We start from the raw sequence: 72089 nt of genomic DNA, 5'->3' as shown, positions 1-72089 counted from the left end.
AGTACATGACAGCAAGGGCTGAAAAGAATCTTTCACAAACACAACACCCTATGAGACCAATATACGCTTTGTTTGCATATGATACAACCTGTAACCTTTGCTTTTAGCACTATAACCAGCAAAAATATATTTGACAACCTTATCATCCAATTTTTTGCATTGTTTTGTGGCACCAAATCATATGCCAAACAGCCAAAAACATGCATGTGCTCAATAGAAGGCTTCCTATCATGGCATGCTTCATATGGAGTAATAGACTGCAAAGCTTTTGTAGGACATCTTTTTAGTACATAATGGCACATATGATGACCTCAAGCCAAAACCAATGCGGCAAAGCTTGAATTTTGACCATACATCATGCCATCTCTGTAAAGGACATGTTTTTCCTTTCAACACCATTTTGCTGAGACGTATAAGGCAGTGAACATTGGCGTTTTATCCCACGACTAGCTAAAAATGCATTAAATTCATGAGCAATATACTCGCCCCCTCGATCAGAACGGAAGGTACCCATAGTACATTTTGAGACATTTTTAGCCATAGCCAAGAATGTTTTGAAGCACATAAAAACTTTGAGCTTTGCTATAAGCGGAGTAATGCAACAATATTTTTGCAACAACATATCAGATTTCTGCAAATGCAGCAAAATGGCAAAATTTAGATGACCAAAACATTGTCATGCAGCTCCGCTTCCATGACAATAAAATGAGATGAAAATCAGGTTTATTTGAATTCTATGTGATTATTCAATTGTAATAAGGGCTTGCTAACAAGCCAACTTTAAATTAAAAGTATGTCAAATGTGGCTTTAAAGAGCCAAAATTTGTCTTGTTAATGCTAACAGAGAGTAATTTTCAAGTGGTCATAGCTGGGAATTTATTGATTAGAATTGCATTACTTGAAGTGCTCTATAGGCTTGCCTTTACGGCTCGTCAATCGAAGTTACGGATAGGAAGTTATGCCAGTTTGAATTTTGAGTTGATAGCAGATTCATACCGGATTGGGCAACTGCAGCTGAAGGTACAGAAATGAAGTGAATACATGGTCTTGAAGTGCTCACTTTATGGAGAGAATCAGTCTTTTCATATTAGTGATTGGAGATATTGCCAGACTAAATTTCATATCAGTGATTGGAGATATTGCGTGTACAAAGCTCGACTTCACTTGCTTGCTTACGGGCTCCCATGCTCACGAGCGTGCTTTGTTGCCAAGTTTGCTTGATTTGCTGCTTCTGCTGCCCGGCCAAGAATTCTTCCGAAACTGCCCAATTATCTGCAAATGCTCCCAGTTTGCCTTTGATTGGATTTTTCTTACTACATCCCAAGAGGCCTTCTTCACAAGCCTCCAAGCTCTAATGTGCTAAATGCAGTTTGGCGCTGCCCCAAACTGTTCAATTTTGCAAATTGTCCAATTTTGCAAGCTCTAGCTTCTCCAAAGCGAGAGTTTCTCTCTCTCTCTCTCTCTCTCTCTCTCTCTCTCTCTCTCTCTCTCTCTCTCTCTCTCTCTCTCTCTCTCTCTCTCTCTCTCTCTCTCTCTCTCTCTCTCTCTCTCTCTCTCTCTCTCTCTTTTCTCGCTTGCCTGCTCAATTACTCGGTGCAATCTTCGATTCCTTGCTCCAGAGCTTCCAAAGCTCACAAGGTTCCTTTCTCCCCTTTTCTCGTTTCTCCCCTAGTTGCATCGACTTCAATTTCTCTGCAGAATCCCCCCAAGTTGCCGATTCTCTGCTTTTGACTTGCCAAAGCTTCAAGAATCCATACCTGATGGAGTCATTACACACGTTGGGTAGCCGAGGATCGGGTGCCGTGCTCCTAGGCTCTGATACCACTTGATGGAACCACCTTGCGGGTGCAAGAGAGGGAAGGAGATGAGAGAAATACATAGTGTATGGGTGGAGCTAAAGAGAGTAATTCTCTCTATCTCCTTATTGTCATTATAACCAAAGATAGAGTAAAGATGGGTGAGCGCCGGCCACATGGCCTGAAACCTAAAAATTAAAGGCTCAAGCCAAAATGAATGTCGTAAAACTTGACTTCTAACCATACATTGTATCATCTCCGTAAGTGACCTGTTTTCTCTTTCAGTTTCACCATTTTGATGATGTATATACCGCATTTTACCTTGGTGTTTTATCCCACGATTAGCTAAAAATGCATTAAACTCATGAGACATATACTCCCCTCCTAGATCTAAACGGAGGGTGCCCATAGTACATTTAAAGACATTTTCAGCCATAGAAAAAATTTCTTGAAGCACATAAATAAGTTGGACTTAGCTAAGATTTAAGTGGATACACCCATGCATGCTTGGAGTAATCATCAATGAAACTCACAAAGTACAAGTAATTCCCTAAGGACGAAGTTTGCATAGGCCCATAACCATCAATATGCACAAGTTGCAATCTATAGGTATCCCTAACTGAATCTTACCCAAAATACAGCCTTCATAAACATGCTTCACAAGTGCTTCAAGAGGTGGCAAAGAAGCAACCCTATCAAATTTTTGCAAACACAGCAAATTGGTAAAGTTTAGATGCCCAAAATGTGCATGCTAATTTTTTCATCTGAAACAGCCTTTGAATCCACAACTGCATTTGCAAAATTTTGCCCATACTTCTTATCTAAAGTCAGCTTATACAGTGCATGGCACAAAATTCCACGTGCAACAATTTCATCACCAACTAAGATCATGAATCGTACATTTTTCATCCACAAATTTGACAAAAAATCCATGTCTAGCAAGTGCAGATACATATAAAAGATTCTTTTTTATCCCAGGTACAGAAAGTGCATCAACAAGTGTGAAAGAACTGCCATTTGTAGCAGTGAGCACAATCTTTCCAACTCCCTTGATTGGATAAGAGGCATTGTTGGCACAAGTGATTGTATACCCATAAGGACAGACTCGAGAGAGTTAAACATTAGGTAAAATTTGGACTCACAAAGGGGCCCTTTAAGGAGTTTGACTTTACCTCTCTCCACCAAAACGAGCGTATGTATAAATTTTTGCAAACAAACTCCAAAGTTGGTGGAGGTTTGACATTTAGAATGTCATCTTCAAGCTCTATCTATTGATATATAGCACGCCAAGAGATTCCTCATATTTTAGAAGATTCTTTTTTTGATTCACTTAGATTCTGATAGAGTTATCACACCATAGGTGAATCAAAAAAGGTATATCATAACATCAAAATTTTTATGACAAAACAACTAGCAGAGCACCGGACCCTGTGTAGGGATCGACCGGTCCATCCATCCACTTCCGCTCTACTACCGACAGAGAGAATTTCACTTCATCGGGAGCGAGCTAGAACACCTCCATCCTACCTAAGCCAGACATAAGTGAGGCCGCTTCACCTCCCTCCATGAACTCGAGCTGTGAAAGGATCCCAAATACCAACAGGTGGTAGGGTATTAACACCAACCATACCAGTTTAGGCGCTCCGTCTCTTTGATGTCCAGCACCGGATCTCTAGACAAAGCCAAGGCAAGATCCCCAACGTGTTAGTCGTGTAGTTCATTCAACCACCGATGCACTAACCGTGTAGATGAGCCTAGCAAAAAGAAGAAGACCTAGGCAACACCCCCGATCCAACAAAGCCCCATGTCAGTGAGCCTTTAATCTAAGTCTAAGTGATGTAGGTGATCCTAGTCTTGTAGCAACACTGCCATGAGAAACATAACACAATAGAACTTCCCAGATGCACAAACAATCCTTTTCCAAAGAGTTAGATTGTACAGGGTCTCTACCCTTACACGTCTACCATAAACCATCTTGATAACTTCATGATCCAATCCAAAAACCATAAACCATAAACAAAAATCCAATCACATCACACGGGTGAGCTCTCCACCCTACTTGGGTGAGGCACAACCAATCCTGCATAACCACTTTAGAACATAACATGGCTGCAAAAATTTCGGCAACATTTTGGCAGCATAACCCAATCAACAAAAAAAACCATAAGCCACACCGGCTTCCACCATAAAGTATCAACCATAATCTATGAGGAAATCTCAGCCCTTAACCATAATATCATAATCACACTGAATCAACTTCCACACTTGGAGTTTGACATATCCCCTCCAACAATCAATCGGAGTCTATACACATATGACCCTTAAGATTTGATTCTTTCATGCATAAAAAGAGTCCGACCAACGACTAATCATGATATAAAAATCCAATTTTGACAACATGCAACCACGTAAAGTTGATGCATCACGTCTGCACTTCACCACTCTAGCACATAGAGCTAGTTTTGACCTAGAAAGATGGAAAGCAATCATAACCATGCATATGAGACATCTACATCAATCCATGAGTTCCCATAAGTCATATGATAACATTCCAACACCATAAACATGATGCAAAACAACTCCGACCTTTAGGTCAACCATAAACTATAACTTCACACATGTGCAAAAAACAACTTTTTGACATTTTTGGGAGCACGTAAAACATGCAAATAAAAGTGTTTGACCTCAACCCAGCTCATCAAGATCTATAATGTATACTATCACTCCATCATGTCAGTTTGACCATATGATACTCACACAACAAACGGTAATCCCAAAAGAAAGTCACTTTATTCATATCTGCTTATGCGGTTCGGAATGTTTAACCATATACTCTCATGTAAGTTTAGGGCCATTTAATAATTGAAATCAAATCACCAAAACAAACCATATAACATATAAAAAAGGCTTGGTCAACTCACGACGTCATATGGTATCCCCCTTTGATAGCATCCCTACGCGTGTAGGTAAAACTAATAATAGAGTGATTAATAACTCACATTCCCGAAGTGATAATTGAAACCTAAATTCATTTATCATCAATTTTTATTAAGCTTTTCAATTGGTTAAGTGGGTTTTCCCATCCGATAAATCTATATAGTGGTTCTCCAAGGAGCTTGTAGTCAAAAAATTTGGTTGTGTTGTGGGCAACAATATGTTTTTTGACCATATCTCTTAGCTCGTGCGTGTTTTTCAGATGACACATAAGAGAGAAAATGTTCTAAATGATGTGTTTTGTCTATGGTATGAAGGGTTCGGGTTAATTTATAACGCTTTGTGATTTATGACCAAAACAGTATTGCTACCGCTTCCATGACGTGAAACGAAAAGCGCTTCTTTATGCACGTGCGTGACCATAACGCATCATGTGCATAAATCAATGTGTAAAACATGATGAAACAATCATGATACAACCTTGTATGCACTTGGTTAATCCATACATGAACTTATATGCGAAAAAACAATCACCGAGAGAGTGACTACGTAGAAAAACTACATAAAGAGAGAGGGATGATGACTATGGAGTTTATAGTTTCTCACCGTGCTCTCGAATTGATTAGGGGGTTGTCGAAAGGCTTTTAGCTTTTCCGCAAGGGAGCAGTGATGAGAGCTATGTAGAGGTATCCGTCACGAAAACTTTCGGAGAGCGCGTACACCGTGAAGCGAGAGAGAAGATAATAAGCAAATAGAGAGAGAGTGTCCTTCTTCTTCTTCTTCACGAGAGAGAAGAGTTTATGGAGATTGTGATGAAGATCTTGCACCACTCCATATAATAGATAAGTAATCCTAATGTCAAGGCAAGGGAGCTTCCGCGTCTGAGAGTGTATCTATCTTCCCCGAAGTGAAAGAAGAGAGGTCTTTATATAGGCTCTCAAGGCCAAAAGCACTAGCTAAGAATAGACTGAGCAAGGAGAGACAAGTTCGTGCACGATCGTAGCTTTTCAATTTTATTTTATTTCTTTATTTTTTTAAATGTTTTTCCCGAGGACACGGATTTCGACTTGCGGTTTAGAGACTCTAAGAAGAAGCTTAGCTCCCAACAAAGGAGTTCTAAACTAAGCTACTCCTCTATTTTTTAAAAAGACTCTTTCTTTCCTAAAAACAAACCTTTGCTTTTTGGTAGTCAACTCTCTCCCTTACCATTCAATTTTTACATTAAATTTGACCATCCGAACAGTATTCCAACTAATGAAAACCGTAGCTAGACTACGCCACATCGTAACATCCGGCATAATTATGACTTTCCAATACTATCAATCAAAATTCGATGAAATAGATATTGAAAGTTATTTTTTTTATTTTTAAAAGAGACCCAAACATTGGGGATCTTACAAATGGCTTGCCTAAATCCTATTGGCCAGAAGACAAAGGGGTCCAATGAGAGTTTAGTTGCATTAATTGATTACCTAGAGCTCTCACAAAAGGGGAAAGGGAGACACATGTCATAAGGCTATCACTTATGCTACTTAATTCTTACAAGCTAAGCTTGGCATGGGTCAATGGGGTGCCTACATCAGTAAAATGGAAGAGGGGCGACCAAGAGAGAGAGGGGGCTGAATTTGTCAAAGCATTATCACTTACACACTCACAAAATCTCATGTGTGAAGCAAGATGACTCTCTCTTCCTCTCAAGCTTTAATGGAAATCTCATCACCTACTCCAAGCTTGTGAGAAGGGAGGCATACACCAACACTCGGGTGGTTCACTATGTGTAAAACTACCATATCACGTGCGTTCAAGACATGTTTATAAAACCCCTTATCTATGAATTTTATTAAGAATATAATATACCCTTTTCTTTTAAAATCTGTAAGTTTTTTTCAAATTTGAAAAAATAATTCCCTTCTGTATATATATTTCTATAAGTTTCAAGAACTTTAAATACCCTTCTGTTGAACTCATGTGATAGGTTACATTTTTATTAGGTGACCTCACAGGCACCAGCAACACCTGGCTTTGTGATGCAAATCCAACCAAGAGCTAAGCTTCAATGCATGCTCATTCCCTCTATCATGCTAATTACTAAGCTATGCTATGATAATTTGGATGATTATGTGAGGAGAATTACTTCTTTCTTGTAAGACTACTCCTTCTTCCTCTCTATCTATTCTCATACCCTGCTAGCTCTCACCATCTTCGAGGGTGTGTGAGGTCTTGGGTCTGAGACCGTGAGGGAATTGATATTGTATTTTATAAGTGTTTGCTTAGTTCTTGAAGCTTCCATCTTTATTGCACTAGCTAGTTATTGAAGGAACACAAAGAATTGTATTGTAAAATGTCTCTCTTGATGGGGGAAACCTATAATAAAAAGCTTAATTTCTCTTTATTTTGAAGTATTGTTCATGCCTATCTAACTCGGTGTTACGCTTTTTGTTTCTCTCTCTACCCAAGCACTCTTGTTATGCTCATGAGGAATCTATTCTAATGAAATACTCACTATGTTCATGATATTTTCCGCTACACACAAGTTACTAGGCCATTAAATGTTACATTGGTATCACAGCACAAGGTGTCTCTTTTCTTGCTCAAGAAGGGAGGTCCTTAAGCTAGCTATAAATGGTTGTTATTATTAATTTCAATTTAGTAAGTAGAATAGGGATTTTTCAGCCTTGCAGTGTGCCTGTCTTTGTCCAGATAACGGGCATCACCGTCGAGAGCTATGTTCTTAATAGTGGAGTCCTAGGAGGCTTGCCTATGGTTGAACCACTATTGAGCTATTAGAATCTTGACAGCAGTCGGTGTTGTTTTGGTGTTGAAAGAGCCTCTCTTCTATTACTTGCAACTAATGATATTCGAGCCACGGGTACAGTAGCTTGAGTGCTTTTCTAAAGGGGTAAAGAGGAGCAACAACTAGGGTTGAAGTGCGTTTGGCATGAAATTTTTGGGTACACTCAATAGGGTAATCAGCGTGTTGATGATTTTTTCATGCAGGTCACCTGCTTATGGGATAAATGGGCCCGAGCTTTGGGAAACGAAATCCCTCCAACCATGTTAAAGAAGAACCATTTTTTGAAAAACATAAAAGAAAGTTTGAAGTTCCAAGTTGAGTTGAAAAGTCCTGCCATCTTTGAGGAGGCAGTCGCTATTGCTAGAGAGAAGGAATGGAAGGCTCAAAGACTTAATGAGTATGGGAAAGTGGTCCTTGTGCAAAGTAATGGTGGCCAAAAGGAGGAAAATCAGGAGGAAGTTGGAGGCCAAAATGTTCAAAGGGCTACTAATACTGAACAGTTACAACAAAATATGTGAGACATGATGACCATGATGTAGGAATTGCAACTTAGTGTTCTTGGAGGTGGCGGTGGTCGTGGTTGCAGCCGTGGTAGAGGAATGGACCAAGCATGTGAATCTTAATCTGTTGCAAATTCTGGTCATGGAAAAGGTGTCTTTGATCCGCAGAGGAGGTTCATTCCTACATGCTATAATTGTGGTGAGCTTGGTCATATCAGCACTTATTGTTCAAATCCAACAAGGATTGTAGGTGATATGTTCCCACTCCCCCAGCAGAATCCTAATAGGGCTAATGATTAGATGCATTGGATATACAGGGAGATCAAGCTGCTGAATAGGAAAATGAGGCCTCAACCTTTGGTGATCATGTGGGTATTGTGCGGGTTAAAAAGAAAGAAGCAGATATGTTGCCCGAAGGAAAAAGAGGAGGGAAGGCTATGCCGCTCTTGGTACTAGCAAAAAGAAAGGGAAAAAGAAAGAGGGTGAAGAATGCAAAAGCCAAGAGAAATACAAGACCTCGTAGATGGTTTAAAGTGGCAAATTTACCTTGGGAGAAGGCCAAACAACTTACATTTTTTAAGGGAGACCTGATTGGGAGGAAAGTAGATTGTACTTTTGGTTAGTTGATGAATATGGTGCCCAAACTCAAGAGACAATGGAAGTCATTAGTGAATTTAGAGAAAGAGCCCAAGCATCGATAAGTCAAAGTGTTGGTTGTGGGAGAGTTACCTGACATTTGTCCTGTGGTGAACGCTTGGCACAAAGGTGTGGACATGGGAGAAGCCTACATTGATGGAGGTGCTCAAGTTTGCATGATCACACAATCATGTGTCGGGAGAGTGGGTCTCATTACATATGGAAGCTCTGGGTTTCAGATTCGACTAGCAAACCAAATCTTCATGTTATGTCAGCTGATCTAGGAGCTTTTCTTCTCATTTTGGGTTGTTGGTGTTGTGCAAGATTGGGGAAAGGGCACAACATGTGTGAATGGTAGGAAGGAAGAAAAGAGGGTGTTTGATATGACTACCAAGAACTTATGGCACTAGAATATGTGAGTGAGAATGATGACTCCAAAGTTACCAGTGAAGATAGTTCTGAAGACTCAGAAAGTAGCACTACTTTGAGTTCCAATGATGAGGGTGAAGTGTCATTCTTGTTGCTGGACGAAGAGAAGAAATAAATTAGTAAAGTGTTGCAAGTGTTAAGGAATATAAATGCTTCAAGCCATTTAGAGCAACTTGAAGAGTTGATGCAACCTAAATAAGAATTCCCAGTGAAGAAAGAGTTGATTTAAAATATGTTGAGTACTGATTTGATGCAAAGAGAAAGAAAGGAGTACCTAAAAATGTTAGACAAATTTCCAGATCTTTTCATAACTTCATTTCAAGAAATAAGGGGTTCTAATGTAGACCATGTGAAGATTGAGCTAGTTGAAGGGGCAAAGCTAATATGATAGAAGTTAAGGAGGATGGGTAAGGAACAAATGAATGCTTTAAAGGAAAAGGTGGACAAAATTTTGGATGCAAGGCTCATTGAGCCAGTGGATAATACTCAATGTGTGAGCCTTGTAGTGGTCACTTCCAAAGAAAGATGGATGTTGGAGAGTTTGCGTTGATTACAAGCCATTAACACTAGTTTGGTACCAAAACAGGACACTTTAAGTGTCCTTTTTTAACAAATTTAAATTAAATGCTACTTGCATTAGATGGTTTATTTAAGAAAACCCTCTTGATATTCTTAAATATGTTAGCTAGAGGGTCTTTTAAAAATATAACCTTGCATTTTAGAATCTATCATGATCAAGAACTATACTCATCAAGTTGACCGCAATTAACGCTTTGAAGAAATCGCCTTTATAAGCTCAAGAAAAAATGAAGCGACCTTGTAGAAAATTTTACGTGACTCTTCCACAATTTTTCTATAGATAATTGAAAGTTTCATGTGCAAAAAATTGACTTTGGAGTATATAAAATAATGGAAAGTTCCATTTGTTTGATGTGGTCATTTCAAGCATATCGTTGTATACAAAGAAAAATATGTTTTAGATGTATTTGTGAGTTTTAATTGCTTGCCCTTTTCATTGAGCACTCAAGGTGGCAAGTAGAAGGGCTTTGGTATAAAACAATTATTGGATCATTTTCAATATTCAAAACTACATAAGAGAAAACTTTCATATTTTCATTCTTGAGACATAAGCATTCAAAACCTCAAATAATATCAAACTTTCCATGTAAATCAACTAAATGTGTCAAATTACGTGGTACATACACAATTGGGGTGCCTAAAACCTTGGTTTCAATGTTATTATGGAGAACTCAAGATTTTCTAGAGTTTTTGCGTGACAAAAAATTCAAGATAGAGTTCAAGAAACGAGATTTAATTGAGTTATGGAGCCCAAAAAATACGTGGTTTCTTGGTTTAAACATATAAAGTCATTTGTAGTTGTCAAATTGCACTAGAATAGCACCAATTTCATGAGAGGACCTTTGAAACACCAAAATTATGCTCTTATTTAGCACGTGCTCAAGTATGAAATTATGTCTATAGATTGCATGTGACTTGAAAACTTATTTTTGAAGTGCATTCCATTGTTTTGTAACCCTAAGTGCTAGCACTTGGATTTTATAAACATAAAAAAGGCCATCTTTACAAAAAGATATAATAATTTTATGATTTTTTTGGCAAAACAACTTGAAATTCTACTAAAATTATGTCTTAGAACTTACCAAAATTCTCTGCATTCAGATTGCATTTTGATATGGAGAAAATTCCAATGTTTTCTTTTCCTCATACCAAATCTATAGTAGAAGCAAGGTGTAAAAAACTCCTTTTTAGCTTGACAAATAAATTGCCAAAACTTGGTAGAAAAGCAGGACCCTTTACTGTCTCAGGATACTTAAGTGTCCAATTACAGAATTAGTGTTAAATGTAGTGACCAAGGAAGACCCTTACTCTTTGCCTTTCATTGATCAAATTTTAGATAGAGTGGCTGGTTTTGAAAGATATGGTGTCGGTGATGGTTATTCATGATATTTTCAGCTTATCCTTGCTCATGAAGACCGGAAAAGGACTACTTTTATTACACCATGGGGTTGTTTCTGATTTTGATGCCTTCCTTTTGGGTTGACAAATGGGCCAGGAGCTTTTGAAAGAAAAATGGATGGGGTCCTTACCCCAATCCTTGGGAATTTTATCAAAGGATTCATAGATGATTTTTGTGTATATTGCTCAAGGAAAGAGCATGTTCAAAAGCTTGAGATAACTTTTGCAAGGTATGATGAATACGGTGGTCAGTTGAACCCTAAGAAGTATTGATAGCCGTTTTTCGGCTCTCTGTAATTGCCATAGTGAGTTATCTCACCCTATCAAATCACTCAAACATTGTGGTTACCCTCACCCTTTCACTGTATATAGGTGCGTGTGAGTTAGGGGACATTTCCCATATCTCCTTACTGAAATAAAAAACCCTCAATTAGCTAGTCATTGGGCTAGTTGAGCCAAAAAAATAAAAAATATAAAAAATATAAGTATATTATGGCCCATGTATGTAAATATTTCTTTGTATATAGGGCCTAAATAAAAGATGTTTTCATAATTATTTTGGTATTTATTTAAATATTTCTATCTAGGTGTGTGTTATTTATGCTCTGTACATTGCCTCACCATTACCACAATTTTTCTTACCATTTTTCATACTCTTTATTCCATATAGAAATATTTTCATGTAAGCTTCTCTTATATTTGGTGTAACTCCACCCCAACAAAAATCCAAAAAAACTAGTTTTATTTATGTGTATATTTTTTCACTATTGTGATTTTTCCCTTCCTACATCTATTTTGTTTTTTTTCTAAAAAATTAGAACAACAAAAATATTTATCTTTTTATGGTAGCCTCATAATGAGAGAGATTTCTTTTGACCCCTTTATATTTTTTCCACTTATATTATTTATATTTGACATGTACATATTTTTTAGACCCCTCAATATTTGATTTTCTTAGTTGTACTATTCACTTATATCATGATCTCAACAATATCTTCAATTATAGACCTACCAAATAAGGTCAAGGGTAGGTGGCATGCATACATGCACTATGGAGGGCTCACTCTTGGAGGTATTCAAAAGAATCATCCAAAGAAGGACCCCACAAGGACCTTGTGCAGTGGAAAAAAACTGTCGGTTTTGCTGAATTTTTAAAGTTCACTTGCTCTCCGAATTTGAAAAGGTGATACAAACAAAAGTTGTAGCTCGTGGGCTGAAATTTTGTCTCAAAGTTTTTCATTTTTTTTTGAGCTACGAGCTGTGATCTATGATTTTATTAGTGGACCCCAGTTTTCCCATGCTATGCAGCCACACTCTCTCTTCCACTTTATCATTTTCCTCTTTCACACACACTTCTCCACTCATCATCCCCACCTCTCTCACCACTCCTCTCTGCACCCTACTCACCTTGTCCTCAACCTTGAAGAATAAGAGAAACCATGGTGAACTCATACCTCCCACACACAATTCCATTCCAAAATTGACCACCTAGTCTCATTTTTCCTCCTCCAAATTACGCATATCTATAAAAAAAAACCACAAAATTCAGCCTCTTCTCTTAAAAGACAGCATCATGGTGGTTGATTACTCAGCTTCAATTACCTTGTCTCTCAAGGAAGGTCAAGAGTGGAGAAAAAATGTACCGTCAAAGCTAGTGGACCGTCAACAAGCGTCAAAATTGGCCCTACTCAAGACACTTGGAGCATCAACCTTGTAAGAAATTCACCTTTTCTTACCTCTTAAGAGTTTTTCTTCCTTATTTGTATCCTACATGGATACTCCCATTGTAAATATCCAATTCCATTTGTAAATTAATACTAACTCTACTAACACTAACCCACTATGAAAAGTCCTATCACCTCCATTTCTCTCCTCTCTCTTTCCCCACCAACTTCTTGATAATTCCAAGCAAAAGAAATTAGATAAATTGCTGAAAATCTAACCCAACCATGGTTAGAGGAGTAACCCTAGCCTACAAAATTGCTATAAAAGGAGGGTGTAGCTAGCACAAAAAGGGGGGAGAAGAAAGAGCACTATGCTATAGCTTGAGAAGCCAAGCTCAACCTCTTGAGAAGGAGCTCTTGAGTGGAATCTCATTGGCATTAGGCATATGTATGTGTTGTATTAGGGGTGATTAGCAAGGGAAATCTATGCCATTGTAAGAGAGAGTGATCATTAAATTGAGAGTAGGAAATCTATCATTTCTCCTACTAGAGTAAGCCCAACATTTGCTGAATCAAGGAGGGTGAATTTGGACTAAGCATGGATACCTTGTCTCCATTCCAACATGAAGTCATGGACAATAATGATGTGTAAGTGTCTTGGTGTTTTATTTAAGTTCTTGATAGCTTGTCTCCGGGTATTGTTATCAATTTAGCCATAAATCCCACATGCTGTAAGAGGGCGACAGGGTGGAGAGGACTCCCTTGGCCTTAAGACAGTGATTGGGGTGGCTTTTTTCTTGTGATGTGTTGTGGTGTAATTTACTCAGGCTATGTTGAACAAATACTAATCTCACTTTGTTTGGTCATGACAGATTTGTAAGAAGGTATTAGTGCAACAAGCACCCCCTTCCCCCTTCTCTCTCTTTCTTACATATATATATTTATGTTTGCTTGATCTTTAACGATACACTTCAAAGCAGCCCGAGCATTATCTCCCTCTCTCTCTCTCTCTCGTGTTTTAGTGTGTGAGAGTGTTCCATTGGTGTTAGGGTTAGTGTAAATTCCTTGCTTGTTTGTGGGTTGCTCTAACGATTCTCCTCTTTTGCGTCTTAGTTCGCTCTTAAACTAAGTGGTGCCCCTTGTGTAGTTGGGATTTGGCTGTGGGTTTGTTGTTTTGGTTTGTGTTGTGTTGTGCCCCAGCCCCATTGAGCAGCACGGGAGCCTTGAAGGGTGTCTAGAGGTTACTCTTCTTGTTGCCCGCCCCGGACCGCCTCAGTATCATTTGGCACAGCCATGGGTGAAGCTTCTTGGACATGTGATTTCAAAAAATGGGACCGAAGCAGATCCAGAGAAAGTGGAGGATTTGTTGTTGCTGTCACCTCCAAAAGATACTAGACAGTTGGCCACAATCATACAGAAGGTTAAATATCTATCGTGTTTCATACTTTTGGCATTGTAGCTATTGTATCCATTGCATCAAATAGTTAAGAATGATCCCTTAGAGTGGTCTTGTGACTGTGATGATGTTTTTGACTAAGTCAAAGAAGTTTTGAGTACACTACCCATTATGCAAGTTAGCTCCTAACTGGGAAAAGAAGTTTTATCTTAACCCATCAGTGGGAGATGATGCCATTGGGGCCATGTTATTGCAAAACGGGAAGGAATCTCATTATATGAAGCCTGTTCATTATTCTTGCAGAGTGAAGAATCCTCATGAATTGTTGATGACCAGTATGGTTTATGTTTGTAGACGATTTAGACACTACTTGTTGCAAAATTCATTCACCTTTCTCACCAATTATTCATTGCTTTCCGAGCTAATCAATAATTCGAATATATCAAAAATAGTGATGAGATGGGTTATTGCACTTCAAGAGTTTCAGTTCTCCTTTTTGGTGGTGGAAGAGAGTACTAGGGCTACCCTAACAGATTGAATCACTTATAAAGACGCTCCTGTTTTTGTTAAAGAAGAGGTGGTGCAAAAGAAGAAAGTTTAGACTCTTGCCATCTCTAATGCTTCACTGCTATACTTTGATGGTTCTTGTCGAAGAGGTCATGATGCTGCTTCAGAGTGCATTGCCATTTATTATGCACAAGGAGAGCTTGTAAGGAACAAAGGGCTGAAACTTGATGAAAAAAGTAAAAACGAAGTAGAGTACATGACCCTTGAAGGTGGTTTGCACATCTATTTGCAGTTGGGGATTAGACACTTGCATATCAAAGGAGATGCCTTGTTGGTCGTGAAGCAAGTATTGGGAGTATGGAAGAATAAGAATCCTAAACTGAAGAATTTATGTTTCAAGGTGAAATCATTGCTCAAAAAGTTTCAAGCATGGAGTTTGTAGCATATTGAGAGGTCTCAAAAGAAAGAAGCTCAAGATGCTCCCCAAGAAATGATTACTTGTGTGTTTGTGCTGAAGGAAAATGCCCCTTCATATCATGAGAGGGAAGTGTTATCAAAGGAGATAGTTTTTTTGCTGACAGGTGTCCTACTTGAAGGGTTACCATCTTCCAAAAAGTATGCGTCTATAAGAAAATACAAGAAATACTAAATGGATGATGATGTGCTATACATGAAAGGAAGTGATTTAGTTTTTCATCGTGTGCCCTAGAAAGAGGAAATCTACAAGATCTTAAAAGAAAATCATGAGGATCTTGTGGAGGTCACTTTTCCATGAAGATCATGTTGCATAAAATTTTTCAAGAAGGCTATGTATGTCCAAGCATTCAGCGAGATGTTAACCATTGGTGCAAGTCATGTTTGTCTTGCCAGAAGATAGGAAAGAGAATTTTGAACCCGAATTGCGACAAACAATTCTAGCTTTTGATGTGTTTGAAAAATGGGGTCTTGATGCTATTGAACCCTTACCTATGACTAGCAAAAGAAATGTTTACATTTTAATAGCAGTGGGTTACTTATCACGATGGGGAGAAGCTAAAGCTGTCAAACAAATTACCAATAAGGAAATGGGGAATTTTGCTAATGGGTATATTTGCTGTAAATTTGGTGTGCCCCTAGAGCTACTTTCTGATCGAGGGCCATGATTTAGAGGAGAGTTGTTTGATTTCTTATGAAAAAGCTCAATATATAGCTTATATACAATTCTCTTTATTATCCACAATGCAATGGTCTCAATGAGAGATTCAATGGAGAGTTATCTTGACAAAGATGACCCAAACACATGGGAAGACTTGGGATTCAAAGTCGCCTTGTGCCTTATGGGCCTACAGAACTGCTATCAAAAGAAGCACATGATTTTCTCCTTACCACTTGGTTTATGGAAAAGAAGCTTTATTGCCAATTGGAGTGGATATTCCTGCACTCAAATTATTGTCATTGGGAGATGTAGAACAAATAGATGCTTGGCAAAAGATTGTTGGATTTACAATTTTTACAATTGGACAGAGTTTTAACTTTGAGCTACTATGAGGAAGTGTCAAAGAAGGCTCAACTAAAAGCCAATGAATGTGTGGAGGATAAGAAAATTGAAAAGGGTGACCTTGTGATGGGATACAACAGTAAGTTGGACAATACCTTTCAAAAAAAGTTTTAAATCAAATGGGAAGGTCCTTTTAGTGTTGTCAAGAAATTTGATAATGGCACACAACAATTAGCAGATTTGAGTGGGACACAACACAAATGTCCTATTAATGTTACAAATTGAAGAAATATTTTGCATATTTGATGACAATTATAACAGATGAGATGCTCTCAGTAGAGGGAGACAATGTGGAAACATTTCAGAATGTGAATGAGGTTTCTGGGAATGAACTGCAGTAGTTGTTTTCCCTAGAAACCTTTGCTTGTCATGAATGATTAAGCAAGCTAGGGGAGTTGGCAAGCTATGTCAGGCATTTTTTGGATAAGAATAAAGTCACTAGGTCATGCCTAAAAGCTTACCGACTAGCCTCATGTATATATGTGTACAGAGTCTTACCATGGCTTGAATGAGATTTCTTGAGCAAAACAAAACCCGAGCAAATATCTAAATTGTATCTACACATGTTGTGCTATGCTTAATCTTAATTTATCATTTCATTCCATGTATAAGTGAAAGGTGCTCAGGTGTTGTCTGCCTCTGCAATGTCGCGCAACAGTGGGCCTCATAAGCATTGTTGTTGCACATTGCATTGTGGCTCAACCTCAGCATCGCACAAGGCGTGGGATTCATATATAGGAAGCACTAATACACTGTTTCTCTCTACTTATCCTGCACAATCAGTGATATGATCTCTAGCTCCAGAAGGTGCCTAACATACATTTGGACATCATCGCAATTATGGTAGTACTAAATCATGGTCTGAGTAAGTCTCTAGCAAGGATGGATGTCATGGCCCGACTAACGATGGCTGGTGTCAAAGTCTCCACTGAGTAACTCTAGTAGGCGTCCTTACATCACAAGTCAAGATGCACGCTAGACTTGAAGCTTGTGACACTCATTTTTCCTCTGAAGATGAAACGACTTTCTTCTCTGGTGATATCGACTCCTCAACTTCCTCCTTCACTTATTCTTCCTTGGCCTCCTTGTTGCCAACTTTTACCCCTCAAGAGACTCATGACCCGCCCCCTTGGGTGCCCACATCTTCTTTTGAGCAACCTCAAAAGCTTTTTTTAAATGCTTGAGCATTTTCCACACTCCCAAAGAAAATACAAAACATTTAACCTTTTAACTCTCCTTTTGCTGAATCAGAGGCATGCTTGACCCAAGCCTCGTCACTGCCCTAATGTTCCTACAAGCACAATAAGAGGATTTGTCTACAACCGCTAACATTGCCGGGGAAAAACAAAGGAAAAAGGAGAGAGAAAAAATTGTGGGGGCGGAAATAACCACGGCTATGAACGCGGTAGTGGTTTCTCAGCAATAAGCGTGGTAATAGACGCGGCAATATACGCACTACTATTACGGCTGAGGCGTTCCGGGGCGGGCAACAAGAAGAGTGGCCTCTAAGAACCCTTCTAGGCTCCCGTGCTGCTCAATTGGGTTGGGGTTGGGGTTGGAAAAAACAACAAACACACACACAAACCCGCAACCTAACCCTACACAAATTTGGGGCACCACCTAGTTTTGGATGCGAACTAGGACGCGTAGAGAGAGAGAGAGAGAGAGAGAGAGAGAGAGAGAGAGAGAGAGAGAGAGAGAGAGAGAGAGAGAGAGAGAGAGAGAGAGAGAGAGAGAGAGAGATAGTGCTCAGGCTGCTTTGAAATGTATCAGCAATGATCAAGAAAACACAATTATATATGTAAGAAAGAGAGGGAAGGGGGAGGGGGTGCTTGTTGCACTAACATCTTCTTACAAATTTGTCATGACCAATCAAAGTGAGATTAGTATTTGTTCAACATAGCTTGAGTAAATTACACCACAACACATCACAAGAAAAGCCACCCTAATCACTGTCTTAAGGCCAGGGGAGTCCTCTCCACCCTGTCGCCCTCTTACAGTATGTGGGATTTATGGATAAATTGATGACAACACCCAGAGACAAGCTATCAAGAACTTAAATAAAAACACCAAGACACTTACACATCATTGTTGTCCATCACTTCACGTTGGAAGAGAGACAAGGTATCCAAGCTTAGTCCAAATCCACCCTCCTTGATTCAGCAAATGTTGGCTTACACTAGTAGGAGAAATGATAGATTTCACACTCTCAATTGTATGATCGCTCTGTCTCTTACAATGGCATAGAGTTCCCTTGCTAATCACCCCTAATACAACACATGCACATGCATAAGACGATGAGCTTCCACTCAAGAGCTCCTTCTAGAGAGGTTGAGCTTGGCTTCTCAAGCTATAGCATAGTGCTCTTGCTTATGGCTCCCCCCTTTTTTGTGCTAGCTAGACCCTCCTTTTATAGAAATTTTGAGGGCTAGGGTTACTCCTCTAACCATGGTTGGGTTAGATTTTCAGCACTTATCTAATTTCTTTTGCTTGGAATTATCAAGTAGTTGGTTGGGATAGATGAAGAAGAGAGAGAGGAGAGAAGTGGAGGTGATAGGACTTTTCATACTAGGTTAGTGTTAGTAAGTTAGTATTTTTATTGATTTACAAATGGAATGGAATATTTACAATGGGAGTATCCAAGTAGGATACAAATAAGGAAGAAAAACAATTATCCATAGCTCAAAACAATTGATACAAAATTACTTGTTTAAAATTATCGCTTGAAGTGGTCCAACCGCCACGCCAAATTGCTCGCGAGAGATGTGGTTTTTTTTTAACAACCATCGCCAAGTATCAAATTCTGTATGTCGTTCCTGATACTTGACCATCTCTCTAGTTGGTCGAGAGAGAGTGACATCTTCCTAAGTTAGCAATAACAATACCAAATCGTCAACTACAATCTTTATAATCACCGATCGACGTTATAATTCAAATAGTCTTACATATTTATCCTTCCAAGTTCCCTTGCCTCTTGAGCCATAGTGCGTTGGAGTTTTTCTGAATGTACAAATGTTGATGAGGAGCTACATCACTCCTTTTACAATGAATATTTTATGAGGAGCTACATCACTCCTTTTACAATGAATGTTTTATGAAGAGTTACATTACTCCTATCCTATCAAATACAAAAATGAATACAAAGGTTCAATAAAGAGGTGTAAAGGCTATCGATTAGCTCGTAATCAGAAGTGTCTTTGTGAATCTGTTGTGTAGCTTGTCATCAATCCTACATAGATCATAGACTCAAAAAACATAGTCATGAAAATTATTAGCATCGTTAGTGAAACAATTACATTCACAATCCTATAAGAGATGGTTCGTGACGCCACTCTTTTGACGACATATATACGCACGATAACATATAAGTATGAATGGAAAAGTATAAGATGCGTGATTGCGTGATGCAAATGACATGTGTATATACTACATAAAATGACATTTATCAACGTAGTGATATCAATGATTATCATCAAAGTATTAACAAAATATCATCATTGTATCAATAAAAAATTATAAATCATCATGGTATCAACAAAAAGCATCATAGAATAATCATTGCATCAACGAAACAACGTCATGGTATCACCGAGAATAACCATGGTATGAACGAAACAACATCATGATATCACTGAGAATAATCATTGTACCAACGAAACAACATCATGGTATCAACAAAACAACATCATGATATCACCAAGAATAATCATTGTACCAACGAAACAACATCATGGTATCACCAAGAATAACCATGGTATCAACGAAACAACATCATGATATCAATGAGAATAACCATAGTATCAACGAAACAACATCATGGTATCACCGAGAATAACCATGGAATCAACGAAATATCATCATGGCATCACCGAGAATAACCATGGTATCAACGAAATATCATCATTGTATCAACGATAATCACCATGACGAAAGTACTAACAAAACATCATCATGGTACCATCAAAATCACTATGATATCAACGAGAGATTATCAATAAAATGATGTAAACTATATCTCTAGAAGAATAATTATACAAGAATCAATGAACGAGTATATCATATAACAAAAGATCATGTACCAACAATAGCTCGATAGAATTTGGACGATCATCAACGGCTCGATTGAATCGGAACGATATGTAACTGGCTTCTGCAGCAAAGTTACGTCAGTCACAATTATATGATTGATGAAGACAAAATATAATTGAGAAGTTTTCAATTATGAGAAAAATCAAAAGAAAAAAGTAAAATTTGCTTTTCAAACATATTCGCAGTACAAGAACAATAACCTAAAATCGGTGCAGAATTTAGAGAAACTTTCTTCTGCAAAGTTATACACCACATCGATTTCGATGGCTTACACAAATAGTTTCTCCAAAATCGTTTGCAATTAGCAAAAAAATAAAAAAACGAAAAACAAAAGTTGCTTTTCATGCATGTACGTAGTCCGCAAACGATAAGTAAAAATCAGTGCAGAATTTGAAAACTTTTTTCTGCAAAGTTGTAGACCATATCGATTATAGTGGCCCTGAAGGCTGTTTCTACAAAATTGTTCTCAATTAGGAGAAAAATCAAAAAACAAAAAGGAAAGTTGGTTTCAGGTATGTACGCAGTCCCCCAACGATAACTCAAAATCAGTGAAGAATTTGAAAAAACTTTCATCTACAAAGTTGTAGATTAGATCGATTCCGGTGTTTTTAGCGGGTAGTTTCTGCAAAATCATTTTCAATCAAGAGAAAAATCAAAAACATAAAACGAAAGTTACTTTTCAGGTATGTACGCAATCCGTGAACGATAACTCAAAATCGGTGTAGAATTTGAAAAAACTTTTTCTACAAAGTTGTAGACCATATCGATTCTGGTGCCTCACGCGTGTAGTTTCTGCAAAATTGTTTTCAATTAGCAAAAAAGAATAAAAAACAAAAAGTGGAAGTTGCTTTTCAGATACGTACGCAGTCCGCGAACGATAACTCAAAATCGGTGCAGAATTTGAAAAAACTTCCTTCTAGACCACGTCGATTTGAGCGTTTCTCCCGAGTAGTTTCTGCAAAATCATTTTCAATTAGGAGGAAAATCAATAACAAAAATCGAAAGTTGCTTTTCAAGTATATACGCAGTCGGCGAACGATAACTCAAAATCGGTGCATAATTTGAAAAAACTTCCTTTTGCAAAGTTGTAGACCACATCGATTCCAAGTCCTCCCTGGCGTAGTTTTTGCAAAATCGTTTCCGATCAGGAGAAAAATTGAAACAAAAAACGTACTACTTTGATATCATGTTGAAAAAGAAAGAGAGAGCAGAAATAGAACCCCAAAGTGTGTAGACTACACACATGAGATGATGTATATATAGAGGGGACCTGGGTGCCATATATAGAGAAGCCATATATTGAGTAGCTTCACATATAAGCTCAACATTTATTACCTTGAGCGAGATTCGGAGGGTCACCTCCGGAGAGGTCCTTAGGAGATAGGAAGGGGTGCACCACTGAGGATGGATGCTCGAACGACGGCGTGCCACACTTTCCCTTGCAACGGAATCCCAAGGAGGATGGCTGCACGTGTAAACGATGGCGATAGGTGGCGTGCCCTGCAGTTTTTCTGCGATGTGTTGACGATAGCGGGCCTTCTTTCTTCCTGCCTCCGATTCGAACTTCTTTCAGATAGCTTCGGTATTGCACAGATGCTCCCAAGACATGGGTGAGAGAGGGGAATACTCTTTGTACTGTGTGCCTGTGTGGTAGGAGACGATATCCTCCATACCCCGCTTTTCCATGATTCGTTGATGCTTCCTTCAATGGGCGACATAGTTTTATATGTGAGCTTTGTTAACTGCTCTTCAGACGATGCCCGAAATAGTTGCAAGATTAGAAAATAAACTTTTTGGTTTTCAATTATCATTGGTCAACAAAAGTTATTCGTATGTAAATCCAAGCCTCACTTTTTCATAGTAAATCCAAGCATCACTTTGCCTTGCAAGTTTTTTTTTTTATAAAAGTTTTGCATCTATGTCACACCCGAGATCATTCGATCGGACAAAGTCGAGATACATGGGCTATTGTACTGGTACCGTTATTGTTCCTTTGCAACTGGTAAGTGTTGGTTCTAATGTGTTGTTCTATTGTATATGGGCAAACCCATTTATGTATGAACCTCTCGGAATTATTTTCACGTTGGCACGGAAAATATAGATACACTTTTAGTCCTTGACTATAGACAACGTAGACTCGTCCTTCATTGTAATTCTGCTTGTATCTGTCTTGTGCCGTGGCGATGTTGCTCGCGATCGCTTATTGCATCAATGGATGTGTTTCTCGCAAATGAGCATACCAATGATTGGCATTGTGGTATTTATTCTCGAATTGTAAGAAGGGGAGTTGTGGTGGAAATATTGGATCTCTTCCGTATAATGCTCGAAAGGTGCTGATTCTGCTTGAACTCTGTATGGTGTACCTATATGCATGTAATACATAAGGGAGTAGCTCGTCCCAATTGTACGGGGCGGATCCACAAATGCTTTTAACATCTGCTTGATTCTTTTGTTTAGACACTCACATAATCCACTTGTCTCCGGAGGGTAAGGAGATGCAACTTTTTGCCCTATTTCTAAGCACTGGGTGACCACCTTGAGTACTTCCGACTTGAAATTTGTTCCTTGATCAAATAGCAAACTTCTGGGACCACCGTGGAAAACAACAATGTCTTCTACCAAAAGTTTAGCAATTGTCCCTCCTGTAACTTCTGATACTGGCTTGGCTTCACACCACTTCGTGAGATATTCAATAGCTACAACAATATATTTGCTCTATGTTCTTGAGGTGGGAAAAGAGCCGACAATATCCCAAGAAACCATCTCAAAAGGGTAACCCACTTTAACAGGCTCTAACAATCTTTGTGGCTTCCTATTTGTATAGACATACATACATTACAAGAGCTAAGTACTTCATATATTGATTTCCGCATGTGAGGCCAATAGAAACCTTGCCGAAGCGTACTCAAGCATTTATGAAATCCCAAGTGTTCGTATAACGGGTGGTAATGAAAATGACTAATTAGATCCTTTTCTAGTAATTCTAGAATACGAGGGCGTAATAGATCTTTATTAGTTGCAAAATATAAAATCCTTTTTTTAGTATGTAACTCTATGTGATTTGATCTTCTTTTGCCTATTGGAGCTGGTTAATGATTTCCGTGGATGGTGCATGAGCTAACTGAGTCATGTATAAATTGAATGGTAGAGTTTGAGTAGCTTGGACTTCCATTCGTGATAATGAATCATCTACCATATTTTTCTTCCCTGTAACATATTCTAAAGTAAACTGATAATCTTGTAATGCTAAGACCCATCGTAGAAGGCGACCAGGGGGATGTTGCTTCTTTATCACTGTTGTGGCAATGGATGGTGATCTGTTTCCGCTATAAGCTGAGAACCATGAACATAAGCATGTAATTTTTGCAAAGCCCACACGATGGCCAATAACTCCTTCTCTGTCGTAGATTATTTTCTTTCACATTTTGTGAGACTAATTTGACTGATAAATGCGATAGGCTGCCAACTGGTTTGTGAATCCTGCTGCATCAAGATAGCCCTTATCCTTGTGTTAGAGCCATTAGTCCATAAAAGAAATGGTTGGTCAAAATCATGATATCACAGAATTATGTCTTCCATGACTTAAGCTTTCAGGGTGAAAGCATGTTAACCTGTCGCACTTTTTGTGCTAGTTAGCAGTTTCAAGTTAGCACATCTTCAAAAATTTGGGCGTCCGGTAAATTCTATCAAAATTTGTCGGAGGTTGTTCATTTGGATTCCTTGTTTCAAGTGCTTTCTATTGATATATCATATGTCATAGATCTTGGAGATGTAGCTCAAGTTATTGTACTAGTTAGCATATGTCAAAATTGTGCTAGTTAGCATTGTGCGGGACATGAAAAAGCATGACAGGTTAACATGCTTTCACCCTTCAACTTATCAAAATCTCCTTGGTGTCTACTATCCCACAGTAACTTGTGCAAAGGACTTGCCAGTGTGACCAAAATGGGAATAAACCTTCCTGAACATTTCATTAAGCCAAGAAATTTCTGCACATCTTTAACATTCAAAGGAATTAGGAAGGTCTTAATGGCCATCACCTTCTTGGGGTCAATATTGATACCTGCATTAGAGACAATGTAGCCCAAAAACTTAAGCTTTGTCGTACCCCACCTACATTTTTGTAGTTGCAACTTGAGATTCAATTGTTTTAACCTGTGAATGACCTCTTCAATGACTTCTACATGTTCATCCCATGTTTTTGTATGAACCAAAATGTCATCCAAGTAAACCACTAATACTTTTCTATCAATGAGATATGTAAAGATGAAGTTAGCCAACCTCTAGAAAGTTCCTAGAGCATTTGTAAGCCCAAAGGCCATCACAATATATTCGTACAATCCTCTGCTCATCCTAAATATTATCTTTGGTTGACCCTTAGTATCAATAGGGATTTGTCAGTTAACCGGATGCCAAGTCAAATGACGTGAAATAAGATGAGCCCCCAAGCTCATCTAGCAAATCATCAATTCATGGCACTGGGAAGACATCTTGTATAGTCACTCCATTTAAGGGCCAAAAGTCTACACAAAATATTTATTCTCTAGAATCTTTCTCGACTAAATGGGGTTTGGAGGCCCATGAGCTCTGTGAAGGCTGTATAACGCCTTTCCATATCATGTCTTTGATGGTTTTGTTTATAAAATCATTTTCATTTGGAGATCGTCGTCGTTGGGCCATTTTGATCGGTCTGGCTTCTCCTATTGATATTTCATGGTGGACTGGGGTATTGGTCACTAAAAATTGTCCATTTATCGGGATAACCTCTGGATATTTTTGCAAAATATTCATTAACTCTTTTTCTCGATTTTCATCTGTCTTCGACACGACCTGAACGCACTGGAATTGTTGTGTCTTCTCAATCTTTTGAAATGGTACGTATCTTCTCCCTAGTAGTCGCAGACATAAACTTGAAAAGTCCAATAGAGCTCTAAACTTAGCAAACCAGTCACATAATACATAATAAGAATGATGGTACACATCCCTTCCCAGTTGCACTCTCGTGCATAATCGTATCTGATTTGTAGATTTTTTAATGATCCCCAAGCAAAACTAAAATCAATGGTGCTAGACGCATGTTGAGCTGCAATTTGTGTAACAGTTCTTCTCTAATGGATGATATGGAGCTGCTAGAATCTAATAGAACTTGGATCTCTTCTCCTAGATAATTTACTTTAACTAGGCACAAATGTCTTGTCTTCTGAGACACCGTAGAGGCCTGCAGGTGTGAGTGTGTGGCCTCCAAAATCCACCCGCTTAGGCATTTTTTGATATAGATGCTACATTGGAAGCAATATCTACTACTTGCACATTTTGAATTTGTCTTCTTACATACCTTTGAGGCCTTCTGCAATGACGTGCAACATGCCCAAACATATTGCAACTGAAAGATCTTGTCTACCCTTGTCCATGAAGTGTAGGAGGTCTATGCTGAACACTTTGTACATTAATATCCATAGGAACAACCTCTCTGTGTTCTTCACTACGATTGGAATTTCGACAGGGAATTGCCTCGACAGTGTTTCCTCTGATCCTTTCTGCTATTTTGATAGCATCAACAAAGGTTGATGGTCCTTGATGTTTCCCCAATGTGCAAAGATTGTGACGGAAACGTGACCAAAGAAAATGAAATTTCATATATTTTGAAATTCATGTGTCAATTCATAATAAGAGTTGTTTCAATTGGACAGCAAATTGTGAAACTGGCTCCTGTTGTAATTGTTTACAATTTTGTAATTGAGAAAGGTTGCATTTGGCAACGTCTTCTTGTGAGGAATCTTAAACTAAATTCTTCTTAAATGTGTCCCAACTTTGTTTAACACATTCATCCTATTGACGTACCAAGTAGCTGCTAGTCCTTCTAGAATTGTGCTCACTTCTACTAACTTTTAGGGATTGTCCCAATCATGATAAGTAGCCATATTCTCAAAATGATCTAGCCATGAGAGCACATCTTCTATCTACAAGACGGAAAATGATTTAGGACGGACTCGGCTATCTCGATTGTGTTGTTTCTGCACCAATATTTGTTGCATCTGCATTTTTTGGTTCGCCATAGGTTGGCCATACAACATTAAGCAGCACTGATTACAACAATGGCGTAGGAAAGCATGAAAGGAGAGAACACTAGAAAGTGGAGGCAGGATGGAGTAGTAGAGGATGGAGACGTAGGTTGGCGGCATGGCTATGGTGGCGCTCCTGAAGTGCTGCCTCTTGCGCTTGCTGGAAGGGTATTTATTACCTTGAGCAAGATTTGGTGGGTCGCCTCCGGAGAGGCCCTCACGAGATAGAAAGGGGTGTGCCATTGACGATGGATGTCCGGACGATGGCGTGCCACAAGAGAATCTCCCATTTATTAATCTTTGTTTTGCTTACATATATAGTTCTTAGTAAAAGATATGAGTTTGAGTGCATCTATGGACCATTGGATAAAGCTTGCGATTAGTGCCACATCGAAAGTTAATGGTAATAATCGTTTTTTGGCCATGAAGGCCATAAGACAGTGGTAGTGCAATTTCTCTTAACACTTCTCACCATCCACAATGGTCACCATCACATTAACTTTGATTCTTGATATTTCAAGTCATTTCAAACAAAATTCACACCATATAATTTGAATAGTTGATTATTCATATCATGGCTTGCTTAATAAACTATAAAGAATATTTATTTGAATTGTTGGTATGCAATGCTAAAAGCCATTTCACACACACACACACACACACACACACACACACACACACACACACACACACATAGACACACACACATACATATTATACATATGAGAAAGAACCTTATAAATGTGATGGCAACAAGGATCCTTTGAGTTTTCTTTGTAATGCAGCCTTACTATACTCATTTGAACATTTGCATTATAAACGTGACTGAGTGTGCATGCGTGTGTGCACGTTCCTCTCTCTCTCTATATAATCTCTCTCTATATATATATGAGAAAGAATCTTATAAGTGTGATGGCAATTATGATGCTTTAAGTTTTCTTTGTAATAAAGCCTTACTATACTCATTTGAACATTTTCATTATGAAAGGGAGTCAGTGTGCACGTGTTTGTGCATGTACATCTCTCTCTCTCTCTCTCTCTCACACACACACACACACACACACACACACACACACACAAAAACGCAACTGTTTTTTGACCTAGTAGACAATAGTTCACGCTTTTGATAATAACTTCTTCATCCGAAATCCAATTTGGGTGATATATAGCCTCGATGTAAGAGCACAAAGCCCTCTACACATTGATGTAAAGAGACAAATTTTCAGAGTTATGGAAGGTGTTTCTGTAATAGAATTTCCAAAGTGAACAAGTTCAAGAAAATTGACTCTCATCTCTTATTTTACATACAATGTCTTCCGGTACTCAGAAGGGTTCTTCTTCTTCAACAAGGTCCACAACCATTGTAGAAAATGATCCAAAATCTCCTAAGTATGGAGATAGCAACACAACCACCCAACCGACAACATCGGAAACCATGATCATGGCATACTTGGTATCATTGCAAGAGACCGTAAACAAACAAGGTGAAGACTTACGAGCACTTGCAATGGAGAATGGCACACTAAGGGTACTTGTGGTTGAGAATGAGAATCTCAAGATGACACTTGAGATGCAAACAACACGTTTGATGGAACTTGAAGAGGAAGTCAACGAATGTAAATGTTGTCTTGTGGACTTGAATGCTTTGAAGAAGCGAATGAGCAAAGTAGAGCATGACCATGTATTGAAAGAGGATAAATTTGACACCATGAGCCTGGATGTATGCAACATGAAAAATGTATACACAAACATGTCTTGGCCTGATGTATGTGGTAGCAATGTGGTTTCTAATTCATCTCACGCAAGATATGGTTCAAACACACAATGTTGAGAATCTGGATGTGGAGGAGTTGAAGGAATGGGAGCGACATTCCAAGAACATTGTTATTCATGGAAGAAGCTAGAGACACCTCCTTCTCTTGCCATTGTTATTGAATATTTCTTCAAAACCCACTTTGGCATGTCCGGAGTTATGGTCTATGGAGCACATAGAGTGGGGAATCAAGGAGCTCCTCGCTCGAGAGAACCGCCAACTGTATGCACCATGCGGGATGAGACCAAGCGAAATATTATCCTTGATAATAGCTGGACCTATCTGAGAGATACAAAATGTTTTGTATGTGAAGATCGCACTATTAAGCAACAAAACATGTGTTGCAAGGCATATGAGGAAAAGAATAGTAAAAACAAGGAGATCTCTCATGAAGAAAATGTTCCCAAGGAGGAGGCAAGTCCCTCGAGCAAATAAGGATGAGTGATCTATGAGACCGAGTTACAATTGAAAATATGCTATTGAAATTGTAATGGACACCATTGAATGCGGGGGTTGGCATTGATGAACTAACAAGCAAAGCCGATGTTGTACTTCTTGTTGAAACTTGGAAGCATGATACAGAAAGGATTAATGGCTTGGAGAGTTACAACATACATTCATTAATGTGGTAAAAAAATCTTAAGCAACAAAGAGGACAAGGAGGGGTAGCATGTATGCTTAAGAAAGGATTAGAATGATTTGTATCAATTGTGAAAGATGACAAGTACAAACGTTATGTATGGCTCAAAATCATGACACCAAAAAGAGTACCCATTTTTGTAGCATGGATAGAGATCATTGATTTTTTCATTTAGAAGAGTACATTGCTTATTTCAAAGGTGAAGGTGATGTTATTGTATTTGGGGATATGAATGCTCGCACAAAAACATTGCAACATGATACTCAACAATTTGATATGCCATATATTTCAAGGGAGTTGGACGAAGTTCACTTGTATGATCACTCTTCAAAGGATATGAAAGAGCCGGATCACTATGGAAATTTACTTTTATGCATGTGTTACAGAAAATATATGCTCATTGCCAGTGGCGTATCTTTGTGGAGTGGAACTAATGCATTTACATGTAGGAGACATAATGGGGATAGTGTGATTGACTATATGCTACTCTCTGAAGCCATCATGTATTGCATAAAGAGTTTTATGTTTGGCCAATGGATCCCGTAATTCGACTATCGCACCTTATGTACTGAACTTTCATGTGGAGAAGCAACTAAGCATGATAATCTCAGCCAAAGGAAAGAGAAATTATCACTATGTATGGATTTCAAATGGGAACCAATGTACAATGAAATGGTTGAGCAAAAAATATGGATGAAGAAGCTTCAATATGATGCACCATTGGAAACTAAATGGGAATCTTGCAAGAAAGTTATTTATTCTTGTGCCGAAGAATGCTTTGATGTAAAGCATCTCCATGGTATCAACAAAGATAGATAACACAAAAGGTGGTTTGATAAAGAATGTCAAGATGCTCGAAAGTCCTTGATAAAGCTTGATGCAACTATGGACAAAGACAACTATCAAAGTCATTTGCATATATACAAGGCATTGATTCAAAAGACAAGAAGAAGATGGGAAGTAAAGCAACAACTTTTTCAAGTCCACGAAAAGGCACATGCAGTGGAAGATTTTGGGAAAACTTGAGGGGCAAGCGGGTTGAGAATTTTGGTAACTTGAGTCTTGTAAATATGTACACACATTGTAGAAAATTACATGAGCAAGCAAATGCTGAAAAAATTCCATCTTATGGTTTACTCCCATGCATGCCCTCTTTTTTTACTATTGAAGATGTATGCGGTGGGCTTGAAAAGTCGGCCACTCGCAAAGCCGGAGACCTTCAAAATATCAAGCCAGAGATGATCAAATGGACGGGAGAGTTTACCCACGAGTGGATGTGTGATATGTGTAACCTTGCACTTCAACATGGTTTGCCTTATGATTGGAGTACTAATTGGGTTAAGCCTTTGCATAAAGGAGGGGATGTAAAGAATGTAAACAACTACTAGACTGTAATGATTGGGTCTCTTATGGCAAAGTTGTTTGGGTGCATAGTGGAGATGAAATTGAGTGATTGGGCTGAAGATAATGACAAGAGTGCAAAGGGACCAAGCGGGTTTTTGTCGATGCCATAGCACCCATTAGAAAATTTTGGAGGTCATTAGGAGGGCCTTATTGAAGAGAGAGAAAATAAGGCACAGCCAATGAGCAGCAACCTTACGTAACGTAGAAATACATGGAAAACAACACAAAAATAAAAGAAAACATTTTGAAATATTTAGTTTTGTCCCATTTTTTTAAGATAACTTCCTCGTCTCAGAAAGTAGGTCCCACTGCTAGTAGCCGTCAAGTTCATGACACTTGACTACTAATTTATAGCTAGCTCTCTCCCTTCATTAAACGATATCCACTACCTTTATGTCACGCTATCAAACCTCATTCTCCCTCCATTATACCTATGGCTTTATCTTCTACCCACCCAAGAAGTTCTAGAGGTTTCTCTACACTGTCCCCAACTAGCCTCACCATCAGTGTGCCAAGAAGACCATGTAGTAGCATAAGCACTATCTCAATCTCAAACTCTCTCACTACAGACAATAGGTGGCAAGAGTAGAGGATAAGCAAAAGTCTTGGGTTCTTATGTAGCCAAGAAGGAGAAGAAGCTAGAAAGAAATAAACATATTTTGTTATGCATATTTTTGTTCTGCATGGAAAGCAAGAGTTCTGGATCTCAAAGTTGAGGTTGCTAAGAAGATTGTGAAAGAAGTCTTTAATCAATATGTTTTCACTCACTATGATGTGATTGCTAATGGTGGTGATGTCTCCATGGTGCATAATACACGGTGCAACTGTGAGTTAATTATTTAGCACTCCTCTATAAATATTATCTTACATTTCAAATGTGAATCTATTTTTTCTTCTCTTATTACAGGTATATAACTAGGTTATAAAGATGTTTGTATTTATTTCTATTCTATTACATTCACAGATGTTTATCCTTCGTCATATGAGGAACAGGAGCCACTGGAGTGCATTATAGGTCTCATCTCTATGACCCATGCTCATATTGGAGTCTTGCAATATGCTGGCAGAACTAGCAAAAGCCGGGCAGACAAGGGTATTTTCTTCTATGACCATTTCTACCAACTCAATCAAAGGAATCAAAGACTAGTGTGTTGGTTAAGATTCCACTACCAACCAACTGGAACTCCGTGGATTGGCCTGTTCTTGACATAACAATGAGTGAGGCATTGAGGAGCAGGTTCTATAGGGATGTTCAGAGGTATCCCCAAAACTTTGTACCTGTTGAGATGTAGAGAGATGTTCCATATAAATTTATATGGAACAACCAGAAGGGTTTGTTATTCAAGGAAAAGAAGACCTTGTTGCTCAATTCCATTAGGCACTATATGGTCTCAAACAAGCTTCGCGAGCCTGGTATACAAAATTTGATCTTTTTCTCACCTCTAAAGGATTCATCTCTTGCTCGTCAGACCCCAACTTATACATAAAACGCCAAGGTAGCAGTTTTGTGATTCTTGCTCTTTTTGTGGATGATACCATCCTTGTTTCCAATGATTTTGGATTTCTTCAGCAAGTGAAAAAGGTATTGTCTTCTGCATTTGATATGGTGGATCTTGGAGAGATTCACTCGTGTCTTGGCATTCAAATCCAACGGAACCGTACAAAAGGTATTTTATTACTTCGACAGCCAAAGTTTATTGCAGATAGTATTCAAAAATTTGGTATGGAATCTGCACATTCAGCCAACACACCTTGTCTTGCAAGCTCTACGAAGAACACTTTTGACAATGGCGGTCAACTTGTCACAAATCAACCTTATGCTAACTTGATTGGATGTCTTCAGTTTGTTGGCATGAACACTCGTCCTGATATTCTGTTTGCTGCTAATTATCTTGGACAACATCTTGCATGTACTTCTCTTAAGCATTGGTCTGTTGCAAAGCGTGTGTTGAAATACTTGAAAGGCACTACAGATTTTGGTTTAGTCTATTGACGACAACTCACATTGGATTCTATGCAATCTCTTTCTCTTTTGGGTTACACAGATGCAGACTGGGCAAGCTCACATTTATCTATGCGATCTACTAGTGGAAATTGCTTCTTTATAAATGGTTGTCTTGTTTCTTGGACTAGCAAGAAACAACGTTGTGTTGCAGTTTCTACGACTGAGTCAGAATATGTTGCGGCATCACTTGCAGCTCGTGAGTTGATTTGGCTTCGACAAATGCTGGTTGATATTGGTCACTCTCCTCTTTCTAGCACACCCTTGCGGTGTGATAACCAAAGTGCTATTAGTCTTGCAAAAGACTATGTTCAACATAATAAGTCAAAGCACATTGTTGTCCATTATCATTATGTTAGGTATGAAGTACGCAAAGGAACCATTATGGTTGAACACTGTCCAAGTGACCAGATGATTGCAGACATTTTGACCAAAGGCCTCAACGAGTCACGTTTCATCCTCTTGCACTCGGAGCTTGGAGTTGCTTCGACCTCACTCTTTCTAGATTAGCTTCTTTGCTATTGTAATAGCTTTGTACATATGACATTGTAATCTTTTAGGTACCATGCACTATGCACACTCCACATTTTCACATTGTGATCTCTAAATCACTTGAATATTTGTACATAGATGCACAATTCACTTTCACATCATCATCGCTGGTTCATATTTTCACATTGTATAGGGGCTTGGGTTTTTCCCTTGAACTCCCCAAGGGTTTTTTCATCCAAAGCTAGAGACCTTTGTTTGAGTGGGGGTGTTGGAGCTATATATGGCTCACTCTACTCAACTTGGTCTCACCTATATATTTGTATCTTGTCCTCAATATGAATCAGTCTTTGGGAGCGTATATGGTGTGTCTCTTGTCTCGTCTCTCTCTCTTTCTCTCTACATCTCAACAGTACCCACTAAATTGGTGAAACTTGCAAATTTCTTTCCTGTTGGTCTCTTTGTTGAGTTATTTCATACGTGCAAAGTACATGTTTCTAAAACTATGCTGCTTTGTAAATCATTTGATTCCCTCTTGTGTGATAAGCTTCTTGATCGAGGGTGGTATGTAAAAGAAACAAATGGTATATGCTGCAAGATTGCTCTTGACAGCTTCATTGTCAAGTATATGGGTGCGACACGGACATTAATAATCTCCTTTTGGTAGAAGCGTTCTCACACTGTTGAAGGTTGCTATGTGCCTATGGATCAAGCGGCACCAACTTTGGCAAACAATGTTGTCATAGACCTGGAAGTGGTGGACAAAGACCTAAATCTTATGACAATAATTATAGTAAGGCAGCAATGCAATCTTTTGCAACTTCAACATGACATAGTGGAGGAGATTACCGAATTGACTCCGTAAACTATTATTTCTTGCTAGGTGGACGAAGAGTAATGCAACAAACAGAGAAGCATTTTTTCTGTAGAGATCTTTCTAGCCGTATTCAAATTGCACCCATGTAACCAGCCCTGAATGGCTTGAACAAAATGTAACTTTTTTGACTAGTTTAATCTTAATATCAAGTGTTTGCTCAAGTCTCTCTCTCTCTCTCTCTTTGAGTATTTGAAACACATAGACAGGTAGACAATGTCAATTTAAGGTATAAACAATCAGTTACTAAGTACATTTGTAAGTACAAATTCCAATGTGCTCAATGGGCTTAAGTACATTGCTTGCAGGTATGGGACCAAATTGTCCTCTAGGTAAAAACCATGAAGATGTCCTTCAAATGAAGGTGGGGAAATAGTAGTGTAGGGTGGATTAAGTTAACACTTATGTGGTGTGTCATCAATCAACAAAATATTGAAAGCATCATAAGGCACATTGATCTGTTCAAAGGGCTTGTAGAAAAGTGTTACATTAGCTTTAGTTGGGTGGAAATGTCCCGCAATGGTATTACAATTTCTTTGACTATACACAAAATAAAAATCTGATCTCTGAGTTTTAGCCAAATTTTAAACTATGGTAACAAGGGGATTCAGGTTTTGGGCCAGCATTGAAGACCAGATAGCAACCCTAACCGTGGAATAAAAAAACAAAAACTTCCTTTGTGCCTGGCGAATTAATACTCTCATATTTCCCAAACGGAAAACTATGTAAATCGGAGAACTTTGTATGTACACTATATGGCTGTCGTAGCAGCAACAATCCATTGAGAACCAAGATAACCAGTCTCTACAATCATTGTGTGCATACATATAAGTAGTTAGAAACAAAAAAGAGTATATTATTTAAGTACAATGGATATTATCGGAACAACCATATCTACTTGAGGCAAGAGTCCATACTCGTTATTTCTAATGCTGACATTCTGTTGTTGAGTGTCAATGTTCCCTTTTGTATTGCCAAGGGTATCCACCTTTTCTGGTTGTGCAGTACATGACTCTTGTGTTTCCATGGCCAAATGGTTAACCTGTTCTATTGTTTGTTCCTGGACTTGATTTGCAATGTTGGCCTCCTCCTCTACATGTTCAAGACACTCTGTATCTTCTCTCGGATCTAAAGAGTGCTTCACATTAGCAATTATAGGAGATGGGACTCCCTGATTTTGATCATGAGCTGCATCCTGTGCCACAATAATAGGCACTCCTTATCCTCCTTTGCTTGGCCTAGAACCTACGTTGCATTCCTTAGCTCTAAGGAGCATTTTACATCTTCATTTTTAAGGGCTTGGTCTTCTTCACATTGATTAATCCCAACTTCAAATTCAGCTGTTCCAACTGCTGAATTCAGATTGATTAATCCCAACTTCAAACTCAGTTGTTCCAACTGCTGAATTCAGATTGATTAATCCAACTTCAAATTCAGTTGTTCCAACTGCAAAGCATAGCGGTGTCTGTTCCTCTAATATGGGTTCAGTTTTAGGGATTTAGTTTCCAATGGTGAAAACTGGCATGACTTCCTCTTCACCGGTCATTGTTAAAGTTATAATATGGTCGTCAAAAAAAACTGTCTTCTGCATCTAAAACTCTTGGGGTTGAAAGAGATAGTAGATGTTGAATCATTGAAGCGCGGTACCTTTGTAAATATTCAAAGGTAAAATTTTCCACAGCATTTTGCGAAATTAGATTAACTTGTGGTCAATACTTTAATTAATAATAGAAGATCAGGTTGGTCCAAACCATAGCAAGGAAATAACTTTCAAAAATGGATTCAAAGGAAAAAAACTATGTAGTATGTATTTTGCATGGAGAAGACATCTCTAACCACATGAATTTGGATCTATCTGATTAGGCACTTTGACAGCTTTAAAGGTTGACTTGTAGAGTTCATGATTAATTCCACAAACCCTTCCATAGACATGAAGTAATCTTTTTACACACACTATGCAGTGAAGGTTATTTTTATTAACAATTTTTAGGTCATCAACCATACCCCAAATAAACAATAAAGGTTTATCAACACTCACACTCTTATCTCTGAATGTGTTCCTTGTATGGAGTTGATAGTCTATACCACTTGTTGTCCAATTCAATGCATACAAGTCTCCAATGATTATTTGATTCCTATGGCAACACTAGAGTTGTGACCTGAAGCATTGGACAATGGAGAAACCATCTCTCCAATATGCCATGAGGGTGGTTTTATTCAGAGTGGCACAGACAACTGTGGATCTAAAACATATATTTCAGTATGGGTTTCTTGAGGAGCTGGCTCTTTATTAAGCTACAATAAAAAAACCAAGATTTAGTTGAGACCAAGTACCATTAAAAAAGATCTTAAAGGTAGAGAAGAGCACTTACTTTAGGCATAAATAAACAATAGAGTCTGTAATTTGTGCATTGGAATCTTTCAGAATCCTAATATCAACAGAATCTAGTGCTAATTGCCTAATACCATCAGCAATAGGAATGGTTTCTAACAATCCTTCTTTCATGGAATGTAAAATATCATTGTTTCTTTTATTAGGTGGGTGGTAACTTGCCCACAATATCTCCTCTAGGACTCTTCATCAACAGCACAAGACTGTATCCTCTTTAACTTCTCTACTTCAAGGTGACGTCTTTCTTCTTGCTCACTCTCTCTGGCTCGTGTTCACAGCATGAGTAACCTCATGAATCGACCTTAACCCCATGATCCTAGTGGCCTAGAGGTATTAGCCTCTATCTTTGTTTTGGGATCAATAAACTCATTAGGGCTAAGGAGCTTATCGTATCTCCAACGTACTCTCTTGAGAGTCTCACTGTCCTTGTCCATTATTGTCACCCGATGAGCATGAGCAGCAACAATGGTGATATCATTAAAATAGTCCAATAAAAAATTGTTATGTTGCTTCTTGAAGACAGAGCAAGGCAACAACCTTCCATCTCATTGTACCAGCGCATGCTTCCTCACAAATTTTCCTTATTGCTCTTTAGAAAGGAAGTTTAGGAAAAAAGCTCAATACACTTCTGAGCTTTTCTGATCTCCTTAAATAAACCCTGTTTATTTGAATATTCTTCATTCTTGGTCCCTTCAATGTCTTCATTGTTTACCATAAGTTTCTTCTTACTAGCAGACCTTCCACATGCTTTCTTTGCAAGCCCATGTCCTTTCCCTGCCTTCCTTCTTGTTGCCTTGGTTCTTGCCATTCCACTGGAGGAGAAAAATGCAAAAGGATCTCTCTCTCTCTCTCTCTCTCTCTCTCTCTCTCTCTCTCTCTCTATCTCTCTCTCTCTCTCTCTCTCTCTCTCTCTCTCTCTCTCTTTGTGGATCAAGGCGCGTGGACTCAGCTTTAAGCCAAGCTAGTAGCTTATTGCGTGTCGTGATCCACGCGAGGATGGAGAAAGTTTTGTAATATATTTCATGCCGTTGAAGCAACAAGCCTCAACAATTTTGTAGTACACTATCTTTGTCTGTGTGTGTGTGTGTGTGTGTGTGGATCACGATGCACGGGCTCAAAACCAAGCAAAGAAAACATTCCATCGCACGTCGTGATCCATTTTGTGACATCCCTCTCTCTCTCACTCTCTCTCTCTCTCTCTCTCTCTCTCTCTCTCTCTCTCTCTCTCTCTCTCTCTCTTTCTCTCCTCTTTCAAAACAAGCAAACCTTCAAAAACACTATGTCTCACACTCCCTCTCTTGATCTCTCTCTGTCGTTCTCTTTCAAACCCTACAGAAAATCAGAAACTGTAGCTCTCTCTGTCTCTCTCTCTCTCTCTCTTCATCTTTAACAAACACTTTGGAGATACCTCTCTTGTTGGAATTCAAACGGAAGAAAACTCTTGAAAGAGCCTTGCGCCTTGGTTGCAAAGGATGTCTCGGCTGTAGGTGTCTCTCTCTCTCTCTATCTCTCAGAGAGGTTGTCTTTTTCGTTAGCTCTCTCTCTCTCTCTCTCTCTCTCTCTCCTTCTCGTAGAGGTCGTCTAGGTCACCTTTTTTCTTTCTCTCTCCCTCTCTCTCTCTCTCACTCACACACACACACACACACATCATGAATTTAGGCATGCATTTGTTACTACAAATGTACATGTTTTTTTGGGTTGTTAACAAGTACGTATTGTGGTCGTACCACCCATTTAATGCATGTCCTTGTAACACGTGTACGATATATGCATCTCACTTCGTTAAAAACGCCAACGGTAATGTCTATTATTGCATGAAAAGGAGAGAGAGAGAGAGAGAGAGAGAAGAGAGAGAGAGAGGAGAGAGAGGAGAGAGAGAGAGAGAGAAGAGAGAGAGAGAGAGAGAGAATAACTCGAGAGACAGAGAGAGAGATAGAGGCTAGAGAGAGACAGAGAGAGAGAGAGGGAGAGTGAGAGAGAGAGACTGAGAGTGAGAGTGAGAGAGAGAGAGAGAGAGAGATAAAGGCTAGAGAGAGAGAGAGAGTGAGTGAGTGAGTGAGAGACAGAGAGAGAGAGAGAGAATAAACTCGTGTGGTCAATCTAAATACGGACCTCGAGAGAGAATAAAGGCTTGAGAGAAAGAGAGAGAGAGAGAGAGAGAGAGAGAGAGAGAGGAGAGAGAGAAGAGAGAGAGAGAGAGAGAGAGAGAGGGAGTGAGAGAGAGACACTTAAGAAGGCCTCTGCTTCCTTCAAGGTGCAGGAATCAGAAGCTTGAAGACCCAAAACAACATTCCTAGTCCTGAACCTCTACTCCAACAGAAATGTCTAGTCATGCGTTTATTTGGTCCATAGTTTACTTGTGTCTAGGGATTGTGCTTCAAAATGTAAAAGACCATTTCACAATTCAAAAACCAACATTGGATCATGGCACGCCAGTAATGTTATGGAAATTCGTTTATATACTCCACGCGTCTTGATTCTCTTTTGATATTTACAAAGGATTTTTTTGTAGAATAATATTGTAGGTATTCCAATGCATGGAAGCCCATTAAGTGGATCACGGCGCGCCAGTAGAGTTGTTGATGTTAGTATACTTTGCACACTGTGATCCTCTTTTGATATTGTACAAACGTTTTTTTGAATTTTTTTATTTTTTTTGATGTTTTTGTACCTATTCTATTTTATGAAAGCCCATTAAGTGGATCACGGTGTGCCAGTAGCTGTGTTGATTTTTTTTAATGTACTCTACGCGCCGTGATCCACTTGTATGAATTTTACTCTTCACAGATATAAACCAGTTTTTCATTCTATCCATACTAATCATCTTATGTTATAGTCTATATGATTAGTTGGGAATAACTGTGAGATACCTAGCTATAGTTTGTTCAAAACTTATATGATCATTTGGTGCTCTCCTTTTTATATATGTTTGATGAAACTTATATTTGTGAGTATGAAATAAATTCAAGGATTAAGATCACATAGGAGGAAGAAAAAAAAATAGATCCCGAGCACATTGTTGGCCAAGCAAACCTTCGAGAAGACTGCTAGAGCTACTAAAAACATCAATGAAGAGGAATGTAGACTTTACAAAACCTGTTCATATATCTGTTGCATAGCCTGTCATGAGTTTGGAGGAGCCTGATACTGATTCATCTGTAGAAATGGAGTCCCCTTCTACTCCAAAATTTACTTTACCCAATTCACTTAAGAGAGAAGTGGATTTTTCAGCACTTGCTTTGTAGAGTGCCCAATGTGTTGCAACAATCCAAAAGAGAAAAGAGACAATTATTTATGAAGACCCTATAGTTATTGATGAAAGGCTTTTAGATTTTGCAGTTTTGTCTGGCGATGATGATAAGTTTGATGTGGTCTCCTGCATTTTTAATGCTCCATTTAATCTTGATGTGTTTATAGCTGAACAGAGTGAACACTTGAAGCTGGAACGAGAGAAGTTTGAGTTTCACACTCAAGAGGTCAGGGTTAATGTTGGTGAAATGGTGATAGTCCATTTAAAATACTTTGATCCTAAAAGACAATCTTACAAGAAGTATAATCAGCTGCCTCTTATGTACTGGCCCCATTGGTGCAAGTTACATGAACGAGAGTGCAAGCTGATTCAAGAATCCTTTAGATTTTTGATATTTTTAAATGGATTATTTACAAATCTTATGAAAGATCCTAAGGAGGTCATGGAGGAACACAATTTACCAGTAGATGAAAAAGAGGAAAAGAATGAGGAATATGTTGAAGTGACAGAGATAGAGGAGTCCATTGATCTTGAAGAAGAAGCAAAAGAGGTGAAACGAAGCAGTCTTAAATGTGTCCCAACTTTGTTTAACACATTCATCCTATTGACGTACCAAGTAGCTGCTAGTCCTTCTAGAATTGTGCCCACTTCTACTAACTTTTAGGGATTGTCCCAATCATGATAAGTAGCCATATTCTCAAAATGATCTAGCCATGAGAGCACATCTTCTATCTACAAGACGGAAAATGATTTAGGACGGACTCGGCTATCTCGATTGTGTTGTTTCTGCACGAATATTTTTTGCATCTGCATTTTTTGGTTCACCATAGGTTGGCCATACAACATTAAGCAGCACTAATTACAGCAATGGCGTAGGAAATCATGAAAGGAGAGAACACTAGCAAGTGGAGGCAGGATGGAGTAGTAGAGGATGGAGACGTAGGTTGGCGGCATGGCTATGGTGCTGCCTCTTGCGCTTGCTGGAAGGGTATTTATTACCTTGAGCAAGATTCGGTGGGTCACCTCCGGAGAGGCCCTCATGAGATAGAAAGGGGTGTGCCATTGACGATGGATGTCCGGACGACGGCGTGCCACAAGAGAATCTCCCATTTATTACTCTTTGTTTTGATTACATATATAGTTCTTAGTAAAAGATATGAGTTTGAGTGCATCTATAGAACATTGGATAAAGCTTGCCATTAGTGCCACATGGCAAGTTAATGGTAATAACCGTTTTTTGGCCATGAAGGCCATAAGACAGTGGCAGTGCAATTTCTCTTAACACTTCTCACCATCCACAATGGTCACCATCACATTGACTTTGATTCTTGATATTTCAAGTCATTTCAAACAAAATTCACACCATATAATTTGAATAGTTGATTATTCATATCATGGCTTGCTTAATAAACTATAAAGAATATTGATTTGAATTGTCGGTATGCAATGTTAAAAGCTATTTCACACACACACACACACACACACACACAGGTACATATATATACATATGAGAAAGAACCTTATAAATGTAATGGCAACTAGGATCCTTTGAGTTTTCTTTGTAATGAAGGCTTAGTATACTCATTTGAACATTTGCATTATAAAAGTGAGTGAGTGTGCATGCGTGTGTGCACGTCTCTCTCTCTCTAATCTCTCTCTCTATATATATGAGAAAGAATCTTATAAGTGTGATGGCAATTATGATCCTTTAAGTTTTCTTTGTAATAAAGCCTTACTATACCCATTTGAACATTTTCATTATAAAAGTGAGTCAGCGTGCACGTGTTTGTGCATGTACATCTCTCTCTGTCTCTCTCTCTTTCTCTCTCTCTCTCTCTCTCTCTCTCTCTCTCTCTCTCTCTATCTTTCACACACACACACACACACACAAAAACGCAACTGTTTTTTGACCTAGTAGACAATAGTTCACGCTTTTGATAATAACTTCTTCATCCGAACTCCGATTTGGGTGATATATAGCCTCGATGGAAGAGCACGAAGCCCTCTCCACATTGATGGAAAGAGAGAAATTTTCAGAGTTATGGAAGGTGTTTCTGTAATAGAATTTCCAAAGTGAGCAGGTTCAAGAAAATTGACTCTCATCTCTTATTTTACATACAATGTCTTCCGGTAATCGCAAGGGTTCTTCTTCTTCAACAAGGTCCACAAACATTGTAGAAAATGATCCAAAATCTCATAAGTATGGAGATAGCAACACAACCACCCAACCAACAACATCGGAAACCATGATCATGGCATACTTGGTATCATTGCAAGAGACTGTATACAAACAAGGTAAAGACTTACGAGCACTTGCAATGGAGAATGGCACACTAAGGGTACTTGCGGTTGAGAATGAGAATCTCAAGATGACACTTGAGATGCAAACAACACGTTTGATGCAACTTGAAGAGGAAGTCAAGGAATGTAAACGCTCTCTTGTGGACTTGAATGCTTTGAAGAAGCGAATGAGCAAAGTAGACCATGACCATGTATTGTGTTGAGCTTATATGTGAAGCTACTCAATATATGGCTTCTCTATATATGGCACCCAGGTCCCCTCTATATATACATCATCTCATGTGTGTATTCTACACACTTTCGGGTTCTACTTCTGTGCTCTCTCCTTCTCTCTCAACATGGTATCAGAGAAGTACATTTTTGTTTTCAATGTTTCTCCTGATCAAAATCGATTTTGCAGAAACTACCCGTGTAACGGAATCGGAATCGATGTGGTTTACAACTTTGCAGAAGGAAGTTTCTTCAAATTCTTCACCAATTTTGAGTTATCGTTCACGGACTGCGTACAAACCTGAAAAACAACTTCCGCATTTTGTTTTTGATTTTTCTGCTAATTGAAAACGATTTTGCAGAAACTACTCGCTTAAGAGACCGGAATCGATGTGGTCTACAACTTTGCAGAAGGAAGTTTTTTCAAATTCTGCACCGATTTTGAGTTATCGTTCGCGGACTGCGTACATACTTGAAAAGCAACTTCCGGTTTTTGTTTTTTATTTTTCTGCTAATTAGAAACGATTTTGCAGAAACTACTTGAGAGAGAGACCGGAATCAATGTGGTCTACAACTTTGTAGAAGGAAGTGTTTTCAAATTCTGCACCGATTTTGAGTTATCGTTCGCGGACTGCGTACATACCTAAAAAGCAAGTTTCGTTTTATGTTTTTTATTTTTCTGCTTATTGAAAACGATTTTGCAGAAACTACCCACGTGAGAGACCAGAATCGATGTGTTCTACAACTTTGCAGAAGAAACTACCCGCGATGGGGATTGGAATTGATGTGGTCTATAACTTTGCAGAAGAAAGTTTCTCTAAATTCTGCACCGATTTTGGGTTATCGTCTCGGACTGCGAATATGTTTGAAAATCAAAATTTTACTTTTTACTTTTGATTTTTCTCATAATTGAAAACTTCTCAATTATATTTTTCTTCATCAATCATATATTTGTTACTGACGTAACTTTGCTGCAGAAGCCAGTTACACATCGTTCCGATTCAGTCGAGCCGTTGATGATCGTCCAAATTCTATCGAGCTACTGTTGGTACATGATCTTTTGTTATATGATATACTCGTTCATTGATTCTCGTATAATTATTCTTTTAGAGATATAGTTTATGTCGTTTTATTGATAATTTCTCATTGATACCATAGTGATTTTGATGGTACCATGATGATGTTTTGTTAATACTTTGGTCATGGTGATTTTCATTGATACCATGATGATATGTCATTGATACCATGGTTATTCTCGGTGGTGCCATGATGATATTTCGTTGATACCATGGTTATTCTCGGTGATTCCATGATGATATTTCGTTGATTCCATGGTGATTTTTGTTGATACCATGATGATGTTTTGTTGATACCATGGTTATTCTCGGTGATACCATGATGTTGTTTCGTTGATACCATGGTTATTCTCGATGATGCCATGATGATGTTTCGTTGATACCATGGTTATTCTCGGTGATGCCATGATGTTGTTTCGTTGATACAATGATTATTCTCGGTGATATCATGATGCTTTTCGTTGATACCATGATCATTTATTCATTTTTATTGATATAATGATGATACTTTGTTAATACTTTGATGGTATTCATTGATCACTACATTGATAAATGTTGTTTTATGTAATATATACACATATCATTTGTATCACGTAATCACACATTTTGTACTTTTACGTTTATACTTTATGTACCATATGTTGTCGTGCGTATATATGTCGTCAAAAGAGTGGCGTCGCGAACCATCTCTTATGGCATTGTGAACGTAGTTATTTCATTAACGATGCTAATAATTTTCATGACATGTTTTTTTTTTTTTTTTGGAGTCTATGATCTATGTAGGATTTATTTTATGAAGACAAACTTGGTGACAATAAAAGATTTATGAAGATATGTTTGGTGATGCCATATTGATGACAATATGAAGACATGTTTGGTGATGCGATATTGATGACAAGCTACACAGCAGATTCACGGAGACACTTTTGATTACAAGCTAATCGTTAGCTTTTACACCTCTTTATTGAACCTTTGTATTCATTATTGTATTGATAGGATAGGAGTAATGTAACTCCTCATAAAGCATTCATTGTAAAAGGAGTGATGTAGCTCCTCGTAAACATTTGTATATTCAATGATTTTTATAATATAACGGTGGGTGTATATAGAGCTGTGGGTTTTTCCCTTGATCCCCCAAGGGTTTTTTCATCCACAGCTAGGGACCCTTATTTGAGCGGGGGTGTTGAGCTTATATGTGAAGCTACTCAATATATGGCTTCTCTATATATGGCACCCAGGTCCCCTCTATATATACATCATCTCATGTGTGTATTCTACACACTTTGGGGTTCTACTTCTGTGCTCTCTCCTTCTCTCTCAACATATTGAAAGAGGATAAATTTGACACCATGAGCCTGGATGTATGCAACATGAAAAATGTATACACAAACAAGTCTTGGGCTGATGTATGTGGTAGCAATGTGGTTTCTAATTCCACTCACGGAAGATATGGTTCAAACACACAATGTTGAGAATCTGGATGTGGAGGAGTTGAAGGAATGGGAGCGACATTCCAAGATCATTGTTATTCATGGAAGAAGCTAGAGACACCTCCTTCTCTTGCCATTGTTATTGAAGATTTCTTCAAAACCCACTTTGGCATGTCCGGAGTTATGGTCTATGGTGCACATAGAGTAGGGAATCAAGGAGCTCCTCGCTCGAGAGAACCGCCAATTGTATGCACCATGCAGGATGAGACCAAGCGAAATATTATCCTTGATAATAGTTGGACCTATCTGAGAGATACAAAATGTTTTATATGTGAAGATCGCACTATTAAGCAACAAAACATGCGTTGCAAGGCATATGAGGAAAAGAATAGTAAAAACAAGGAGATCTCTCACGAAGAAAATGTGCCCAAGGAGGAGGCCAATCCCTCGAGAAAATAGGGATGCGTGATCTATGGGACCGAGTTACAATTGAAAATATGCTATTGAAATTGTAATGGACACCATTGAATGCGGGGGTTGGCATTGATGAACTAACAAGCAAAGCCGACGTTGTACTTCTTGTTGAAACTTGGAAGCATGATACAGAAAGGATTAATGGCTTGGAGAGTTACAACATACATTCATTAATGTGGTAAAAAAATCTTAAGAAACAAAGAGGAAAAGGAGGGGTAGCATGTATGGTTAAGAAAGGATTAGAATATTTTGTATCAATTGTGAAAGATGACAAGTACAAACGTTATGTATGGCTGAAAATCATGACACCAAAAAGAGTACCCATTTTTGTAGCATGGATAGAGATCATTGAATTTTTGATTTAGAAGAGTACATTGATTATTTCAAAGGTGAAGGTGATGTTATTGTATTTGGTGATATGAATGCTCGCACAAAAACATTGCAACATGATACTCAACAATTTGATATGCCATACATTTCAAGGGAGTTGGAGGAAGTTCACTTGTATGATCATTCTTCAATGGATGTGAAAGAGCCGGATCACTATGGAAATCTACTTTTACGCATATGTAATAGTAAATACATGCTCATTGCCAATGGTGTATCTTTGTGGAGTGGAACTAATGCATTTACATGTAGCACACATAATGGGGATAGTGTGATTGCCTATATGCTACTGTCTGAAGCCATCATGTATTGCATAAAGAGTTTTATGTTTGGCCAATGGACCCCGGAATTCGACCATCGCACCTTATGTATTGAACTTTCATGTGGAGAAGCAACTAAGCATGATAATCTCAGCCAAAGGAAAGAGAAATTATCACTATGTATGGATTTCAAATGGGCACCAATGTACATTGAAATGGTTGAGCAAAAAATATGGATGAAGAAGCTTCAATATGATGCACCATTGGAAACTAAATGGGAATCTTTCAAGAAAGTTATTTATTCTTGTACCGAAGAATGCTTTGATGTAAAGCATCTCCATGGTATCAACAAAGATAGATAACACAAAAGGTGGTTTGATAAAGAATGTCAAGATGCTCGAAAGTCCTTGATAAAGCTTGATGCAACTATGGACAAAGACAACTATCAAAGTCATTTTCATGTATACAAGGCATTGATTCAAAAGACAAGAAGAATATGGGAAGTAAAGCAACAACTTTTTCAAGTCCAAGAAAAGGCACATGCAGTGGAAGATTTTGGAATAACTTGAGGAGCAAGCGGGTTGAGAATTTTGGTAACTTGAGTCTTGTAAATATGTACACACATTGTAGAAAATTACATGAGCAAGCAAATGCTGAAAAAATTCCATTTTATAGTTTACTCCCATGCATGTCCTCTTTTTTTACTATTGAAGATGTATGCGGTGGGCTTGAAAAGTCGGCCACTCGCAAAGCGGGAGACCTTCAAGATATCAAGCCAGAGATGATCAAATGGACGGGAGAGTTTACCCACGAGTGGATGTGTGATATGTTCAACCTTGCACTTCAACATGGTTTGCCTTATGATTGGAGTACTAATTGGGTTAAGCCTTTTTATAAAGGACGGGATGTAAAGAATGTAAACAACTACCATACTATAATGATTGGGTCTCTTATGGAATAGTTGTTTGGGTGCATAATGGAGATGAAATTGAGTGATTGCGTTGAAGATAATGACAAGAGTGCAAAGGGACCAAGCGGGTTTTCGTCGATGCCATAGCATCCATTAGGAAATTTTGGAGGTCATTAGGAGGGCCTTATTAAAGACAGAGAAAAGAAAGCACAGCCAATGAGCAGCAACCTTACGTAACGTAGAAATACATGGAAAACAACACAAAAATAAAAGAAAACATTTTGAAATATTGAGTTTTGTCCCATTTTTTAAAGATAACTTCTTGGTATCAGAAGCTAGGGCCCACTGCTAGTACGTCAAGTTCATGACACTTGACTTCTGATTGATACCTAACTCTCTCCTTCATTAAAAGATATCCACTACCTTTATGTCAGGCTATCAAACATCATTCTCCCTCCATTATACCTATGGATTTATCTTCTACCCACCCAAGAAGTTCTAGAGGTTTCTCTACACTGTCCCCAACTAGCCTCACCATTAGTGTGCCAAGAAGACCATGTAGTAGCATAAGCACTATCTCAATCTCAAACTCTCTCACTACAGATAAAAGGGTTTTATGTAGCCAAGAAGGAGAAAAAGATAGAAAGCAATAAACATATTTCGTTCTGCATATTTTTGTTCTGCATGGAAAGCAAGAGTTCTCGATTTCAAAGTTGAGGTTGCTAAGAAGATTGTGAAAGAAGTATTTAATCAATATGTTTTCACTCACTCTGATGTGATTGCTAATGGAGGCGATGTCTCCATGGTGCATAATCCACGGTGCAACTGTGAGTTAATTATTTAGCACTCCTCTATAAATATTATCCTACATTTCAAATGTGAATCTGTTTTTTCTTCTCTTATTACAAGTATATAATTAGGTTATACAGATGTTTGTATTTATTTCTATTCTATTACATTCACAGATGTTTATCCTTCGTCATATGAGGAATAGGAGCCACTTGAGTGCATTATAGGTCTCATCTCTATGACCTATGCTCATATTGGAGTCTTGCAATATGCTGGCAAAACTAGCAAAAGCCTGACAGACAAGGGTATTTTCTTCTATGACCATTTCTACCAACTCAATCATTCCACTACCAACCAACTGGAACTCCGTGGATTGGCCCGTTCTTGACACAACAATGAGTGAGGCATTGAGGATCAGGCTCTATAGGGATGTTCAGAGGTATCCTCGAAACTTTGTACCCACTAAATTGGTGAAACTTGCAAATTTCTTTCCTTTTGGTCTCTTTGTTGAGTTATTTCATACGTGCAAAGTACATGTTTCTAAAACTATGCTGCTTTGTAAATCATTTGATTCCCTCTTGTGTGATAATCTTCTTGATCGAGGGTGGTATGTGAAAGAAACAAATGGCATATGTTGCAAGATTGCTCTTGACAGCTTCATTGTCAAGTATATGCATGCGACACAGACATTAATAATCTCCTTTTGGTAGAAGCGTTCTCACACTGTTGAAGGTTGCTATGTGCCTATGGATCAAGCGGCACCAACTTTGGCAAACAATGTTGTCATGGACGTGGAAGTGGTGGACAAAGACCTAAATCTTATGACAGTAATTATAGTAAGGCAGCAATGCAATCTTTTGCAACTTCAACATGACATAGTGGAGGAGATTACCGAATTGACTCCGTAAACTATTATTTCTTGCTAGGTGGACGAAGAGTAATGCAACAAATAGAGAAGCATTTTTTCTGTAGAGATCTTTCTGGCCGTATTCAAATTGCACCCATGTAACCAGCCCTGAATGGCTTGAACGAAATGTAACTTTTTTGACTAGTTTAATCTTAATATCAAGTGTTTGCTCAAGTCTCTCTCTCTCTCTCTCTCTCTCTCTCTCTCTCTCTCTCTCTCTCTCTCTGAGTATTTGAAACACATAGACAGGTAGACAATGTCAATTTAAGGTAAAAACAATGAGTTACTAAGTACATTTGTAAGTACAAATTCCAATGTGCTCAATGGGCTTAAGTACATTGCTTGCAGGTATGGGACCAAATTATCCTCTAGATAAAAACCGTGAAGATGACCTTCAAATGAAGGTGGGGAAATAGTAGTGTCAGGTGGATTAAGTAAACCCTTATGTGGTGTGTCATCAATCAACAAAATATTGAAAGCATCATAAGGCACATTGATCTGTTCAAAGGGCTTGTAGAAAAGTGTTACATTAGCTTTAGTTGGGTGGAGATGTCCCGCAATGGTATTACAATTTCTTTGACTATACACAAAATAAAAATCCGATCTCTAAGTTTTAGCCAAATTTTAAACTATGGTAACAAGGGGATTCAGGTTTTGGGCCTACATTGAAGACCAGATATCAACCCTAAACCGTGGAATAAAAAAAACAAAAACTTCCTTTGTGCCTGGTATGTAAATCGGAGAACTTTGTATGTACACTATATGGCTGTCGTAGCAGCAACAATCCATTGAGAACCAAGATAACCAGTCTCTACAATCATTGTGAGCATACATATAAGTAGTTAGAAACAAAAAAGAGTATATTATTTAAGTACAATGGATATTATCAGAACAACCATATCTACTTGAGGCAAGAGTCCATACTCGTTATTTCTAATGTTGACATTCTGTTTTTGAGTGTCAATGTTCCCTTTTGTATTGCCAAGGGTATCCACCTTTTCTGGTTGTGCAGTACATGACTCTTGTGTTTCCATGGCCAAATGGTTAACCTGTTCTATTGTTTGTTCCTGGACTTGATTTGCAATGTTGGCCTCCTCCTCTACATGTTCAAGACACTCTGTATCTTCTCTCGGATCTAAAGAGTGCTTCACATCAGCAATTATAGGAGATGGGACTCCCTGATTTTGATCATGAGCTGCATCCTGTGCCACAATAATAGGCACTCCTTATCCTCCTTTGCTTGGCCTAGAACCTACGTTGCATTCCTTAGCTCTAAGGAGCATTTTACATCTGCATTTTCAGGGGCTTGGTCTACTTCACATTGATTAATCCCAACTTCAAATTCAATTGTTCCAACTGCTCAATTCAGATTGATTAATCCCAACTTCAAATTCAGTTGTTCCAACTACTGAATTCAGATTGATTAATCCCAACTTCAAATTCAGTTGTTCCAACTGCAAAGCATAGCGGTGTCTGTTCCTCTAATATGGGGTCAGTTTTAGGGATTTAGTTTCCAATGGTGAAAACTGGCATGACTTCCTCTTCACCGGTCATTGTTAAAGTTATAATATGGTCGTCAAAAAAACTGTCTTTTGCATCTAAAACTCTTGGGGTTGAAAGAGATAGTAGATGTTGAATCATTGAAGCGCGGTACCTTTGTAAATATTCAAAGGTAAAATTTTCCACAGCATTTTGCAAAATTAGATTAACTTGTGGTCAATACTTTAATTAATAATAGAACCAAGTTGGTCCAAACCATAGCAAGGAAATAACTTTCACATAAATGGATTCAAAGGAAAAAAACTCTGTAGTATGTATTTTGCATGGAGAAGACATCTCTAACCACATGAATTTGGATCTATCTGATTAGGAACTTTGACAGCTTTAAAGGTTGACTTGTAGAGTTCATGATTAATTCCACAAACCCTTCCATAGACATGAAGTAATCTTTTTACACATCTATGAGCAGTGAAGGTTATTTGTTATTAACAATTTTTAGGTCATCAACCATACCCCAAATAAACAATAAAGGTGTTATCAACACTCACACTCTTATCTCTGAATGTGTTCCTTGTATGGAGTTGATAGTCTATACCACTTGTTTGTCCAATTCAATGCATACAAGTCTCCAATGATTATTTGATTCCTATGGCAACACTAGAGTTGTGACCTGAAGCATTGGACAATAGAGAAACCATCTCTCCAATATTCCATGAGGGGTGGTTTTTATTCAGAGTGGCACAGACAACTGTGGATCTAAAACATATATTTCAGTATGGGTTTCTTGAGGGAGCTGGCTCTTTATTAAGCTACAATAAAAAAACCAGGATTTAGTTGGAGACCAAGTACCATACAAAAACGATCTTAAAGGTAGAGAAGAGCACTTACTTTAGGCATAAATAAACAATAGAGTCTGTAATTTGTGCATTGGAATCTTTCAGAATCCCAATATCAACAGAATCTAGTGCTAATTGCCTAATACCATCAGCAATAGGAATGGTTTCTAATAGTCCTTCTTTCATGGAATGTAAAATATCATTGTTTCTTTTATTTAAGTCGGTGGTAACTTGCCCATAATTTCTCCTCTAGGACTCTTCATCAACAACACAAGACTCTATCCTCTTTAACTTCTCTACTTCAAAGTGACGTCTTTCTTCTTGCTCAGCTCTGGCTCTGGTGTTCAAAGCATGAGTAACCTCATGAATTGACCTTAACCCCATGATCCTAGCGACCTGGTAGTATTAGCAATATATCTTTCGTTTTGGGATCAATAAAATCATTAGGGATAAGGATCTTATCGTATCTCCAACGTACTCTCTTGAGAGTCTCACTGTCCTTGTCCGTTATTGTCACCCGGTGAGCATGAGCAGCAACAATGGTGATATCATTTAAATACTCCAGTAAAAAATGTTATGTTTCTTCTTAAAGACAGAACAAGGCAACAACCTTCCATCTCATTGTACCAGCACATGCTTCCTCACAAATTTGCCTTACTGCTCTTTGGAAAAGAAGTTTAGGGACAAAAAGCTCAATACATTTATGATCTTTTCTGATCTCCTTAAATAAACCCATGTTTATTTGAATATTCTGCATTCTTGGTCCCTTCAATATCTTCATTGGTTTACCAGAAGTTTTCTTCTTACTAGCAAACCTTCCACATGCTTTCTTTGCAAGCCCTGGTCCTTTCCCTGCCTTCCTTCTTGTTGCCTTGGTTCTTGCCATTCCACTGGAAGAGAAAAATGAAAAAGGATCTCTCTCTCTCTCTCTCTCTCTCTCTCTCTCTCTCTCTCTTTCTCTCTCTCTCTCTCTCTCCTTCTCTCTCTCCTTCTCTCTCTCTCTCTCTCTCTCTCTCTCTCTCTCTCTCTCTCTCTCTCTCTCTCTTTGTCATAATAATCAATATCTAATTCTCCTAAATGATTTTCTCATATTAAACTGATCATTTAATGTGGGGAAGTGCCAGGGGAGAAAAAGCTAGAATATTGGTTAAGCTAGCAGACCGACCACAGTAGGGATCCAAAGGAGGGAAAATAGGGATCCAAAGGGGGGGCCATCTGCAAAAGATCCATGTGCAACAATGGGCTAAAAAGACCCTAAGGTTCAGCCCATTAAGACTTCCAAAATGCTAAGGTTCCAAAATTCAAAGGTTGTGTCCAAAGGTCAAACCTAGGGGAAATTGGATGCTTTGTGTGTGACTAAAAAAGTCTTTGCAATCCCTACATGGGAGGGGGCAATCCCTAAAGGTAGGGGATGAGAGAGAAATCCACACACACACACACACACAGGCTCCCTTTACACAAAGGGAATGAGGGACACATGTCAGCTCCCTAGGCCAGATGCCCACAAGGTGTGCCCAATTTCTATTGGATGACCCTTGAAGTGGACCAATGAGAATTAAGCTAGAGTAAATCTAGTTTAATTAATTTAAAAACATTAAATAAAAGAAACCAATAAGAATTAAGTCTCCTAGAAGACTATTGGGCAGTCTCCCAAGGTGTCCAATGAGCATTCAGGATCTCAATGGCTTGCCTGATTCCTATTGGCCAGGAGGCAAAGGGGTCCAATGAGAGTTTAGTTTAATTATTTAATTACCTAAAGCTCTCACAAAAGGGTAAAGGGGGACACATGTCAGAAGGCTATCACTTATGCTGCTTAATTGTGATTGGCTTGACTTGGCGAGGGCCAATAAGGCTTCAGCAAGAGAAAATAGCAAGAGGGCTCGCCCAAGAGAGAGAGGGGGGCTGATTTTTGCAAGGCATTATCACACACACACACTCACACAATCTCATGTGTAAAGAAAGAGAAGACTATCTCTTCCCAAGCTTTAATGGAGAACTCATCACCTACTCCAAGCTTGTGAGATAGAAGCCTACATCAACACACTCTTGGCATGTGGATGCAAATCCAACCAAGAGCCAAGCTTCAATGCATGCTCATCTCCTCTACCAAGCTAATTACTAAGCTAAAGCTATGCTAATATAAGTGATTATGTGAGGAGATCTACATGTTTCTCGTAAGATACTCCTTCTTCCTCTCAATCTACTCTCATACCCTGCTAGCTCTCACCATCTTCGAAGGTGTGTGAGGTCTTGGGTCTGAGAACGGGGATAATTCAAGGTGTGTTTGTTAAGTGTTTTGCTTAGTGCATGAAGTTTCCATCTTCATTTCACTAGCTAGTCTTGAAGGAACACAAAGAATTGTATTGTGCAATGTCTCTCTTGATGGGAGAAACCATAATACAAAGCCTTTGGGAGGGGGGACCGGCTCCATGAAAATCCGGTCCTCAATTGGTGTCAATAGCTTAATTTCTCTCTCTTTTGAAAGTATTGTTGATGCTATCTAACTAGGTGTTATTCTTTTTGTTGCTCTCTCCACCCAAGCACTCTTGTAATTCTCATTAGGAATCTATTCTAATGAAATGCCCACTATGTTCATGCTAATTTCCGCTACACATAAGTTATTAGGCCATTAAATGTTACATTGGTATCAGAGCTCAAGGTTTCTCTTTTCTTGCTCAAGAAGGGAGGTCCTCAAGCTAGCTACAAATGGTTGGTATCATTAATTGCCTGTGAGTAAGTAGAATAGGGATTTTTCAGCCTTGCAGTGCGCCTGCCTTTGTGCAGTTAACGGGGCATCACCGTTGAGAGCTATGGTCTTAATAGTGGAGTCCTACGGGGCTTGCCTACGGCTTAACCACTATTGAGCTATTAGAAAGACCCTCTCTTCTATTCCTTGCAATTAACGGTATTCGAGCCGCGGGTACAGTATCTTGAGTGCTTTTTCTAAAGGGGTAAAGAGGAGTAGCAACTAGGGCTTGAAGTGCCAAAGTACACCTAAAAATTTTACACCTAAAAGTTGTTAGAATGGTTGACAATAGTAAAGAGAGTGAAATTAATGTTGATAACTTTGATTTTGCTCATGAGCAAGCTACTAATGATGCTTCAATGCTTGTTAACTATCTTGTTTCTAGGCTTCAACAAGCCATGGGCAATCCATATCTCCAAAGTGAAGTGCAACGGAAGCTCCATGCTCACGGGATTCTTCAAGCTAATCACCATGACGAGAGAACACCTAGGAAGCCTCCTTGTGAGACTACCAAAAGAGGTCTCTCTCCGATTCGGGAAGAAGAAGAGAATCCTTATGAAGGGCTCAAGAATTTACTTCTTGATGATGCATCTCCTTCCCAAAGGAGAACTCAAGAGCCTCCACCAAAGGAACGAGAAAGAAGCGAGTCTCCCGCCACCTCGGCGGAGATGGCTCCACAAAAACGGTGGGCTAAACGCTCTCCATCACCACCAAAACGGAGAAGACCATCCTATTCTTCTCCTCGCCACAATTCAAAGAGGGATGTCAAAAAGCAAGAGAAGAAAAAGGCAAGAAAGAGGACACCCTCTTCTCCATCTTCTTCATCCTCTTACTCTTATGAAAGCTATGGTGAAGACGACAAAGATCAAGAAAAGAAAAAGGCGAGAAAGAGGTCACCCTCTTCTCCACCTTCTTCAAATTCTTCACCTTATGAAGAAAGTGATGGTGCAACCTTTGAACCATCAAAAAGAAGAGGCCATAGGAAATCCTATGCCTTATGGAAGAGGTCGTCCAAGCTGAAGAAATTCAAAGAGGGAGGGAAGAGCATCTCTTTCCTTACCTATGATGGTACTTTTGGTGCTACAGACAAAGTCTTGGCCTTTATCCAACAATTCGATGCGGCGTTTGGAGATGAGGGCTTCACGGAGTCCTCCAAGCTACGCCATGTAGCTATGCACTTTCAAAAGTCCACCAGACAATGGTGGTCTAGCCTACGAGCCAATGGTGCAGCTCCACGAACATGGAAAGCTTTAAGAGCTTCCATTATGAAGCAGTTTTTGGCCACCGATGCTAAAGACAAAGTACTCACCGAATGGCGAAGCTTAAATCTCTCTCCCAATGAATCCATCCACAAATATGTAGACAAGTTTTGGGACCTACAACTCAAAGCCACTGTCTTCAAAAAGTTGGATTTTGGAGAGCAAAAGCAACAATTTCGTGCGGGCTTAACCGAAGAAATGGCGGAGTATGTCAACTCCCAAAGGCCACGTACCATATCGGCGGTAATACACCACACTATGGTGGCCTCTCGAATCAATTTCCAAAAGGGGGCAAAAAGAAATAATAAGCCCCCGGAAAACAAGGGTTCCAATGAGCCTAAGGGGAAGGACAATGTCCAAAAGTCTCCTTAGGGAAACTCCAACAAAGCTAAAGAGAAGGGAGTTTACAAAGGTAAGAATAAACTCTCTCCTGAAGTGCTTGAGCGTTATCATAAGGATAACCGGTGTTTCAAGTGCGGCGAACAAGGGCATGCGTACCACACTTGTCCCCAAAAGAACAACCTCCAAGATCCTCCTAGAGCTTCCTTGGTTGAAATCCAAGAGGAGGAGACTCACCAAACTCACCACAAAGGATCTCCTCTATGCCATGCTTGGGGAAAGGTAAGAGAACATGATTCTTTTATTCTCTTTGACTCTAGTTCTACTCACAATTTTATATCTATGGAGTTAGCCACCAAGCTAGGCGGACAATCCTACGAGATGGGAGATGTCCTACCCGTAGACAGTGCCTTCAAGGGGCAAGAAGCTTCAGTCACTCCCTTAATTGGGAAATTGAGGCTTCATGTCCAAGGCTATGTGGACAAAGAGGACTTCTTTATCTCTCCTCTCAAGCATGAGGATGTAGTCCTAGGGGCACCATGGTTTGACCGCCTAGCTGTCGATGTTAAATTTCCTGAAAGGAGAATCTCCTTTAAGTTCATGGAAAAAGACATGTATATAGATGCTAAGGAAATGGGTAACACCATCCCCATTGACATACACCAGCTTTCAACAAGTCAATAAAGAGCTCTATTTCCGTGTACATGATTTTTGTTAAAGATTCTCAAAATGAACCTAATGCTTTAACAAAAGAAAATAAAAGCAACCAAAAGGAATTAGAGTTATCCAATTTTCTCAAGGGGTTTCAAGATGTTTTTATTGACGACATCCCTTGTGAGCTACCTCCTAAACGAGGTAATGATGACCATGCAATTGAACTTCTTCCAGGAAGTTCACCGCCTAATAAACCTCCTTATAGAGTTTCTCAAGCTCAACAAGAGGAGATTATGCGGCAAGTGCATGAGTTAGTTGAGAAGGGCATGGTTAGGCCTAGCTCATCTCCATTTTGCTCACCTGTGCTATTAGTGCAAAATAAAGATGGCACATATCGTATGTGTGTCGACTATAGAGCACTAAATAGGATCACTATCAAGAATAGGTTTCCCGTTCCACGGGTAGAAGACCTATTTGATAAGCTACAAGGATCGACCTACTTCAGTAGGATTGACCTAAAAAGTGGCTATCATCAAATAAGGATAGTTGATCAAGACATTGTAAAGACCGCATTTCGCACTACATTTGTTCTTTACGAATACATTGTCATGCCTTTTGGCTTGACCAATGCACCAGCCACATTCAACCGCTTGATGGAGAAGCTGTTCAGGCCTCATCGAACCTTCACTGGAGTGTTCATTGATGATTATCATCTACTCTAATTCATTGGAGGAACACAAGCAACACCTCCAAGTAATATTTCAAGTTTTGAGAGAGAATAAACTTTATGTTAATCGAAAGAAAAGTGAATTTTTCTTGCAAGAGATTCAATATTTAGGTCATATTATCTCTCAAGATGGCATCCAAATGGACCCATCTAAGTTAGAGGTAATAAAAGGATGGCCTAAACCAAGGAATCTTCATGAACTAAGAAGCTTTATAGGTATGTGTGCATACTATAGACGCTTCATAGAAAAGTTCTCACAAATTGCGGGACCATTACATGACCTAACAAAGAAAAGCGTTAGGTATACATGGTCTGCTAAGGAGAACAATGCTTTCGAAAATCTTAAAGAAAAGCTTATCTCTCAGCCTGTGCTTACACTACCGGATCTCTCAAAACCATTTGAGGTCCAATGTGATGCTGGTGGTGATTGCCTTGGAGCTGTTTTGCTCCAAGAAGGGCATGCCATAGGCTACGACAGTCGAAGGCTCGACCCTGTTGAGCAAGCTCTAGGCATATATGAAAAGGAACTCCTTGCAGTTCTACATACCTTAGACTCATGGAAGCACTATTTATTGGGGACTCCTTTCATTTTGCAAACGGATCACCAAAGTCTTAAGTACTTAATGACGCAGACCAAGCTCTCCGACAAACAAATGAGGTGGGCAAATTTCCTTTCGCAATTTCATTTTCATATTGATCACATTGCTGGCAAGCATAATCAAGTAGCTGATGCACTCTCAAGACGGCCGAGAGTGAATGCGGTTTCCATAGCAACTCACAATGATCTATCTTCAATGATAGATGAGTATGCAATTGATCCCGATTTTAGAGATGTGATTTCAGCCCTTGCATTAGGGAAGAAAGAAGAACCATTTACTTTACAAGATGGTTATCTTCTCTTTGGCAATAGAATATGCGTTACTAACTCACTACGTGAGAAAGTAATGTATGAATCTCATGCTCCACCTTATGCGGGGCATAGAGGGATTCAGATTGGTATCAGAGCTCAAGGTTTCTCTTTTCTTGCTCAAGAAGGGAGGTCCTCAAGCTAGCTACAAATGGTTGGTATCATTAATTGCCTGAGTAAGTAGAATAGGGATTTTTCAGCCTTGAAGTGCGCCTGCCTTTGTGCAGTTAACGGGGCATCACCGTCGAGAGCTATGGTCTTAATAGTGGAGTCCTACGGGGCTTGTCTACGGCTTAACCACTATTGACCATTTCACAATTCAAAAACCAACATTGGATCATAGCACGCCAGTAATGTTATGGAAATTCGTTTGTATACTCCACGCGTCCTGATCCTCTTCTGATATTTACAAAGGACTTTTTTGTAGAATAATATTGTAGGTATTCCAATGCATGGAATCCCGTTAAGTGGATCACGGCGCGCCAGTAGAGTTGTTGCTGTTAGTTTACATACTTTGCATGCTGTGATCCTCTTTTGATATTGTACAAATGTTTTTTTGAATTTTTTTATTTTTTGATGTTTTTGTAGCTATTCTATTTTATGAAAGCCCATTAAGTGGATCACGGTGTGCCAGTAGCTGTGTTGATTTTTTTTAATGTACTCTACGCGCCGTGATCCACTTGTATGGATTTTACTCTTCACAGATATAAACCAGTTTTTCATTCTATCCATACTAATCATCTTATGTTATAGTCTATATGATTAGTTGGGAATAACTGTGAGATACCTAGCTATAGTTTGTTCAAAACTTATATGATCATTTGGTGCTCTCCTTTTTATATATGTTTGATGAAACTTATATTTGTGAGTATGAAATAAATGTAAGGATTAAGATCACATAGGAGGAAGAGGCAAAAAATAGATCCTGAGCGCATTGTTGGTCAAGCAAACCTTCCGAGAAGACTGCCAGAGCAGCTAAAAACAACAATGAAGAGGAATGTAGACTTTACAGAACCCGTTCATATATCTGTTGCACAGCCTGCCATGAGTTTGGAGGAGCCTTCTCTAGGTTTGGAGGAGCCTGATACTGATCGATCTGTAGAAATGGAGTCCCCTTCTACTCCAAAATTTACTTTACCCAATTCACTTAAGAGAGAAGTGTATTTTTCAGCACTTGCTTTGTAGAGTGCCCAATGTGTTGCAACAATCCAAAAGAGAACAGAGACAATTATTTATGAAGACCCTACAGTGATTGATGAAAGGATTTTAGATTTTGCAATTTCGTCTGGGGATGATGATAAGTTTGATGTGGTCTCCTGCATTTTTAATGCTCCATTTAATCTTGATGTGTTTATAGCTGAACAGAGTGAACACTTGAAGCTGGAATGAGAGAAGTTTGAGTTTCACACTCAAGAGGGTAGGGTTAATGTTGGTGAAATGGTGATAGTCCATTTAAAAGACTTTGATCCTAAAAGACAATCTTACAAGAAGTATAATCAGCTGCCTCTTATGTACATGCCCCATTGGTGCAAGTTACATAAACGAGAGTGCAAGCTGATTCAAGAATCCTTTGGATTTTTGATATTTTAAAATGGATTATTTACAAGTCTTATGAAAGATCCTAAGGAGGTCATGGAGGAACACAATTTACCAGTAGATGAAAAAGAGGAAAAGAATGAGGAATATGTTGAAGTGACAGAGATAGAGGAGTCCATTGATCTTGAAGAAGAAGCAAAAGAGGTGAAACGAAGCAGTCTTCTCTTAGTGAAAACCTCATATATCAAGCTACCTTTAGATGTGTCAATGAGCGGCAAGCCACCTTCATGCTACCAGGAGTGCCAAAGTTTAAATTTGGAGATAAGTCATACATTTTCCTTCATGATATACAAAGTATTTTTTGTTTGCCTTCATTGGTTTAAGTGACCAGTGCAAGAGTCAACCGGATCAGTCAACCTATGGAAGAATGAGCTTTTTTTGCAAGATGAGAGTTTCATGGTATAAAATCTTGCCCCCCCTATATGTCTCTCTCTCTCTCTCTCTCTCTCACACACACACACACACACACACACACAAACACAAACACTTCTTTTGTTTACAGTCATGGATTGTTGAAAAGGATGACTTTCTTCGTCGTCGATGAAGATAGTTCCGTGGTAGGGATGCAGCTCTAGGACAATATCTTCCTATTTTATGTGAGGCAACCGTCCTAATCTTCCACAACGGAATGTCACAAGAGGGGAATCCTACAACCTATGCTTTCAAGACATTATCTCGCTTCTTAGGTGGTCCAATGCTACCACAAAATGCTGACAAAGTTATCCTCGTCGACATGGGTTTTGGGAGAGAATGTTTTGGTTACTCGCTTCAATGGATCTGTACTATGCCAGGAAAGCTTGCTTCACACGATTGTAGTCCAAAACTACCCCTGACGTTTGTGCCTACACCAACTCTTCATGATTGTGTCACCAAACATTTTTCTCATCCTGTAAATTTTTTTGCAGTAGCCGTAACAATATAGCTTGATCTATTATAATCCACAGTAAGCAGCTGACTTTCAACTTTTCAATAAAAGTATGTGAATTCTCACTAGGCAATCCATGAAATTGTGGGAACTCGTCTGCCATGTTTGATTGCCACAAAAACACTTACATGAGACGTCAAAAGCTCAAGGGACATCGATGGATCGCATCAGTACCTAATCCACCTCACATTGGGTAACCTGCGTTGGGATAAATACCCATATGCTTCGTCAGGCTAGGTGTCCATCCACTATACTTATTCATTATGTACATAATAGAATAAGGAAGCTCACATGTAGAGAGTGATTTTTAGCCCCTGTAAATACAAGGTCTCCTCTTCTCCTCTCTTCTCCATTGCTGCACACATGCACACATGCTCTCACTCACTCACTTTTACTGGTATCAGAGCATGACAAAGTTGGTGCAGGAGATGTCAGACTATTGTTGTTGACTGGTGCATCATACGTGTTGCGAGATGTACACCATGTGCCAGGTTTGACGCAGATAGTGTGTGCACGAATTTGCAGAGAGTTTTGCAATCATTTTTAGCATGATTGAGAGCTAATTTTTCAGCTGATTTGGATGCTCATTTTCTACACATTTGGTACATGCTTGATGCTCGTTTATATTGCCATGTGCATGCACATGATGTGCACTTTTTGGTGGATGCCTTGCAATGGCATATGTGGGCTACTTTTCAGCTGTTCTAAGCATCAATTTGTGCCATATTTTGGTTGGTTTGTATCCAAGTTTATGCTAGTATATGCCTTGCTTGTAGAGTACGGTTGATGCACTTTGTGTTTTGGATTACAAGATTGTTTTCCAAGTTTATGGAGTTGAGACTTTGGAGCAACTCGTGTATACTTGAGTGCGTATTTTGTGCATGATTTGCTCATGGTTTTGAGCATGTTTATGGCATGTATGGTTATTATAGTTAGATAGACAAATACTATCAAAACTCTGCAGGATTTTTCTTGCAGGTTTACCTGTTTATGTGCATGGCTTTCAATCATGTTTTGATTGCATGTGGAACTTGGTAGTTGCTTTGCCATAGTGTTTTGACATCGCATTGTGAGAGTGTGTGCTCACCAGATTATGTCATTTGACATACATGTGATAATCTCTTCAAGAGGGAGATTGTTGATGATAGTCTCATCAATTACCACATAGTGCTCTTGGATTAGAGCAGGTTTTTTTTGGCATCGTTTGAGGGTTTTTTCTCCTTTTGTTTCGCTACATTGATTGCATATTTGTTGATACTTCTCTTAGATAGCTTATTCCAGCTTATGTTGTATTTTGACAGTACTTGGTGTATGAGTTAGCCAGACTTTGGCTATTGTCAGTTGATCAATTTGTGCTTGGTCTTGTCACAGGTTATCGCCATGGATTTGGCATGTACATCATTGTCAGGGTTTGTGCTTTTCCATACAAAGTTTGATAGTTCATATTTTGAGCATTGAAAAAAGTAGGTATGCATGATGCATTGACTCAGTTGGGCCAAGTGTTGCCACTACAAGGCATGGATTCTAGGCTAGAGTCTATGATTGACGATGAGTGGGAGGACTTGGATGAGCTTGCATGTTTGACGATCATGTTACACCTTGATGAGTCTATCTATTGCATTGGTTTGGATGCATGTACAACTAGAGAACAACATCAGGTTTTGGAGACCCATGTTATACCAAACTAAACTAAAGGCGTCCCCTCCTAACCTAAAAGGAGTCACTTCAATCTCCAAGTAAAAGTTACAACCAAGGAAGTAGCGACAATATATTTGTATTTGTTGTAGTTTTTTTTACAACCCATTTGATCAATAGGGAATAAAGGTCTGTGGAAAAATCCACCCATAGCATCAAAGAATAATTAAGAAAATATTCCTCAGTTGGGCTCATGATCCAAACGGGCTCACTGACACTAAGATTGTTGTCTTTACTAGCGCTCCCTAGATCAGATCTAGAGGAGTGACCTCTGTCTCCTATCGTACTCTACGATTGTCCTTTGAATTTCACTATCTTTGCACGTAGCTTCCCCTGCTCTTCTACCAAATTCCCTTTTTGTGTCAATTGTCCAAACCCATATTTACCCTAACTTGATTAGCGTACAAGTCAAACATAAACTTTTTCAACCATTTCAAGTGAATGACCCATTCATTTAACAGACTCACTTGTTCCCTTAAATGAGAAATTTTGTTCTTCAATCCTTAGTTGAAATGATGGCAAAGTAGTTATAAAAATTGCCACTGTTAGTGGTATTTACTATGAAGGGCAAGGTAATAATACCACTACCACTATTATTAGTTAGGACTATAGAGCGAGGTTACCAACAAGGACCGTGGACACTACCTTATGAAACCTTCCCTAACCATCTTGCGGACCTACCCTCTCAAAAGGGAGTAGCCGAAAATTGGTTCAAGCCTACACGAGTGTAGGTTACCTTGTTTCCTTCCCTTAATGTCGCTTTCTATTCTATTAAAAAAACCCTAAACAGAATACAAGAATTCGATCTCAATGTTGCACCAAGTTACTCACGGTGCAGACCCCTACCATTGAATGAAGCAACAAAAAACTCGTTCAATCCTCAACGCCCAATTCTCTATCCAAACCAAAGGTAGTTTGCGTGTGTGGTAATGGATAGTAAAACTTATTCTCTCTCAACAAGAATCTCTTCTGCTTAGGTCTTGGATTTGAATATTGAAAGATAACATTAAATAATGGTCTTTGATAGCTTAGCGAGTGTGTTTTTGGCCTGCAAAATACCTATAGGTTAGATAATTTCTTTTGAAAGACGGATAAAGTAGTTCTACTTTTGCCTTGATCATTCCACGATAAATGATATGATATAGCTCCGCTTCCACAGAGTGGGTTCAATGATTCATCATAAGATTGAAAAATCAATAATCAATGTTAAGAGGTCAAGTATCTCACCTAGACAGTTATGACCAAAGGCATTGAACCTTCCAATAACATACAATGGAAACAGATAAGTAGCCAATAGGATCAAAGAATCGCATCTGCCTTGCAAAACATATAAAACCAAAATGTGGCCTTGACGAGCATAAATGCATGCCAAAAAGAGTCTTTTGAGCCTTTTAGTTGCCCTTATTGTGGTAGCCACGGGCTTTAGCAAGGGATAGCAACAAAAGGGGTACAAACAAAAGCTACAAAAGTAAGAGTGCAAGTAAAGTCCCTATCCCTATGGTCAGTTCGATTTAAAAAAAACTACAACTCAAAAAAAAAGGAGATAGCTAATCCACAACCTTAGCTAATTTAGCCTCAAGTAACTTTAGTTATTAAATTAGTAATTGAAGTAACCACCAACCCTATCAATCAAATGGGATGATTCTAGGATTGCTGATAGTTATTGAAATTTACGCTATTGCAAATGATACAATCTATCGGCTTTACAGTGTCATGGACGAAGCCGTTAAGTCCACTGTGTTTTTTATCTCAATAGCCTTGACTTACTAGATGTAACCAATGCGGCGATGTCAACCTAGTGGTCATGAGCTGATGGAGATCCTAAAGGCTCCCTTTTCCATTCCCTTTCACGCAAGCACGGTTGTAATTTATGTGTTTTTTTAATTTCTTTTTATATCTTGATTTTTCTCTTTTCTTATCATATTTTCTTTCATTTTATTTATTGAAATTTAGATTATCATGCCAAAGTAAATGGGACAGAAAGTCGATCTAGGAAAGTTCAGCCTTCTGATGATGATGAAAGTGACACTACTTTTGTTTTGGATCCCTTTCATTTTCATTTTCATGTTTTTATCTTTTTACAATCTCCCAAGGATATTGAGATAAGAACATGCCTTATAACAAAAAACAAAACAAAAATAAAAGAAAGCAAAATGAGATTTGGTTAATCATTCCCTAGTGTGATCTTTTAGTCCCAAGTCATATCTGCGGAATGACCTACACTACTAATGGCACAAACTCTAACGAGGAACAAACAAAAAAATAGAGATCGTTAGTTGCCACTTCAATAGATGGGATGTTTATCCAACTCTCAGGCCTTGATTTAATAGAAAGGTAGCTACCCTTAAAGACACAAAAGCAAAAGGCCTAGAGCATACATATGACAAACAATCAATGATTTTAAGCCTTGTTGTTTGACAATCGACGGTGCTGACTACACGGAGGGACTCATTATCCCAATAGCGGAAAAACTAAGACAGTGACAACTTGGGATTTGTCATTGAGCATCCCTAGACGCCCAAGAAAAGTAAGTTATTGATGGATCTTTCATTCTAGGTCTAGGAAGAACCATTTATGCTTATGGCATCTTCTACAAAGTGTAGCTCACATCTAAGCATCCGGTTAGGAAACGGGACAATTCCCATGAAACTCCATAAATGGAAGGCATGCTTAGTTGTATGCTCTTAGAAAGAGGATTCTCCACCAAGATCCAGGGCTAACATGGAGACCCATTGGATTTAATGATTATTCATTATAAATAATAACAAATCATATGTAAGGTAGAGGTATTTAAACTCGTGTTAAATCACTATCTCAATCGTCTTTGTTTACAATTATAAGTAAGATTGTACTATAGTTTAAAATGACTATCTTTTGCCATAGCTGAAAGAGAAGACGTGAACATGAAAGGAAGAGCCATATGAGATCATCAGTCTCATGTACGGTTTAGGAGCCAAGCTTATGCAACAATGTCAAAGCTTAGGTTAACTGCATAATTCTAATTCCACTTTACTACATGAAGGCATTCTATAATGTTTAGTAAAGCTATTGTGACCCGCAAATAAAAGGCATGATAGGGACAAGGGTTCTTCGTGAATATAGGATTGAAAACTCTTGTAAGGCTTTTAAAACATGGATTGACAACAGAGGTGTCAATTAATGAATAAGCAAGGTCTAATTTTGTTGGAATCAAAGATTCAAATCTAGAGAAAGTATAAGTAAAGGAGCTTCATTTTCATGAACCAAGACTTATTATTCCAAAGCAGCGTAAACCGGGAATTATTTTGTCAAAACTATTCAACAAGAAAATAGTTTGGATTGTGTCATTGTAACAAGGTCAAAGGGTTGATTTTTAAGTTAAGTAAGGGTGGATATGCTGTAGTTATCACAAGGCTCATAGCCATCCTTTTCAGAAGTCCCTCTTACAAACGCAACCGCAAGAAGAATTAAAAAAAAATCATCTCAAAAAAGAAAAACAATTTTCTAGAGGTAGATTCCATGAAAACAGAAGCAAAAGCATAAAATCCAAGAACAAGGGTCTAAGGTTTTGCAAAAATAGAAATAAGACATCCTACAGGAAAAGGACAAGCAAAATTCCAAACACGAATATAATAAAACGTAATACTGTGGTAAAAAATATTCATGCTACGCTAGTTTTAAAAGGGAAAATGCACCAAAAAATCCACCAGCAGGCATTTAGGCGCCGTCGCCTTTACTAACATAAGTATCTATGGAGCTTTTGTGGAGTGGCTTCAAACACAAAAAAGGTCCATGCAGAGTAAAATAGAATTATTAGGGCTATATTGGACAACACAGAACATCTTCAAAGAACAAAGAACAGGGATGGGGGCTTAATGAATCCTCCACCTCTGGCCGGGCCAGGGGAAATAACTTAGTCAGTTAGAGTGTTGTCTCTCATACCAGAAGCCACGTGTTCGAATCCTGTTTTCCTCGTTAGCATTATGCTAGCTAGGTTTGTTTTAAGAGTCAGTTTTGATGATATCAATAGAAAGGAAGCCTTACTACCTTTGCCCTTCCAGTAGAACGTGTAGCAAAAAAACCTTGTCAGTCTCTACTTGTTTTTTTTTACCAGGCAAAGCAGTCAAAATGTTGCACCCGACAATGATGATAGTCTAGTAGCCGAAAACACAGCTAGCCCACGTTTTAACTCGAGCAGCATAGGACACGTAAAATCCCATGTGTGTAAATCAGCGAGGACCAGTACATGTTCCTGCAAGTTATAGTCAATACCTAGTAGGTAAGTTGTTACCTCAAACTTGGAGGCTAATTAAATAAAGGCAAAGTTGGGTTTTTTTGGTGTAGTTGTGAAATAGTCGACAGCTATAACATCACTATACAAAATTTTATATAAGTTTCCCACTTCATACAAGTGAACTCTTAGTCATTTAATTATTGTTGAGAAGATAACTATTCTCAATCATAACATAGAGTACAAAAAACAAAGTGCGGGGAAAAAAGAAGACATCATGTACACCTTAGGCATTACTTCACTATTGCCCTTTTCTTCAGCTAAACGGGCATATTCCTAATTCCAGATGTTTTCAATAGTAGTCAATTTCTATGTTTGATAATATCAAAAAGGGAAAATCCTAATAAAACACTGATTTTGTTCCAAGAAAGTAAAGGCTTAGACAAAGAAGCATCCAGGGGCAAAGAAGCTAGGGATATATTTAACCTTGAAGTATCTTCTAAAACCGTACTATTAGAAGAAAAAGAAGGTAAGGATGAAAAATTCTTATTGTGTTGAGCTATATATAGTATCTCTATATATAGTACCCTGTTCCCCTCTATATAAACACATCTCATGTAATTAGTAGACACACTTTTGGGGCTTGTACATGTTGGTGTTGTCTCTCTCTCTCCTCTCGTCTACATGCGATGTCTCTCTCCGGTTTAACATGGTATCAAAGCTGCTTGTAGAGGAAATCATGAAGATAAGTCTATACTTGTTCAAATTTTTGTTTAATATTCTATTTGAATTGTGTGAGTCTCGTTTGTATTAGTAAAAGTGAAAGATGTTGTGCTGCTCGGTGGCTGCGATCGAGAACTCCTAATTGCTAAAAGCCAGCCGCAGTGCATGTGTCTCGTGATGGCTATCATATAAACGTGTCCTGCTAAAGGAGAGTTGGAGCAGAGCGGATATGTGCACGTGAAAGAGAGAAGTTTCTCATGCTTTTCTTACTGATATAAGTAGCACCCCAAGTGGAGCAGGAGAGATACCAGAACCATCTCTTAATTAGCAAAGCGCTGAGTCCAACGACAGTACATTTGCAGGAATCTTCTCTTACTGATATAATTAGCGAAGCGCTTAGTTCAACGACAGTATCTTTGCGGCCTTTAAAATTTGTTGCTTATAATAGGGAGGCGCTCAGCTTTTGCCTGCAGCGTGCACCATAATCAGACTATTATTAGATATCGAACTAGGCTTTTTGCTCGGCATCTTCCACTGAGGATGTGGATTACAGCTTCAACTTGGGAGACGATAGCGCCCTTCCTGTCTCTGAGTGACTTTCTCCACATGAGTACTGCCCCTCCTTCCTCTCGTGGTTGTTCTCCTACTGTCTACCCTTGCAACCTCCATGCAGACCAATAACATAAGCGTACATAGCGCATGCGACGATCCTATTATTATCCTTCTCGTCATCTTTAGCCAAGATTAGCGTACAAAAGCATGCGACAATCCTATTATTAGCTTGCTCGTCATTATTAGCCAAGATTAGCGTACAAAACCATGTGACGAGTCTATTATTATCTTGCTCCCCCCCCCTTCCTCTTGTGGTCGTTTTCCTATTGCATACCCTTTTGCAGCGCACGGCCGCCTCCTCATGCAGGCTGTACTCAGAGACTCGCGCATGCTTCTGAAATCGTAAAGGCAAAGCACTATATAGTACTAAGGGCAATGCCCAAAAATCGGCAGGCGATGTACATAAATTTTCCATGGCTTCGTGAACAAGCTCGCAGACCTTAAGCAGCCCGATTTAGCGCCTAGTCTATTCATATTTATAGCATCTTGGGATTTGCCAGCTTTGCGCTGTCTTAGCCTATTTGTTTTTTATGCTGCCATAGTCATGCATGCGCAGTTGTGTTTTGGGTCTGCAGCCCTAGTGTACTGGAACTGAGTTCGTGGCAAGTCAAGACCGAGATAGCGTGCAAGGGAGGGCATGGTTGTGTGTTGCGAACAGGTCTTGTGCACCCATGATTTCTTCTCAGGCCGTTCAATTACTGGTTTGTAGTGTGATTGATAAAATAATCTTGAGGTTCTCTATTCTTGGCCATGCTACCCTCTTTAACATTCGTGGTTGCATATGTCAGTCTATTTGTGGCAACGTATTTTCTTCCAAATTTCAAACTTTTAACATCGTTCTTTTATTTTTATATTTAACAACAGCTCTTCACCGTCTCATCATGCCAATAAATTTTTTTCCTATTCATAGCGCTGGGAGTGCTGCTATGCAATTTGATTGCTATCATGAGATACTATGAATATTTTCTTTCATTTAATTTTCATGCAGACAAAGATTGATGCTGACGGATTGGCATAGGTGAAAATCTATTGTTTTGTTTGGCAAATGAACATCTATCGTCTCGTCTAGCTACTGAAATTCTATCTTCTCGTCAGCATACAAATAATCTAAGGGGCCCCATCATGTTTTTATATGTCGGCCTAGTATATATGTATGCACATGTGATTACATTGATCAATATTATGTTTGTTTCTATGTCGTCTGCATATGTGATTGCATCGTCGTTACCTTTGTTTCTATGTCGTCTATAGAACGGCATCGCGAACCGTCTCTATAAGGACAATGTGATGTGGTTATTTCTAACCTTCACGTCTCGATATGTTTCTTGAGTTGATATTGTTTACAGGATGAAAGTCACATCAAGCAGTATGTACAGAGGCTCAAAGATATTCAAGCTGCTCAAAGAAATTGAAGGTTTTCAAAGATATTGAAGAATTTGCATCAATTGAACTCTATCTATAGGGTTGTTAAAGACCCTTGAAAGGGCACATTGTAAAACAGGAGTGATGTAGCTCCTTTGAACATTGTAAATGTATATTTAAAATATTTTAATAGAACGGTGGATATATACAGAGCTCTGGGTTTTTCCCTTGAGCCCCAAGGGTTTTTTCATCCACAGTTAGGGACCTTCATTTGAGTGGGGGTGTTGAGCTATATATAGTATCTCTATATATAGCACCCTGGTCCCCTCTATATAAACACATCTCGTGTGATTAGTAGACACACTTTTGGGGTTTGTACATGTTGGTGTTGTCTCTCTCTCTCCTCTCTACTACATGCGATGTCTCTCTCCGGTTTAACATATTTTCGGTTAATAAAGAAGCTAAGGACTTATCTTTCGATTGATCCTCAACATTTTTTTTATTTTTTTTTGTTTAAAGGTGATAATCATCTTGTATTCATAACATTTACAGTGGTGTGGTTATTTGTTTCCACAAGCCCCAATAAGGGGTTGCTTTAGCATGCCACGAAGGGACTCAAATAACAAAAAACCACGTAGCAAAAAGAAGCAGCAAACAGCCAAAGCTAGAAACACCAAGATAACAATGAACAACAAGCAGGTTACTCTAAATGCTTGCTTGTACATGTAATCTTTACTAGTATGGTTTATCCACCATCTACAAGCGTCCATAAGTTTGCGAGAAGCTAGGTTCGAGAAGTAGTTCCAAACCCCGATAAGAAGTTAGTTACGATTATGTTTTGTCACTGCACTAATTCAATTGTTCCTAGTTACGCATGGATTGTTATATAAGAATCTTATTGAAATTCGTATTGATGATAAAGAAAATGTTGGTTTTTCTTTAGCTTTTTGGACATGTGTCTAGAGGTTCCTGTTAAAGACGCTACCCAAATCAACCCAACCACTTGTGGTTCCGGTTCTCTAACCAAACGAAAGGTAGTTTGTGTGGCCCCGGCAATGAACCCCAGGGTGCTTGATTGGAATCTACGAGTTGATAGGTCAATTTAACAAAATGTAGAACCATAAAGGCTCTTTATTGCCTTTACTCAAACTCAGTCCCTATGGCTAGATTGTGATTAAGCTTCTTTTTTCTCTCTTAAAAAGTCAAATAGTAATGGGGCAAAGAGCGGGGATAGGCACAAAACATGAAGAAAGATGCTCATCTACTACAAACATGCATGCATGGGTATCGCACACAGAATCCATTGTGTTTTTATGATATAGAAAGGGTAGCAAAATGTGGGTTCAAACTGTAGCCCCATGCTTTGACATATACAAGCTAGTACTAGTCACTTCAGTAGAGTAGTAGTTGACTAATGATACATAATCCTTCGTATGGTAGGGTCAGGTCTTTTGGTTGCTAATCTCTGAAGTGCAAGAGACCAAACATATGCAACAATATTCAACTAGTACGGCTCGATTACAAAGGTCAATGTGTCCGCAGCAATGTTTACTACGTTAATGCCGAGCCCATGTGAACAAAACAAATATCCCGGTGTATAAGCCCAATCTAGTGATAAAGTATAGCTATCCTTATGTAACCCTGAGATTCTACAAAACCATGTCTAAGTATAGATAGTACAAAATCTAACTTTCTTTATCTTTAGTATTGAGGATAGCCATGTATGACAATCTATAGTGCAGACCATAGTAATTCTTCAAGTTGAAAAAGGGACTTGAATCCTCAACTCGAACCTTGGCAAGGCTATTCGCTACCATTAAGCTATTTTTGCCATGTAACCTTTATCTATTAAGTGTCGATAAATATTGTGCTAGGGGATTTAGTCACTCAACCGAAGGGAAGAGGGATACTGGTTGTTCATTCATGTAGCACGCGCTAGCTATGAATTAAAAAAGCAAAGCATGCATAGTAGATGACACAAACCCTCAGCAATCAAAAGGGTAAGGGGATAATCAAGAAAGATCCCGACAAGAAAAGAAAAATAAACAAGTGATTGAAAAAATAAAAAGAGAGTCCTGGATCTCAAAGAAGCGAATTCAACCCTCTATAGCCTGCAACAACACCTTATCAATCAAAAATAGTATGAGTGAGGCATTAAGTGATCATTCATGGAAAAGAAAATTCAATGTCAATGCAATAAAGATAACCGTTACTACAAAATAGCTCAAAAAAGACAATATTCAAATGGGACCTTAACAGTGAAAGAGCCATATGACTCGCATGCTTAGGGAGCACTTATTCAATCAAACTATTCACATAAGTTGGATAGAGCAAATAGGATCCCTTTTTTAAAAATCCAAAGTTACCTAGGTTGTATATCAATACGTTTTTCCACTATCGCTAAGAGTAGATAACGTTGGATTAGGAACCAAGGGGATTTGAGTGATTCAAGACACCTTCAATAGCCTTCTCAATCCGACCTCTAGACACTATTTTACAATTGATCCTCGCGTTCTTTGAATTTTTCTCTTTAATGGAAATAGCAAAAAAGATGTAAAAAATGTTGATTAATTTGACTTTTTCTTTTTCGCTTGCTAGATGCAACGAAGGAAAGGTTGCTTTATCTTTAGCAATATTGAAACTTTATTGAGTGCAATAACTTATTAAAAGACAAGGTAGCTAACATTATAAGACTAACTAATAGGTACAACGCTCTAAAGCCAGGGCAACAAAACATAAAATCTACTATTAACATTTGCAATTACGGGAAGGAGTTTCTTTCAACCCACCTTTCCAGCCTATGGGGCCTTGTAATAGGGATGAAAACTTGCCACAAGACAAAGAAGCCAGGTAAACGTTACAATTGGAATGATGGCAAAAAAGCATGTCTTTGGGAAATCTTTTCCCATTATATCACAGGATATGATAAAATTCTATCTCGCAAATCCCTGCATTTCCTATGATTCAAGATGCAAAAGAGCCCCACATAAAAGCAACTGAAAAAAACCTTTGAAGGGCAATTGCAACAAGTGGAAATGAAAGCTTAGAGATTCACACTATTGGACTTACACAGATGGATAGGCACCAACGAGATCTTGTCGATGCAATTCACAACAACTGCACGAAAATGAAACTTAAATAAAGTAAAAGTTATGCAATTCATCTCGAGACGCAACGAGAAATTTATAAAAAAAAGATTGGCTAACACTGCAAATGATTGATTAGTCCATCAGATTGCAACGAGTTATGGCTAACAACACGTAATCATGACTTTCAACCCCCATTTCATCATGAAGAAGGTTTCATTTTTACCTCTCTTTTCTACCACATAATAAACATTCAACTTGATGTAGCATCATTTGCAAATCAAAGGTAATAAAGAAAATTTGTTAACATCGTTTAAGTGGGAGACAAAATCACCCATATTCACGAACTTAATAAAGTAATGACTGGGGAATTGGTGGAATCTCAAGACGATACATTTGACATTGCTTCCAATTCAAAATGTGATAATGTTGAGGCTGCGCTGACAGGTGATGGTCTAGCTAGATAGAAAGGGGGATCCGTACGGGCAACCGGTAAGATTGCTTAAATACCAGTCAATGACTCATTTCAAGGCCACTAAGTAAATGCATTGGCGTGATGGAAAAGGTGAAATCCTAGTTTCCGAGTTCAGATCGAGAGAATCTCCCACAATGACTAGCGCTTTTGTACACATTCTCGTAGAATAATAAATTTTCTTCAGGTGAAAGGTTGCATTCCATTCGTAGCGGGCTTGAGTGCATCTAATTATGTGCAACCCTTGTTTGTAACTAACAAATGTGCCTATCCTATCCTTGCCCTCGCATAAGAGGACTTAAACTCCTTGTAGCCCTGTGATATATGCGACTAGACCGTTTTCAAATCGATGCAGAGAAAATTGAGAAAAGGTATTTTTCTTTTGAAACTAAGATTTGTTTGCTTTATGCGTACCAGGTTTCAATTGATTGACTACATTGCATGCCATGCAAACCCGTAGTGGCTCTGAGTAGCCCTGTAGATGGGATGGATGGCAAAAGAGAGTGCAAAC

At 38.7% G+C, this 72089-nt stretch overlaps 1 pseudogene; it reads left to right on the top strand.

Annotated features, from left to right (window-relative positions):
* Positions 1 to 26369: 26369 nt before the first annotated feature.
* LOC147437902 (uncharacterized) lies at positions 26370 to 64832 on the top strand (annotated as a pseudogene).
* The last annotated feature ends 7257 nt before the right edge of the window (positions 64833 to 72089 follow it).

The sequence above is a fragment of the Adiantum capillus-veneris genome, chromosome 17 (genome assembly GCF_014529385.1).
Source record: "Adiantum capillus-veneris isolate H3 chromosome 17, ASM1452938v2, whole genome shotgun sequence".
Classification (NCBI taxonomy): domain Eukaryota; kingdom Viridiplantae; phylum Streptophyta; class Polypodiopsida; order Polypodiales; family Pteridaceae; genus Adiantum; species Adiantum capillus-veneris.
This window is presented reverse-complemented; position numbering and strand designations above follow the sequence as displayed.